Source organism: Eubalaena glacialis, chromosome 3 (assembly GCF_028564815.1).
Source record: "Eubalaena glacialis isolate mEubGla1 chromosome 3, mEubGla1.1.hap2.+ XY, whole genome shotgun sequence".
In the NCBI taxonomy this organism is placed as follows: Eukaryota; Metazoa; Chordata; class Mammalia; order Artiodactyla; family Balaenidae; genus Eubalaena; species Eubalaena glacialis.
Genome location: NC_083718.1, coordinates 156,076,576 through 156,144,467, shown reverse-complemented (window position 1 = coordinate 156,144,467; position 67,892 = coordinate 156,076,576). Strand labels below are relative to the sequence as shown.

Here is a 67,892-nt window from a genome sequence, read left to right as displayed (position 1 = left end):
AGGGGACCATCACCATCACCTGGGAACTTGTTAGAAAAGCAAATTCTCAGGCCTCACCCCAAGCCTGCTAAATCAGAAACTCTGGGAGTGAGGCCCAGAAATCTGTGTTCTAACAGGACAACCAGGTGATTTCTGATGAGCACAAAACTGTGGGAACCACTGCTCTGGTTTACAACCCTCGTGTCGCAAAGACCAATGTAAAAGAATTGAACGTATTTAGAAAGCACTGTGCTTCCCAATGTTTTGAAGCCATTTCCCTTTCCCTAACCCATGCTTCGTACAGGAGCATCCAGAAGACCAGAGCTGCTCCCCAGACTTATAGAGCCGATAGTACCTAAGTGGGTCTGTCCTCACAAGGTGAGAACTCCACACAGCTCTGCCATCAATGATTTTGCTCCCAGAACTGTCAGAAAAGGACAGAAGAACATGTGTGCAGCCACCAGCCCTCTGGCCAGCAAATAGTTGTTACTGGTCACCCAGATGGGGCCCTGGCCCTTGTGTAATGTAAATACTTGTGGGTGGGATCCTTGGATCGATGAGGGGGACTATATGTGCTGAGCACCTGCTGTGTGTGCCTGCATTGCTCCTTGCTTCTGCCTCTGTTGGTTACTTCATCCTCCACAATAACCCTGCTGGGCTGTTAATGTGATCCCAACTTAAGAGGTGAGGAAACATCTTACTCAAGGTGATTCAGCCAGTCGCACCCATGTCAGCTTGGACCCAATGTCCTTTCCATTCCTGCTGGCTATGAGGAAATATTTGCTACATTGGGAGAACTACTTAAAAATCTTGTGGTATGTCCTGGTTTAAATCCCTTGTGACCCTAAAGAAGATAAACAAATAGCCAAAATGTCATGGGAAGATGCGCAAACTTGCATTTGGGAAATGCAAATTAAAACTACAATGAGATACCGTGATACATTCACCAAAATGGTTAAAATTTAAAAGGCTGACAATCCCAAGTACTGGTGAGGATGTGGAGCAACTGGAATTCTCATACATTGTTGAAGGGAGTGCAGAAATGACTCAACCACTTTGGTTGATCTTTAGCAGTTCCTTATAAACATGCAGTTTATAAACATACACTGACTTGGGAGAATTGAAAAATATATATCCACAGGACCTCTTGTACATAAATCTTCATAGCAGCCTTATGCATAATAGCTAAAATCTGGAAACAATCCAAATGCCCAGCAACAGGTGAATGGATAAACTGTGGTACATTCATGCAATAGAATACCACACAGCAATAAAAAAAGAACCGAACTACGATATACATGCAAGAATATGGAATCTCAAAAACATTATGCTCGGTGAAAGAGGCCAGACACAAAAGAGCATATTAGTGTCTGATTCCACTTATAGGGAACTCTGGAAAAGGCAAAGCTAATCTATAATATGACAGAGCTCAGATCGGGGTGGTGGGAGAGGGAAGATGACAGCAAAATGCACAAGGGAACTTTCTGGGTAATGAAAATATTCTATATCTTGATTGTGGTGGTGATTATATGAGTGTATGCATGTCAAAACTCAAGAAACTGTACACTCAAACTGGATGTGTTTTATTGTACATAAATCATGCCTCAATAAAGTCGTTTATAAACCTTTTTTTGTGACCCAGTTTCAATCGTATCTTGTCCAGGGAGCCTTCCCTGGTCAATCCTGCGTGGATATTTCCTCTCACCTCTTGCTCTTCTGATGAGCATCCCCCCGAACCCTCCACTACAGTCCAACTCGTGCTGCTCAGGGCCAGCACAGGAAGAATTCGTACGTATCTGGGGACACGAGAGGAACTAAATGAATGGTGTTTAGAAAAGTGACAGAGACATCTGCCAGGAAGTAGTGTCATTTCCTCTGACCCTCAGTTTCTCCATCTGTAATAGGGAATGTAATGGGGTGAGAGGACCACAGGATCCCTCTCTCCCTTTTATCTCTTATCATTTCTTTCACTCTGCCTCTCATCTCTGCCACCTCTATCTCAAGCTTGCGCTCTCTGTCTCTGTCTCTGTTTCTCTCCCTGGGTCTGCTCTTTTTCCTGCCTCTGGTCCTCACTCTCTGTCTCTGTCTTAATCTACTTCTCATCTTTGCCTCCTTCCTCTTTTTTGGTCTCTGCTCTGGCTCTCACTGAGAACTCCAGTTCCCCCACAGGTACCCGTACCAGCAGACATCTCGGTTCCCTTGTCATATTTCTAACAAGTCAGACCTGATAGAGAGTTATAAGCTGGTCTGTCAGCTGTTCTGGGCCAGGGTGAGGGGGTGGGTGATGGAAAGGAAGGTGGAAAGGGAAGGGGAGAGTTTATAAAGTCACCATTTAAAGACACACACGGGCCTACTGGACTCTGTCACCAGCTCTGAGTCACCAGGAAAACACTGTGGCAGGAGCCCTCTTGTCCACATGGCCTGGGTCCTGTGCGTCCAGCCCGGAACCCTCCCACAGGACAGAGCCTAATGGTGTGGTTAAGCATATGTTACTGATTGTTAGGCCAACCTAGGCTAGAGTTCCTCCTTGGCTACTCAGTAGGTGGTGTCCCTATGCAAGTTACATCACTTTTCTGTGACTCGGTTTCCTCATCTCTAAAGTGGGGGTAAAAATAACATATGATTCACAGGATTGTTGGAAAGATTATGAGACATATAGAAAGAACTTAGCACAGAGCCTAGCACCATCTGATACATAGAAGCTCTTATTTTTTATGAGAAGCCTCTACTTTGCACCAGCTCTGTATTTAGGCCTAGGGATCCTAAGATGGAGGAGACAGACACACAAGCAAAGAATTATAGTGCAGCTTAATCAGTATGCAACTAGGGCGGAGTGTGCAAAGTGTGCTGGGAACCCAGGAGAGACTGTGTGTGTGTGTGCGTGTGTGTGTATGTTTATTCTGCCAAGAAGGATCAGACTAGACTTTCTAGACTTTACAGAACTGGTGTCATCTGTCTTGCACCGTGAGGAACAGGGGCAGATGACAGGGAAGAGTAATAGCAAGTACAAAAAGGCCCAGTGGTGGGAAGTGAAGGGCACGGATGGGGACAGCAAGCAGCTCAGTGTGACCGTGGCTCAAGTGATCCACAGGGACTCCGTGGTAGATGCAGCGAGAATGGGGGGCCAGGGCTCTCCACATCGCATGCCACCCAGCTCCATTCGTTCATTTTATTCCACGTTTGCTAAACATCTGGTTCGTGCCAGACAACATATTAGGTGCCTGGGTGACAGAGACAAATAAGACATGCTCCCCTTTCTTGGACAGCATGCCCTGCACTAGGGTAAGAAACCTGGGCTCCTTCTCATTCTGTTACTAAAAGCCGTGGTGGGGGAGCAATCTCCTGTCCTGTCTGGAATTCAGTTTCCTCATCTGCACAGTGGGCACAGCCCCTGCTTGTTTGTCCATTTTAAGCAAACATTTTTGGAGCGGTAGTTCTGGACCCCGCGCTGGCTGCGGGGGATGGGAGAGGACGCAGAGCCCAGCTGGGCTGCCCTCAAGGAGCCAAGGCTCACCTTTAGGAGAACGGAGAGGAGTGGAATGAAATCATGTCCATGATCTAGGGCCTTTGGCAGCACACAGTTGGGTACCTTGCTTCTCCTGGATTAGTCCCATCACTGTCTTGTTTTCCCAGGACTGTGCGCTGGGGCCCTGCTGCACAGGGGTGGCAGGAGGAGGCGGGGACAAGGGTGAACACCAAGTGAATCTCCTGGAGGAAGGCAGAGGGAGCCAGGGACTCTGGTTGGCCTGGGACTTCCAGCAGAGCAGAAGTTCCTGCCTCCAGCTCCTTCTCCTGTGGCCCTTAAACCTCCCTCCATTGTGGTGCCGACCACACGTGATGGGCTTCTGTGTACCCCAATGGGGGCCTCGGAGACAGGGCCCGTGTCTGGTTTGTCCACGCCCCAGCCTATCACAGAGACAGAGCAGGAGCACCACAAATGTATGTTGAAGAAATAAGAGCGACAGAGACAGAACTGGAGAAAGAAACTGAGGGAGAGCGACACCACCCAGCAGGAACCTGGGCCATGAACTTAGAGAAAACAGAACTGGTCAGCCCTCCGGTTTCTAGAAAACAGCCCCAGAGAACGTGCAAGTGCGTCCTGTATGGCCCTTGTAGGAGAGGGAAATGGTTCCGCGATTACACAGGCTGTGAGTCGCAGCCCCTTCCTGGGTGGCCCAGGGAATGCAGGCCTTGATGGGGGTGGGGCGCGGGACTCTCCCTGGCTCGGTGGTACTCTCCGTGCTGGGGGTCGGGGAGGGGAAGGAGGGGAGAGTCATAGCACACCCCCTGGGGGTGATTCTGGGTGTTTGGAGCAAGTTACTCACCAGGAGTGACTCAGCTGTGGTGCAGCCAGCATCTATGACCTGGTATCACCTTATCAAGGTAGGAACAGGAACTTTAGGGAATGGAAACACATGCTTCCCTCAACCCTCTGCTCTGAGGGAGGAGGAGAAAAAGGAGATGAGAACCAGACAGGCCTATATTCAAATCCTGGCTTCCACCGTGTGCCCCTTGGGCACAGCACTTTAGCACTGAGTGTCCATTTCCTCTTAGGGATAGTCCCGATAGAATGCTCGAGTGAAGAGCGAGGGCTCTGGAGCGAGATTGCCAGGGTTTGAAACCTGGTTCTTCACATTGGCTGTGTGACCTTGGGGAAAATTACTTAACCCCCCTGTTCCTATTTCCTACTCCCTAAAATGGGGGATAATAAGAGTATCTACCTCATACTGTTGTTGTGAGGAATAAGCTAACAATGTAAAGGGTTTAGTACATAGCAGATGTAGTCAGTAAATGTTAACTATTGTTCTTAAGTCACTGAGTTGTTATGGTGATTAGATGAGAAAACAAATGTAATCGTGCTTTCCTCTGTGACCTGAATGATCCGCAAGGCAATAAGCAAACTGTACTGACTCTGTAACAGGCAGTTTCTGATCTTCAGAAAGATCTCTAAGAATAATCTCGTCTTCCTTTCCCCCATCACATGCTCCTACCACAGCCCTGAACCCGGATCTTGTCTCTCGCTGCAGGTCTTTTCCTCTGCTTTTGTCCCAGTTTTCTGTGGTCGTGAGTACCTCTGTGACTGCATGAGAAACTGCACATTTGCTGCTGTTACCTCGCAGGGCTGGGTGAGGTCTAACGAGACTGAGTAGGACTAAGATAAATGTTCGATAAGTGGGATTCTGCACATATGTCCGTGCATGCATAGATGCATCTTTACAGTGGCAGGGTCTACCAGAAACCTCTTTCTTGGTTTTGCTCCCAAGAGTCTAGCAGAAGGTCCCAGACATAGTGGGGACATTCAACAGACCTTGTCCCTGTGACTCTTCATTGGACAAGGTGATCATACATGGTCCCTGCCCTCAAGAAGCTCCCAGCCGTGGGTACTCACAAACCAACATACAAGCTGGCTGTAATCATCTGGAAGAGGACAAAAAGAGGACCAGAGAGAGGGTAATGAGAAGTCAAGAGAGGAGAAAACTCAATTTCGTTTCTTTTTATGGCTGAGTAATATTCCATTGTATATATGTGCCACATCTTCTTTATCCATTCATCTGTTGATGGACACTTAGGTTGCTTCCATGTCCTGGCTATTGTAAATAGAGCTGCAATGAACATTTTGGTACAGGACTCTTTTTGAATTATGGTTTTCTCAGGGTATATGCCCAGTAGTGGGATTGTCACAGGGAGATCAGCTCGGTGCTTTGTGACCACCTAGAGGGGTGGGATAGGGAGGGTGGGAGGGAGGGAGACGCAAGAGGGAAGAGATATGGGAACATATGTATATGTATAACTGATTCACTTGTTATAAAGCAGAAACTAACACACCATTGTAAAGCAATTATACTCCAATAAAGATGTTAAAAAAAAAAAAGAGGAAAAAAATCACTCTCACAAGAAGATTCTGGGAAGGTTTCCTGCAGGGTGGGGAGGAGTCATGGAGCGGGGGAGCATCTAAGCTGCGTTTTGAAGAGTTAATAGGGCTTTGAGCCCATGGAGGGTGTGGATGCAAAGGGAGCAATTGGAGTGTGTGTGTGTGTGTGTGTGTGTGTGTGTGTACGTGCCCGCGTGCACACACAGCCTTTTCATTCCTTTATGGTAGAAAGGGAAATGGGGGGCGGGGGAGGCGAGGCTAGGTTTGATGCTCGGTACCTGATTTACTGACTCAAATACCATGGCATATGACAGCATGCTCTGGGAGGCTGGAGTCCTGAGTTCCAGCCTGAGCTCTGTGCTTACTGAGCTGTGTGAATTTGAGCAAGTCCCTTTTCTTGCGGCCCCGATGTCCTCATTTGTACAATGAGGACCAAGTGATTTCTGAGGGCCCTGCAGCTCTGAATACCTGACATCGCCTTTTCCATTGTGTTTTTAATTAGTTCCTCTTGTCTTCCTGGTCCCAGACCTCCCGTGAAGAGGCAGGACACAGGGCTCTCCCCAAATCCGTCCTTTTCCTGGAGTTCAGCCTCTTACCAGGAGGTGGGAAAGCAGGATTTCCTGTGAGGATGTTTTCTGTGATCCAAACAGTTCCCGTTTGGGGAGCGGAGAGGAGATAGGGAACATCACCCAGGCCTCCAAACCCTTAAGCCCCTTTCTGTGGGTTTGATGTTTTCTTCCACACTGGAGTTTGAGCTTCTTCAAGTCAGGGAATGTATTAATTCAGAGCTGGAGAAAGACATGTTGGTACCTCTTCGAACAGATATTATTACTCAACAATTTTGGTGGTGAAAACGGAATTCTTTTTCTTTTTAAAGTGTTAAATAATTAGGTATTATTAAAAGTAAGGAAATCTCCTTTTCCTCACCGATGACTGTGGAAATCCTTCAAAATGCTTCAAGGCCCAATTCCAATGCTATCTCTTGCAGAAGCCTTTCCCTCCTCTGGACTTATAAACCACTCCTCACAGCCTATTTCTGCATTAACATTTCATACAATCACAGAATGTTAGAGATACATGGCTAACCCCTTCACCTAAAAAATTGGGAAACTAAACCTAGTGATATGAGGTGACTTGCCCAATGTTATGGAATTTTGAGCAGAGGGACAAGAGGAACCCGAATGTTGCTGACTCCTAACTCAGTGTTCTTTCTAGATGTATATTTTTTCCCTTCCCATCTTTGGTTTCCTGCCCCCAACCCCCTCCTCCAATGCTATACCTATTCAGATCTCCATGCTTTCCAACAAGCTGTTCCCTCTATCAGAAATATCACATCTTCCCCTTCTCTTCCATATTGCTCCTGTAAGATTTTGGAAAAACATGGAGCATTCTCAAAATAACCGTCCTCTTAATATATCCTCATGTCATATAGTTTTATTATAAGCCCTGACCTCACTGTATTGCTAATGTTTGCATGTGTCTCTCCCATTAGATCGAGATCCTACAGGACAAGTTGTCTTGTTCATCACGGTATGCTCAGCATCCCAGCCCAGAGCCCAGCAGAATCAACATTAGACACCTGCTGATTGACTAGGGGTATAAAAGGTGCCGGTGGGGAGAGGAAGAATGGAGGGAATGGCTGCTGCTGGGCTGGATGCTATGAAGGACTAAGTTGTTAACTATAAATGTGTGACCTTGGCCCACTTATACCTTATTTGTGTCTGTCTCATCATCTGTAGAAAGAGGTTGATGATGTCTGCCATACATACTTCAGTTGGGTTTTGGTTGTGAGGATTATATGAGCAAATGTGTGGGAAAGCACTTTGAAGAGTGTGAAGCAGTCTGCAAATCTAAGACATTATCATTAAATTTATTTTGCAGGCATAAAGGTCTCTGTTAATCTAGGAGCTAGGAAAGGTTCTGCCCTCAAGAGTAATGTCTAGGGGCTTCTCTGGTGGTGCAGTGGTTAAGAATCCGCCTGCCAATGCAGGGGACACGGGTTCGAGCCCTGGTCCAGGAAGATCCCACATGCCGCGGAGCAACTAAGCCCATGCGCCACAACTACTGAGCCTGCGCTGTAGAGCCCGTGAGCCACAACTACTGAAGCCCGCATGCCATAACTACTGAAGCCTGTGTGCCTAGAGCCTGTACTCCACAAGAGAAGCCACCGCAATGAGAAGCCCGTGCACCACAACGAAGAGTAGCCCCTGCTCACCACAACTAGAGAAAGCCTGCTCACAGCAACGAAGACCCAACGCAGCCAATAAATAAATAAATAAAATAAATCTAAAAAAAAAAAAAAAGAAGAGTAATGTCTAGAAAACAAGGGCACAGAAAACTCTTTTGCTCCTCTAATTTCCTGGAGCCGTTACAGTACTCAATAGAGGTTACCACGATGTAAAATCATTGACGTGAACTCTTTAATATTAACAGAGCTGGGGTTCCCTTCTTCAGGACTGTTGACTAAAAAACCAGTAGTTTCTGGTCTTGGCTAAAGGGCAGGGGGACTTCTTGGCAGAAAATAAGGCCGGCAGCTTGGAGGACAGCACATACCTGAAATAGCACCGACTGTAGTAATCAAAATCATTCATTCAGCTCAAGATCTGTGTCTCGTAGGAAGCTCTTCCTGAATTCCTCAGGCCTCAGATAAGTTGCATTTCTCAGTGGCTTAACAGGAGCTTGAGCTTGAATCTCTGGTAACAACTTATTTGTGTAAGTTACTTCCCTAAGGTCAGTCCCTCAACTATGAGGATGACAATCACCAGCTGGGGTCAGCCAGGAGGCTTAAATGAACTAAGGCATGTGAAGTGCTCTGCACAGCGCCCTGTGAGCATGCAGTTAAGTCTTAAAAGATGGAAGCTATCGTGATTACACTGTTGTGGCTCCTCATGGTCTGAATCACTCGTTTTGGCTTTTCATCATACACTGTCTCATACTGTTGTGCCACTGTTTCCAGTGTGTATCTGTTTTCCCTAGAGCCTTTACAGCTGGCAAAAGCAAGACTTATGTCTAACATGTCTACATCCACTTCTCTGGAGCTTATTTAGCACAGGCAGGGAAAGGCAGAGGACAAGTGAGCATAGAGTAATTAACCATCAAGGGGCTCAGAGGTTGAGTGAAGGGACATTTGATGAAGGGGGTGGAGGTGCCGACCGGCCAGGACCTAGACTAATAGGTTTCTTTCCCAGGTAATAGAAGCTCCATCATTTCCTTATTCCATTTGACGTAGCGCCCACATATCTATAAACAGTATTCTGTGGGACTGGATGAAAGAAAGAAATTCAGACAAATGTCACTTGAGAGGCAATCATCTCCAAAGTCTTTTAATCCAACTTTTCCCGTATTAATGCTTTATCCAAAGATGCCGAAAAGCTATCGTAGATACTAATTTGTCAAATAACTTCCAGAGTGAGTTCTCTTCTTAGAGAACTTCTAGAGAGGCTTCAGTGATGGTCCCTCTTCTCTGGATGTTAGTAGGAGACATGTTTTGTTGAATTAATCTACAGTCTAAACTCAGTCTCCAAAACTGCTTCAGTGCCTTATCAGAGGCCTTGAATTAGATGTGCTAACAGCAGTGATGGAATTAGATTCTGCCTAAAAAGCCTCAGGTTCAGTTTTTATTGCTCAGATAGAGAGCTTCTTGTTTGGTGTGAAAATTACAGGATTCCCAGAGATAATGGTATAGTTAATGAGGCTTTCAGTGAATCAGCATTCTCTCAGTTTTTAAAATAATATGCAATATAAATTGTACTTACACTCACTTCTTGGGTGAAACACTGAGGGCTAAAGTTAAACAGAACACACTTGAAGTGGCGATGACAATTCCATTACTTAAAAATTTACTCCAATGAAACCTATAAGTGGATTTTTAAAATATTTATTAAAATAACCGAAGCCCCAGACATTGCCTATGGGAACAAAGGTAAACACAGAGAATCACCATCAGTGACATTTCTATATCTTGATTTTAACCTGAAAGAGCAATGTAACAGGGAAATGTACACTAACTGGTGCCTGGCTCCAGTGGGGAACAGCAGAGAGCACCATGTTGCCATACTTTGGCTGGCTAAGTATAAATTGGTTCATCAGATTATTACCTTAGAAGGCCCCAGCTGGGTATTTAGAGACCCAAAGTCCATTTCTTTCCAGTTTACATATCAAATTTTGATATAAGGCAATGACGTCTTAATCTAACTTCAGCAGAAGAGCTTTCTCTCTCAAGTGAATGAGGACTTTTTTATTTACATTCAGAAATAATAATTTAAAACTTATTTTTTAGGAAGGTGAGGAAAGGAAGCAACTACTGATGCACTCAACAAGTTGGATGGATCTCAAGGATATTATGCTGAGTGAAAACCAATTTCAAGAAATTACATACTATGATTCCATTTATATTAGCATTCTCAAAATGACAAAACTCCAGTGATAGAGAACAGATCATTGGTTGTCAGGAGTTAGTGTTGGAGGGAGGCTGTATTTTAAAAGAGTAGAACTAGGGAGTTTCTTTGTGATGATGGGACAGTTCTGTATGCTGATTGTGGTGGTGGTTATGCAAATCTATAAGTGATAAAATTTCATAGTTACACACCAAAAAGTAAATAAATGAGTGCAGCAACTTGTGAAACCTGAAAAGTCTGTGGTTTAGTTACTAATATTGCACCCAATGTCAATTGCTTGGTTTTGATCATTTACTATGGTTATATAAGATATTGTCATTGGGGGTTGCTGGATAAAGGGTACACCTGAACTCTCTGTATCATTTTTGTAATTTTGGGGGAGTCTAAAAAGTTTTTTTTTAAGAAGTGGAGAAGGATATGCTACAGCAGAGGACAAAGGAAAGCAGTCAATCTAGACATTTTTATTAAGTTCCATTAAAAAATATTAAAACATCTGAAAAACTCACAAAGTTTATAAAACACACTCATACTCAATAATTTTCTTATTATGTGATAGCTAGTGCTATATGTTGAAAATGTTACATTAACATCAACCCACAAGAGTGCAAAAGTTTTACTTCCACAGTATTTAACAAATATGCATCTTAAGACAACATCTATACTCCTTGTATAAAAGATCTTAAGTTACTTTTAAAAATAAAACTTTCCCCTTAAATTCAATAAGGGTTGATTTAGCTAATTTACTCAGGGTCATGATAACTTTATATTCTTTTGGTGATACTGGGTAGATGCAAAATGCTAGGAAAACAGACTTACTTTTCAAAATGTACAGTATAAAAGAGCAATTCAGATTCATAGTTGGATAGCATCTGCTTATCTAAATTTGTTGAAATAACTGATCTCAGGATTTGTTTAAAAAAAAAAAAATCCAGTGATGCTGAACGCCACTATTTGAACAAAGAGCACTTAGCCCTCCTAATAGCCAGCCATGTCATAGACAATCAGGTCACTTGTTCAGCTCTTTGCCATCAGCTGCTACCAAGAAACAGAGTGATCCCTAGAATGACTAGGAATTCCCAAACTATCAAAAGGCTCTGGCTTCCATAAGTATCTTCAGGAGATATCCCATCCTCATATCAGGAGGGCGGGGAAGTTAAAAGTTTAAAATAATTTTGGCAACTGTCTGAGACGCTTCACATCTAAGAAGGTGCCTACTGAATTCATACTATTCATTTGCTTTAAAGTATCAGAAGGTTTCAAACTTTCAGGAAAAATCGGAGTGTCCCTTACATTTTCTTTCTCAGGATGTTGGGTGAACTCTGCTTTTCCAGTTCGGAGGTTCACTGCAGGACTTGCTTTAAGGTTCTTTAATAAGAAATCTGGGTTTTCATTCAACTGTGGTGTTGCTTTTGGCCGAACAACTTCATTTGTAATATTTCTCAGTACTGGCATATCTGTGTGGGTGCCCATGGAGTCATAGTTATAACGAGTAGTTATCTCACAAGCATTCTTAGAAGGCTCTTTCTGACAATCAAGTTGTTCAGCTATGCACGTAAGGTTTTGATTCACTAAATGTTCACTCTTGGTATCTGTATTGTTTGGAGGCTCCTCTTCATCCTCACTATTGTCACTGCTTTGAATCAGTCCATACCTCTTCATGTATTTTTTGGTTGCAAATGACATGTTGTTTGGTGAAATTAAACTAAGGCCCACTGTGTTTCTGTCTGTATTAATATGTAGAAGGCTAAAAGATGAGTCACAGTTATTTTGGTTTGATCGAGTGAGAGACAGTTGTGACAGCTGATTTTCATTTAAATATTTCAGAGCTATAGCATTTGCCTCCATGCTCAAATCCACACCGTTGGGGCTTAAACCACTCATGCCAACATTAGCAAATGACATGCAGTTTAATCCAGAGATCACTGCTTCAGGGCTGATGCATGCCAACACACTGAAAGACAGAACAGAGCAGGCCATCATTTATCTTATTCCGAGTACTAAACAGTGTTACTGTAAATATATTCCATTCTATGAAGGTAACAGTAAGTCTTCAGCTTTAAGCTTGATGGTGCTTTTTATCTGAGAGCTCAGACATCTAAGTCTTGATGATCCAGATACATTCAAGGGGTAACTATGATAACCTAGAAGGTAATGCATGATGCAAAGACTGAAAGTGGAACACAAATTAATTTTCCTAAATTTATACCAGTTATGGTTTTAAGACCAAATATAAGACCCCAAAATGTAAAGCTTTTTAATATTGGTAAAGTAAAACAAAAATAAAATCAAACAGAAAACACATCTGATAATATAACATTACAAGATTTGGTGAGTAGCTCAGAATATTACATTGTTCACAGTTGAAGAGATTCCATTTGTAATGAATGAAAAATATCAACCAGTCTCTGGATATGGACGTGTGTGCGTGTGTGTGTGTGTATACACTAATTTTCTTTTGTTAGATATAATCCTCACTCACTTTGGTTGGTTTATCTCATTAACAGTAATCAATTGACTTGCCTTTTCCTGTATATCACATATACAATAATAGCTGCTAACTTTTATTGATGCCTTATTATGTGCCAGGCACTCTGCTAAACATTCAGTGCCTCATTTAATCCTTGCAGAAACCTTTCTCTGGGAGGTTGTCCCTATCATGTATTTCAACCTTATTCTCCATTACAACAATTCACATTTCCCTTCCCCTACTTTTCTGTTTTCTCCTCGGCACTTATGGCTACCTATATATTTACCTCACATTTCTTATTTATTGTCTAGCTCCCTCATGAAAATCCATGAGGGCAAGGGATTTTTTGTCTCTTTCCCCCACCACTGCAGTATCCTTGGTGCCTGGAACAGTGCCTGGCCCAGGGTAGGCATTCAATAAATATTTACTGAATGAATAAAATAGGTATTATTATCTTTATTTTACAGTTGAGAAAACTAAGGACTAGAGATTTTAACTAATTTCCCTAAGTTGAACAGCTAGTAACTGGCAAGCTGAGCCCAGGTCTGCCTTACTCTCTGGGGCTCTATAACCACTGTTTCACTATACTGTATTCAGCAATTTGTATTTTGCTATCAGAGTTTTTCTATTCCCTAAAAATCAGAGTCCTCTGTGTACTATTATATTATATATATAATATATATATAATATATAATATATTATATTATTATTATATTCTAGTCAAAGAATATGCTATGACTTTCCATACCATCCAACGAAGAAATTCAGCTGTTTTATACATGCCAGCCACTGCCTGCATCCCTATAGCCTCACAAAACCCAAATAACTATCAGGTATTTTTATTCTCACAAGTACCTGAAATTTTGAAGAAACTATTTTCAACCATCAATATCCCCTAAAACCAGTGATGTCATTACCAAACAATGGAAGAATGTGCTTAATAATGCTGTTCTTTATAACTACCTTGGAATTCTTCCTCAACCTTCTTGGTATTTACTGCTTTGGAGACTGTCTTAATAAGATGGAAGAGATAGTACCAATCTATCTAGATATCATTCTTTTATGATATATTCATAGTGCTAATATCTTCTGAATATAAAGTTATTTTTCTACTTTCTTTGCCTATTTCCTCAAAATCATAAGCAATTTGCATATTAAATCAGAAGACTTGTACATACTAAAAATATATAATATCTATAGATAATGTAAATAATATGAAAAGGCAAATAAAAACTTCTAATTCAAAAGGTTAAGTATTGAGAAAAAGTAGATCTAACTTGAATTAGATCTTTTTTTTTAAACCATTTTTAAAAATTGAAGTATAGCTAATTTACAATGTTGTTAGTTTCAGGTGTACAGCAAAGTGATTCAGTTATTTATATATATATTCTTTTTCAGAGTCTTTTCCATTATAGGTTATCATAAGATATTGAATATAGTTCCCTGAGCTGTACAGTAGGTCCTTGTTGTTTATCTATTTTATATGCAGTAACATGTATACGTTAATACCAAACTCCTAAACTCCTAATTTATCGCCTCCCCCCATCCCCTTTGGTAACCATAAGTTTATTTTCTATGTCTGTGAGTCTATTTCTGTTTTGTAAGTAAGTTCATTTCTATCATTTTTTTTTAGATTCCACATATAGGTGATATCATACGATATTTGTTTTTCTCTGTCTTACTTCACTTAATATGATAACCTCTAGGTCCATCCATGTTGCTATAAATGGCATTATTTCATTCTTTTTTTATGGCTGAGTAATAATAGATCTTTTATAGAATGGTTAAAAGATCTATATAAATCCATGAAAACAATCAATATCAGTTTAGAAGGTTCTTCAAGTTTCATTGTCTAACACAGCTAGCTAGTTTCAATTTGGGGTCTGGAGGAAACACCATTACTTTGAAAACAAAACAAATCAATAATACTCAGAACAAACGCATATAAACACTAGGGTAATTAAGATGAAAAGCAAAAGTAGGCCATTCCACTGATCAAATCCTAAAACCCTTGATCACAGATATACTATATTAGAATCTCATTAGATATGCAGTCACAAAAGGATGATGAGAGTCCATTTATGTTTAAATATGAGAGTCACATGCCAACAATTAAGGGAATTATTCCAACTTACTTAAAGATGAAAACCAACCCTGCCTATTGTCCTGCTTGAATCCCGATTAGTTACCTCCTACTTATCCTACATAGGGTTTTCAACTAGAGAAAACATACCATTTTCAAGTAGAGAGCAAGGAAATAACTAGAGAGACTGCTAAGGATCTGTTTTGAATTCAAAAGGTCACTCCAATTGGGAATATGCCTGTAGAGGCTGCTGCCAGTCCTCCATCTTCCCTACAATTTCTAGGTATGTCTGGGACCTTCTTTCATTGTTTTCCTGTTTTTGGACCTTCTTAATCTGCAGTGTTATGGAACAGGAAAGCAGAAAGAAAATCTTCCTTCCCCTGTCTCAGCTACTCTTCTGGCTGGAAGATATGCTCCTGCAGTCCAGAACTGGAACGTGAAATAAGTTTTCACATAGGTACAATGACAAAGGTAGCTTGTTTATAGAACTAGAACAACAACAGGCATTACAAGGATTATAAAGATTACTTTTCTGGAATACCAAACTACAATTTATACACTATTTCTATAGGAAAAATGTGTCTTAAATTCTAAACAATTGCCTTATGAACTTTTAGCACACCAGCTATATTATACCAATATGTGTAAAAGATAACAACACAAGGCCATAAATACTGACAATAAGTATTACAGAGGTACTCATAAAAATAAGGCATTCATTGTAAACTTCAGTGATGACCCGAGTAGTTTGGATTTCCTTCCTTTATCAATCCATGAAGACCCACCAAGTGTGGTAGAGGCAATGAGGATTCACAGATACATAAAATTCACAATCTTGCTGGAAAGGCTATCACAAGAACATGCTATATAATTTATTAGAAACGAGGTACTCTGAGAGTACATAACATCAATATTCTGGTGAGGGGTCCCAGAAACACTGACAAAGGAGGTGACGTCTGAGTTCAGCTTTGAAGGATAAGGATTCTGGCAAGCAGAAAGATAAAAAAGAGCATCCCAGGTAAAACTAACAGCAAGGAACTTTGCAAATGCCAAAGACGGGTAAACTGGAATTTGGTAGAGAGTGGTAGGAGATTATACTAAAAAAATTAAGTTCAAGACAAACTGTGAAACAACGTGAATTAATTAGGTAGGCTTTAGATAGTCTTATGCTTGGAATCTCCTCTCAGCCTAAGACTATTGACAACAAAATATGACTTATATGTGTTAGAGAAATAGTTTCAGTGCAGTTTCATTTTTAATCACAATAATATATAGAACCCATTAATAATGCATAAAATATAAATTAAAGATAATTTAAGAATTTTTGGTCTAAATTAGCACAGATCTTTAAAATGGTCAATTTTAATATAGGGTAATTATAATACAGTATGAAAATATGCTAGGTACCTCTCCTATGTGCTTCCATGATATACTACATCCTTCCTTTTCATAGCAGGTATCAGAGTATTTTATAATTGACTTTATTTGTGCATCTTCTCCACTGAACTATAAGATCTATGAGGGGAAAGATGTCTTTCCTAGGTTATCTTGTATACCATGATATTTCTCATAGCTGGCTCACAGTAGCAGCTCATTACATATTTATTGAAGTAAAATGAGTAAAAGTATTGGTGAACTACTAATACATATAGCTGGTAGGAAGGTAAAAATCTTACTCTTTCGGAAAGCAATGTAGTGACGGCCTTAAAATTTTCCTACCATTTGACTTAGTCTTTCCACTTCTGAGACTCTATTCTAAGGAAATAACCCTAAACCTAAAAAATGCAATCTTTGCAAAAGGATGTTTATCATAGCAATATTTAAAATAGTAAGACACTGAAAACAATTTGACTCAGTTCTGACAAGAGGGGAAGGGTTAAGTAAACAAATACTATGTCTTACTTACTGGTTTATTAGTTCCCCATTAAAGATGATGCTTAGAAAACGTTACAACAACTTTGAAAACATGATTATTTTCCAGTGTAAAACCAAAAACATTTTTTTGGGAGGGTATATACAGTATGGTCAAAACACAAAGCAGCAAAATATACATCACCGTTAAGACCCCACCAAAAAATTAAACAAGCAATAAGCATAGAGCAAAATAGTAAAAAAACAAAACAAAACAAAAAAACTATGGACTTTGGAGTTAGAAGAGTAGGTTTAAAATTACAGGTGTGGAGCCTTGAGTAAATTGGTACTTAATTGCCTCATCTATAACACATGTATAATAATAGTATCTATCACATAGATTATTGCAAGGATTAACTGAAATAATGTTGCATAAAACTTCAGCACAGTTCCTCATACATTATGAGCACTCAATAAATGGTTGCTGTTAAAATTATTTTAGAAAAATAAAAGGAAATACAAAAGCAAAATTTTTAATAATAAATGAAGTTGGTTGGTATGAATATGCTTTGTTTTGGTTTTTTTGGGCTCGCGGCTTGTGGGATCTTAGTTCCCCGACCAGGGATCGAACCCAGGCCCTCAGCAGTGAAAGCACATAGTATTAACCACTGGACCGCCAGGGAATTCCCCTGAATATGGGTTTTCCTTGTCTACTTTTCTAAATTTTCCAAGGTTTCCAAAATAAACATATTACTTTGACAATGGAAACAAAACAAATATCAAACTCTATTTCCAAAGCTCTACAATATTTTACACAATTTATAACATAAAATAAAGCTTTTTAAAAAAAAGTTTTCATGTGAAGATATAGCTATGTTATTGTAAAATTTTAGCCAGCTTACCCCTCTATGGAAATGATTAATTTAACATATTGTTTGGAACTGAAAACAATTTTTTTCACATCAGCTTTTACTTCCTTGAGAAAATCATCTTACATGAAACTAAAATCCTATCTATGAATGTATATCTATGGATTTTTCAACTCATATAGGTAATTGAATTTTAAAAATGGGAACAGCCCATAATACTAAATGAAAATGTCTATTTTGTAATGGTAAGTAAAGAAAAATAAACAAAATTATATATATAGTAAAACAGCAACTATGTTTCCCAATTTTCTTTGGGTGTTATTAGTTCAGATGACATTTTCTTCATTTTGTAAAATTCCAACCCTGAGCATGTATTATTTTTATAGTATAAATTTATAATATAAACTCATTTAAATAGAGAGCAGAAGAATCTGACTACTCCACACTGATACATCAAAAAGGCTTTACTTTCCATTTCATTATAGGCATTTAAAAACAGAATCAAGTTCATTATATACTGAAAATCTATTCATTTCAATGTTTCACACTTAAGACATTAAAATAGGGTGGCCACTATGAAGAAATACATTAGTTAAAAACTATTCCCTACAGGCAGCCATACCAAAACGTAAGGGTTCCACACAGATAGCAGGGTGATTTATGCATTCTAACAGATGTATATAGCCTCTATCCCAAGAGTATTCAAATAAAACCTTCAAAAATGCTAGACTCATTCCTACACTGGTGGTAGGCATATAAACTAGTAAAACTATTCTGGTGGGCAATGGCAACATCTACCAAAACTTCAGATGCACATATCCTTTGACCCTGCCTACTTCCAGGAATTTATCCTACAAAGACACTCGTACAAGTATGTGTAGAATGATGTTCACTTAGCATTGTTTGAGATAAGAAATAAGAGATTCAGCCTAAAAGTCCATTAATAGAGAACTCGGGTTCACTATATTATAGTACATGGGCACAACAGAATATTATGCAGCTGTTTAAATGCATGAGAAAGAATTGCATATACCTATAAAGAAAAGTACCTAAGATATAACATTAAGCAAAAAACCCAAATTGCAACACTTATCACACAGATACATACTGGAACATGCCTAGAGCATTTCTAGAAGAATACCAAAGAAACAGTTAAGAGAAATAACCTAGGAGGAGTCAGACTGAGGAGTTTGGGAAGTGGGGGCTTTTGCATTCTATCTGATATTCTTGCATGTTATTTGATTTTTTTTAAAATTTTATTTATTTATTTATTTATTTATTTATTTATTTTTGGCTGTGCTGGGTCTTCGTTTCTGTGCAAGGGCTTTCTCTAGTTGCGGCGAGCGGGGGCCACTCTTCATCGCGGTGCGCGGGCCTCTCCTGTTGCAGAGCACAGGCTCCAGACGCGCAGGCTCAGCAGTTGTGGCTCACGGGCCCAGTTGCTCCGCGGCATGTGGGACCCTCCCAGACCAGGGCTCGAACCCGTGTCCCCTGAACTGGCAGGCGGATTCTCAACCACTGCGCCACCAGGGAAGCCCCTGATATTTTTTTAAATCATGAAACTGTATTACTTTTGTAACTAGAAAATGACATCAAAAATAATTAATAGAAAGCACACTAGCCTTAATAACATAATTTCCAGATTTTATCCTCTTTAAAAACAAGTATGTGTTGAGGTGATCTTTGATGAAGAGGAATCTAAACAGAAGAACATGGCCAGTTGGAACTGGTGAGCAATAAGTAAGGTTCATATAACTATATTCTTCAAAACACATTTCTACAAAAAGGAATTTTTTTTTTAAAGGAAATAATCGTTTTTTAAAATTTATTTATTTTTGGCTGCGTTGGGTCTTCGTTGCTGTGCGCAGTCTTTCTCTCTAGTTGCGGCGAGCGGGGGCTACTCTTCATTACGGTGCGTGGGCTTCTCATTGCAGTGGCTTCTCTTGTTGCAGAGCATGGGCTCTAGGCGTGCGGGCTTCGGTAGTTGTAGCACACAGTCTCAGTAGTTGTGGCTCGCGGGCTCTAGAGCGCAGGCTCAGTAGTTGTGGTGCACGGGCTTAGCTGCTCCGCGGCATGTGGGATCTTCCTGGACCAGGGCTCGAACCCGTGTGCCCTGCATTGGCAGGTGGATTCTTAACCACTGCGCCACCAGGGGAGTCCCACAAAAAGGAATGTTTTTGCCTTTTAGATGGCACAACTGCATTAACTGTACATCCAGTAGCTGGCGCAGACCTCATCACCTCCAGGAAAACTTTTCCAGACACCAAAAATGAGCAAAAGCTCATTTCTCTTTCTATAAGACTCCCAGAGCATTTTGTTGGCATCTGTACCCAGGAGATATCTCCCAATATCCCTCAAATTACTTAGGTCTATAACCTTCTCCTCTACTAGAAAAATCTAAAGGGTAGAAACGATCTCTTATATTCATCATATAGTAGACCCTGAAAAAAGGATAAGCCAATTGAATTGAGTGGCAAGCTTATACCTTTTTTCATGAGACAGCTGCAATACATTTAAATTTTTCTTTATCTTTTAAAACAAATTTTAAACTTACCTGGCATGATCCACTTTATGTACATTTTTCTTCACTTTAGTAGGAGAATCAATTTTTACTCCAAGGCTTCTTAGTTGCTTAAGGGTTGCATTAAGAACACAATCTTTGTCCACCGGTCCTGAATCATGTTTTTTTTTTTTAGTATGGTAAACATTCTGCATTCTGGTGCATTCGTGACTGATAATTACTGCTTTGGTAGATGGCTGCTCAGTTTCCTTGTGGGAGTCATTCAATAGGTGGTTCCCTTGACCCTGATGAAAAAAGAAAAAGGACATATTTGAAAAATCACTATTGGGCTTCCCTGGTGGCACAGTGGTTGAGAATCTGCCTGCCAATGCAGGGGACACGGGTTCGAGCCCTGGTCTGGGAAGATCCCACATGCTGCGGAGCAACTAGGCCCGTGAGCCATAATTGCTGAGCCTGCGCATCTGGAGCCTGTGCTCCACAACAAGAGAGGCCGCAATAGTGAGAGGCCCGCACACTGCGATGAAGAGTGGCCCCCACTTGCCGCAACTAGAGAAAACCCTAGCACAGAAACGAAGACCCAACACAGCCATAAATAAATAAATAAATAAATAAATAAAATTAAATTAAAAAAAAAAATACAAGGTGCTATAGAAGCACTTAAAAAAAAAATCACTATTAACAGTCTTAGGAAACAAAAATGCAAATAATAGTGGTAAATAATGCCAGAGAAGAGCAAAATATTATCTTCCTAAATTCTACAAAATATCAAACACATTTGCCAAGTTTTATGGAGTTTTTATAAAAGAAGGCCATCCTAATGAATGAATGATTTCATCAGATCCTAGAGAAAACTTAGAATGTTTGTTCAGAACTTGTTCATTTTAAAACCAAAAGATTTAAAATCATTTGAGTAATATTTCAAGTATTTTTAAGGATTTATAGTAAATTCTTTATAAACAAAAGTTTAAAATCATGCCTTCATTTGAAAAATGATAATGTTTCAGAGTTATAAGTTTGATCTTTATGTTACTTTGAGAATTTGACTCCTCTCTTTTCTCGCTTTGAATGAGAATGACCTGTGATCCTATCTCTGCCTTCCTGACATTAAATCATATTTCATTCCCTTGAGCACACGGCTGCTAGCACCAGTCTAGGACCTAGCAGGCAAATAACAGATATGTGTTAACTCATGAATACTTAGGGCCCTATGAAGTATGTTTAATTAGCCTTCAATTATAAATGGAGAAATCAAATGTTCCAAAGTCTACAATTGGTAAGTGACAGCCACGGTCATTCGACCTTCAAGTCCCAGTTTACATTCTAGCTTTTCCAAGATGACTATTTCCTCCAACCAGAATTACCCCTTTTTATTGTGTGCTGCCTTTGCTTACAGCACTTCTCAGCCTGTCCTATAGTTATTTGTTGCTGGTATCCATGGGCTATTTCCCCTAGGTTTTCAAAGGCAGAGACGGTCATATTCATCTGTATATTATCCACTTAGCTCATTTTCTTAGACTAAGCTAAGTATTCAATAAAAATCTGCTTATGTGAACTAAAGTCAGTAGATATTATCATAAATATTCTACTACTTTCCAATTTTCAAGCTTCCTGCAAACTCTCACTTATTTTTCTGGTACTAACTTTAGTTTGAATTTGGCATAATGTCAACATATTTTTAAAGTAAGACATTTTTTTCCTGACTATCTAAGTATCTGGTGACTGGCATGCTTACAATGAGTTATTGAATTTAGGTTATCATAATTTATGAAAAGCTAAAAGAAATAAGTGATATATCATTAATTTGGGGAAAATCTTTTTATATCAATGTCCCAATCAGTTTAAGGATAGGAAAGGCTTAACTAGCATACCTTAGACTAAATAACCATCTCACAAAAGATGAAATACTTTACATTTTCTTACCAACACATCCTGGAATAGTTTCTGGTTATCTGATGGTTGATGAGGCAAGGGTTGCATTACTTGCTCAGTTTTGGGTTCCCCTGATGTTGCAGAGCTATTAGTGGCACCCTCTGTTGGTCCACTTTGGAAGCACATGCTTACACTCTCTGCCAGCAGAGGATTTGGAAAGAATACAGGCACATCAGGTTCTTTTCTCACAAGTGGAGAAGAGCTGCTTGAAAGGACATATATAAAGTAAGTGTTAGTTATCAAGGTATCTTTAAAGTATATTTGAAGTGCAGTAACTTTGGGAGAACGGGGTAAGACTCGGCAGCATTCTGGTTTGTACCTCAGCTCGTAGTGATACTAGATAAGCATTTCATCTTGATAGGCTGTATATAAATGGTTAAGATGGCAAATTCTATGTTATTTTGTTTTACAACAACAACAAAAAAACAAGCAAAAACCTTAAAAGGTTTATTAAAACAAACACAATTCCTTATACTGTCAATCAAATCTCTCTGAAATTTGGTAGTCAACTTGGCTTTTCAGCCAATCTCTTTCAATGCCTCCTGTTTTATTTTATATTCTGAACAAACTGGATTACTAACAGTACTCTGAATTCTGCCAATAAGTTTTGTCTACAACAGAACAGTTCTCAGTCTTGGCTACACGTCAATATCACTTGTAAAGTTTTAAAAAATACAACTGTTTGGACTTCTCCCTTCAGAGAGTCTGAATTGGTGAAGGGCCCAAATTTACCTGTATTTTCAAGTGCCACGGAGCCAAGACTTACTGTTCTAATGCCTTTAAATTGGCACACTCTCATCAAAATCCTATCTACTGTTCGAGGGACATTTTAAAACTTTGCTTCCTCTATGATGTTCTAAAACCTTAACTGGGTATGTCCTCTTGCTTCTTTCAACCCCCATTAGCACTTCCTTTTATCTCTTACATCACATATATTCTCATTTATAATATAGTTTGTTCATCATGTCTGGGGCAAATTTCTTAATCTCTCTGGGCCTCAGTTTCCTCATTCATCAAATGGGAAAAATGATATCCACCTCCCTGGGTTGAAAAACATGAGACAGGATTAAAAGAGATACAAAGTACCTAGCATAGTACCAGATAAACATAGTGGGTGGTCTGTAATTGTTAGTTCTCTTCATCTCCTGCTGCTATCCCCTTGCTTCCTAAATATCACATTGAACCTTTATCTTCAACCATGTTAACTAATTTCACTGTAGTGAAAATACCAAAACTCAAATGTAGAAGCAGAAATCCAGCCTGTAGAGATTTTATGGCTTTTTGGGAAAGTACTTGTACTGAGCAGGATTTTTATCATGCAAACATTTGCAAAAGCACTTTATTTTGAAGGAGAGTCCATGTCAGTTACTGAGTTTGCCTTATTCTACCTTTAGCTAAATGATGACAATAATTAGGTACTAATTCTGGTACTATTCTATGTGCTTTAAATACATTAACTCATCTAATCTTTACAACAATGCTGAGATAGGTACTACTTTCACTGTCTCCATTTATAGACAGGGAAACAGAGTCATCCAGACATTATGAGACCTGCCCATGGTCACACTGCTGTGATTCAAATCCAGGCAGTTTGGCACCATGCTCTTAATCACTCTACTATATTGCATTTTCAAGAATTTAAAAATATGTGTCTTGGTGTCTAACCTACCAAACAAAAATAAAAGCTAAAAAAGAAGAAAAGAACCAAAACATTAAAGATTTCAAATTTAAAAAATTGTTTAAAGATGATTCTAATACGGCAAGTATTAGTAGGTATGTCCAAAGCACGACTTCTTAAAAAAAAAAGCAAGCTTGTGTCAAAAGAAATATCATCTACCACTCTTCCCTGGGAAAAAGCAACCAATTACCATATATGCTACAAGCCAAAAAATTTATCTTTCACAAACTGTTTTAACATTAGACTGATTCAGCAAGACACCCAAAGGGGGCAGGGAACCCAGGTGGCCAGGTGCCATGTATGAATACTTAGCACTGGGAACCACAGCATGAATCAGACCAGATGTTTGGGAAGAATCTCCTAAAGAAGCACCAAAACCACCATATACAACACTGGAGATACTATTTAATCCAAGTCATATATTATGCTGAACAAAGATCAGATTTACATCTGTTATATGTTGGAATCAGCAGAGTTAGTTAATTGTCCTGAAAAAGCAATTAACTGCATTCTATCAATGAACTCAGATCTGTTTCTGAAGTTAAAAACCACAATGGCTTGGAGATTTTTTTTTTTGATGTGGATCATTTTTAAAGTCTTTGTTGAATTTGTTACAACATTGCTTCTGTTTTATGTTTTGTTTTTTTGTCCACGAGGCATGTGGGATCTTAGCTCCCCAACCAGGGATCAAACCCACACTCCCTATATTGGAAGGCAAAGTCTTATTAACAAGTGGACCGTCAGGGAAGTCCCTAGATTGGAGACTTTTTAAAGTTCTGACTTAAAACTATTTAAGGGGTAAAACCTCCTAATTCCTGATAGTCTACAGTTTACAGAAGTTAGGGAGAATAAATAAGGATAACCACAGTTCATGCCTCTTTGTTCTCAGTTTCTATAATTATTCCAAATAAAATGTGGACCTATTTTGGGGCTCACCCCAAATTGCTCTTCCTATCACTGAATGTTTATGAAGGAGCTAACATGGGGAAACAGACACTGGGTGAAGTCCTAAAGATACAGAAATGAGTAGGATCCCTATCCTGTAGGAATTCAGTCTAGTCGGGGAGACACATATACAGATCATTTTAATACACTTGTGGTACATACTATGAGTACTTAATTGAAGGTTAAGACATATACTCTACTGAGCAAAGCAGATAAATATTTCTAGTTTTCTGGAGGGGTGTATTTATTGTTTTAATCATTATTGTAATCAGAATAATTTAAAATGTCAAATATTATCAAAAGGCTTATAATTTTAAAAAGTAATCAACTGCCTGCCCCATGCCACCCCCACCACTGAATTCACCTCTTTTAAAACTGTTTCATGTGATATTACCCTGTAGTGTTTTAACCTACATTATTCCTCTACCTTTAACATTTATTCTACACCTGATCCCTTCCACCACAGTCAATTCCAAGGCACCTTCACCTCACTTGGTCTTTAGTCTATTAACCAGTCTCCCTACTTCCACTCTTAACCCTCATCAGTTCACTTGCCACAAAACAGCTAGAATGGCCTTTAAAAAATGAAAATCAGATCATACCACTCCATCATTTAAAATCCTCCCTGGTTCTAATAAACACAAAATAAATTCAGAACTCCTTTCTACAACCTACAAAGCCCTACATAATTCGGTTCCTGCCTATATCTCTGACCATATTTCCTGTGCTCTCTCAGTCACTAAGTTCAGCCACAATGGCTTTCCTGCTTGTTTCTGGAACTCTCAAGCTCAGGCACACCTCAGGGTCTATACTTGCCATTTCCTCCACCTGGAACACTCTTCGCCAGATATTGTCATGGCTGGCTTCTTCTCATCATTCAAGCCACTGCTCAAATGTTACCCCCTGAGGGAAGGCTTCTTTCACCACCCTACTTAATAATGCCCCCTCACTCCCATGCCACTATCCCAGTTACACTCCACTTGGTCACCCTGCTTTATTTTCTTCAGGCAGTTGTCATTATATGAAATTATATGATTTCCTGCTGATGTGGTTACTGTTTGTCTCTACAACTCATGGAAATTCCATGATGTCAGGAGCTTTGCCTGACCTACTGCTCAATCTCTAGGGCCTAGTTCTGTGGCAGCACATACCAGAAACTCAAAGAATATTTGTTGAATTTATTTCCAAATTTGCTAAGGATCTAAATTACTTCACAATCCTTATTTTTTTTTAATGAAAATTTCATCATGAAAAATTTCAGACACAAGAGAGAATAGTTTAACAAATCACTATGTACCATCACTTTTTAAAATTACCTACTCTATCTTACTTCAACTATACCCCTAGCCATTTCATCCCCACCAGCTTATTCTGAAGTATATCTCAGGTAACAGGTTGTATCTCTCAGAAATAAAGACTTAGTTATACATATATAATTGCAATATGGTAAATCTTTAAAAATTTACAAAATTCAGGACCCCAGTTCCAACTGGGATCTAGTGTTATCAGAATCTCTACAGTGAGGCCTGAGCATACATATTTTTGAAATTTTCTTCAAATGTTCTGATTCAGCCAGACTGTTTTACACATCCAATGACTGACATCTGGGAATGGTTCTAGAAGGCTCAGAATTATGTTACAGGGAATTCCCTGATGGTCCAGTGGTTAGGACTCCTCGATTCCACTGCAGGGGGCACAGGTTCAATCCCTGGTCAGGGAACTAAGATCCCGCATGCCACGCAATGTGGCAAAAAAAGAAAATTCAAAAAAAAAAGAAAAGGATTGTCTGTTACATAGGAATCACATTAGGAAAGACACCAATGAAAATACTTTTAGAAAACAGTTTCTGAGTTAGAACCAGAAGAATACTAGAATTTAAAAAGAAAAAAAGAGGTAAGATGAATACTGAATCAAAGAGATCTTACTTGGATATAGAAAGTTGCTGATTACATTCTTCTTCCACAGCAATGTTGCTCTCTTCAAAACTGGGAATATCAACAGCTTTTAATGAAGATGCACTACCAGGCGTACTTGTGACTTCATTATTAATATCAACAGAAAAATTCATGTCCTCACTGGAAATCTTGGTATCATCTTGTCTCAGCTGAGATTCAGGCTCTTGATCATCACCTGCCGCATTCCAAAACAAGCTGGCACCTAGACGTTAGATGATTTAACAGATACTGCAACAAACATTCACTTATAAAAATAATTCTCTGACAAACCTTCGTTAAGTAACACTAGCTATATTAGTTTAACACAATTACCCAGAACTGTTTTCAGATTATATTTTCTCAGAAATGCCATGAAGAGGTAAGTGAAAGGTGAAAAGAGAGAAAACTGGGGTACAAAGGGAAAGAGGACATTCTGGGCCCTACCTCTTCAAGAGGTGTGGCTCTCAAATGATGTGTTTTACCTATCAAGGTTCTGAATATGATTTGGGGTGTATATGTGTTTTGAAAACTGTTCTGAAAAACAGGAGAAAATATATAAAATGCAAATCCCTAGGCTCTCTGATTTTGATTCTTAAATACAATATTTATGATACTATATTAGAGATGTATCAGACATACATAATATCAGGCAAGTATTTAAAAATCAAATGTCGGGACTTCCCTGGTGGCGCAGTGGTTAAGAATCCACCTGCCAATGTAGGGGACACGGGTTTAAGCCCTGGTCTGGGAAGATCCCACATGCCGCGGAGCAACTAAGACTGTGCGCCACAACTACTGAGCCCGCGTGCCACAACTACTGAAGCCCGCACGCCTAGAGCCCGTGCTCCACAACAAGAGAAGCCACCGCAATGAGAAGCCTGCACACCGCAATGAAGAGTAGCCCCCGCTCGCCGAAGCTAGAGAAAGCCCGCGTACTGCAACAAAGACCCAACACAGCCAAAAATAAATAAATAAATAAATAAAAAAAAAGGTCTTCTATTTTGCTTACCAAATGAAGTAGACATGGCTTTGTGAAATATGCAGTAAGGCTCTCCATGACACAGTAATGTGTAGAGTACTAGACAACTCAGAACCCTGTGTTTTCCCACTGAGCCCTATTTTCTCTACCATCTGTTCTGCCATCTCTCAATTCCACCAACTAAGATTCTACATTCCCTTCAAAGCCCAGAATCAATAACACTGCATAGATGAAACCTTCCCTGATCCCTCAAACCACAGATGACTTCTCTCATTAGAACTGGGGGTTCATCTTGAGAAAGCAGCAAAAACAAACAATATATTATGTTATATGGTTTCCAATCTGTTTTCAGGTATAGTTTTCAGAAAGAGTAAAATTACACAAAGACTTAAGTTATACTCTCATCACCTTGGTTTTGATATTATGTGTACCATGTACAAATTAAAAAAATGAAATTACCTGTGCTCACAGCAATGCTTACACTTTTTCTCATGTGCAAAGCAGGGGGAGACTGTGCTTCCATGGAAACCAACTCCATTTGTCTGGCAGCTTGCACTGTGTCTTCAACAGTGGTTGTCTTAGGGGAACAGGGTTGCAGAGACTGTGCTTCCAACAAACGCTGAATCTGTATCAATTAAAAACATACTTTACACTGACAGTGAAGTAATCAACCAAATTGGCATAAGAGTTTAAAAATGAATTACAAAGTGCCCCCGTTATAAATAACTGACTTTTAACTATATTTTCTCACATTTCAACTAGATTATAAAAAAACTTACTCAATGTCGAAAATCATTGTCATTAGTTATTAAGCACTTAAGTGGGCTACCTATAAATTTAAAAGTAAAAACATACAGGTGTTTAGATTAGCATTCATAAATTGACACTCACGTAGAAAAGCCTTAATGTTAACACTTCAAACAAACATTTTATTCCTATTTCACTTACAAACCAAAAGTAAGATAGGAGGCATACTCTAACTCCATATACCAAATTTGAACAATTTTTTACACAAGATTCATCTTATAAAAGTTAACCAGAATTGCCCGCATTTGGTCATGCTGAAACTGGAAATATTAATAACAGTCTCTAACACTGAGTGCTTCCTGTTTACAAGACACTATAATAAGAGCTCTTATGTATGATTTTTACAATGACCCCATGAAGAATGTACTACTATTAAGCACACTTTACAGAGAAAAAAACTTGAGGCACTAAAAATAAAGTTACTTGCCCAGGTCACATAACTAACAAGTAGCAAAGCTGAAGTTCGAACATCAAAAGCTTCCCCTCCTCCTTTTAAAATTGAGATGTAATTCACATACCATAAAACTTATCCCTTTAAAGTATACAATTCCATGGTTTTTAGGATATTCACAAAGTCTGCATCCATCACCACCATCTAACTCTACAATATTTTCATCAACCCCTGAAAAATCTCTGTACCCACTAGCTGTCACTCTCCATGGCCCCAGAACCTAGCCTTTGGCAGCAACTAATCTACTTTCTGTCTGTGTAGATTTGCCTATTCTGGACATTTGATATAAATGAAACCAAACAATATGCGGCCTTATATCTTGCTTCTTTCACTTAGCATAACGTTTTCAAAGTTCATCTGTGCTATAGTACCTATCAGTACTTCATTCCTTTTGATGACTAAAATATTCCATTGTATAGATAATGTCACATTGTGTTCATCTATTCATCAGTTGATGGACTTTGGATTATTTCATCTTTGGCTATTAAAAATAATATTGTTATGAATATGTGTATACAAGTTTTTGTGTGAACATATTTTTTCATTTCTCCTGGATATACACCTAGGAGTGGAAAAGCCTCCCTTTTTAAACACTGTAATTTTCTATTTCCCTATAAGTTATACTGTTGTGTTCAACTCATTAACTTTAGCAGATTAACTTTATTAATATAGGAAAATAAGTATTATCAATAATTTTTGAGATCAGTAGAAATACGACCTGCATTAATAATACAAAGTGGCATATGTACTTATAGTGGTTTGGAGCATGGGCTTTAGTGTCATGAGGACATAAGTTTAAATCCTACTCTGCTACCTTTTGGAAAAGCTATTTAGCTACTATGAGCTTCAACATTACCTAAAACTAAGGTAGTTGTGAGGACTAAGAGATAAACAAAATAATTGTAATTTGTTGAGTGTTTACTATAGCCTCATCCTACAGTAAGCACTTTATCTAGACAGACAGGTGTGTGTGTGAATATATATACATATACATACAAATTCATTTAACCATCAAATCTACATATAATACCAATCACTGCTCCCAATTTACAGTTGAGAAAAGTGAGGTTTAGAGAGACTGCCTAGGAAGTACTCGATAAGAGATTTATTATAAAGCTATAGAGATTAAACTGAATGGTAGTAGTGCTGGAATAGACAGGCAGATCAATGGGGAACACAGTACAGAAACAGATACAAACACATGATACTTTCATTATACAATAAAAAATGCATTTCTAAATCATTAACAAAAAGACACATTATTCAGTAAATATATGGAGTCAGTCATCTAAGTATTAAAAATTAAAAAATCTTTTATCTCATATACCAAAATAAAGCAACAAATATAATCCTGGGGGCGTGGTGGTAATGAAGACTAAATTTTTTACGATCTTAAAGGGAAGAGGCTCTTCTAAACATAATACAAAACCCAAAATGAAAATGACTGATAAATCTAATTATGTCTAAGCTGGAATATTCTGTACAAATGATTAAAACACAAAACACTTAAGATAAACTGTAAGAAATACCACATACAGATGATAAAGAACCAATTTCCTTAATATACAATAAGCTCTTATAAATTGATTAGAAAAGGACTTAATAGAAAAATGGGTAAATAACACAGAGACTTTATAGAAAGAAAATACAAATGGCCAATAAACAATAAAATGATCACTCACTTATAATAATACAATGCAAATCAAAACAGTTTCTATTAATAAAGACTGATAATAATTTAAGAATAGATATGTCCAGTATTGGAGACGTGGGAAAACTTTTGAAGTATTAAATTGGTATAGCCTTTCTGGTGGCCTTTTTCACTCATTCAAGTTACAAAATATGTATTAAACAACTGTTTTAAGTGAAGTACTATTCAAGGTGCTAAAGAATACAGTGATGAATCTTGTAAGCTCCCTGCCTAGAGCTCCCTAGAGACAAAAAACTAAAACATGTAATTAAGGCCTGACTGAATGAAGAGAAAGAGCTAGCCATTAGTAGAATTAGAAGAATGTTTCAGGCAAAGGGGACCAGAAGCTTAAGCACATAAAGTGGAAAGATGTTTGTGTTTTTGAAGAACAAAAAGCATACCACTGCAGCTGAAGTGTAGTCAACATGAAAGACAGTGGCAAGAGATGAGCGAGGAGAGGGAGACAGAAACTGAACCCAAAGGGTTTTGAGGGTCAAGGTAAGAAATTTTGATTTTATTTTAATTGCAATGGAAAACCATTGTGTTTTAAGCAGGATCCCTATGATCTGACTTGGGCTTTAAAAAGATGGCTCTCATGTTTCCAACTGCAGGAAAACATGAGGGAACAGTACTGGAAGCAGCATGTACGGAGAAGAGAAAATGATGGTTTGAATTAGGGTGGTAGCAGGAAAGATGGTAAAGAATAGTTAAGCTCAGGATACAGCTAGAAAAGTAAAAGCCTGGGTTTTTATGCATAGGATTTTGGCCTGAGCAGCAGGATGAGAAGTGATGTCATTAACTGAGATAATAACAATAATGAAAATAATAGTAATAGTTAACATTTACTGAGCACTATATGCCAGGCACTATTCTTGGCCCCTACCTAGTAACTCATTCAGTCCTTAGAACTCCATACACTTATGTATATTCCTCTTTTGTGGATGAGAAAACTTAAGTCAGACACATAAAGTAACTTGCCCAAGATTGTATAACTTATGTCACACCAAAATTGGATAAGAACCCAAGGAGCCCACTCTCTTAACCACTACACCAAAATAAGACTTTGAATATTAGAAGAGGAGAAAGTTTGGGTATCTTCGAACATTTAAATGTGTGTTCTCTTTGACTTCAAAATTTTACTTCTAGAGATCTATGCCACAGTGGTACATGCATATATACAGGAAGATACACGTATAAGGGTGTTCACTGCTGCACTGTTTGCAGAAGCCGAAACTTCAAACTGCTGAAATAATTGATAAGAGACCAATTAGACGATTTCTTGTACATAACAAGGGAATCCTATGCAGAATAAGATAGTTCTATAGAAACGTATATAGAAAATGTTATGATACTCTTAAAAAATTTAAATAGGGACTTCCCTGGCAGTCCAGTGTTTAAGACTTTGCCTTCCAATGCAGGGGGTGCAGGTTCGATCCCTGGTCGGGGAGCTAAGATCCCACAAGCCTGGTTCAATCCCTGGTCGGGGAGCTAAGATCCCACATGCCTCGTGGCCAAAAAACCAAAACATAAAACAGAAGCAATACTGTAACAAATTCAATAAAGACTTTAAAAATTGTCCACATCAAAATCAGCTTAAAAAAAAAAGTTAAAAAAAAAATTTAAATAATATGTTACCTTAAAAAAGTTTTTAAAAATACGTTAGCAAAATACTATGTGAATTTATCAAAGAAGCATTTTCTACATCATCTTTTGTGTTCTCCAAGTATAATGACTCATAATCTACACCAGAGAGAGTAGTCTATAATTTACATTTTAAGTATATAAATCCCAAGTACTAAGATTTCTAAAAGCTTAGAAGACCTTTTTAGCCGCTATATCTTTTTTTAAAAAACAAGACCAAAGGGCTTCCCTGGTGGTGCAGTGGTTAAGAATCCGCCTGCCAATGCAGGGGACACGGGTTCGAGCCCTGGTCCGGGAAGATCCCACATGCCACGGAGCAACTAAGCCCGTGTGCCACAACTACTGAGCCTGTGCTCTAGAGCCTGTGAGCCACAACTACTGAGCCCACGTGCCACAACTGTCGAAGCCCACGCGCCTAGAGCACGTGCTCCGCAACGAGAGAAGCCACCACAATGAGAAGCCCGCGTACCACAACGAGGAGTGGCCCCTGCTCGCCTCAACTAGAGAGAGCCAGCGCGCAGCAACGAAGACCCAACACAGCCAAAAATAAATAAATTAAAAAAAAAAAAAAGACCAAAAAGAAAGAAAAATTTCTTTTCAATGTGAAATATTTAGCCACATTAAAAATTCTGCCAAATGTTTATAATCATTTGATAAAATCCAAGTTACATTTTACAATTTCAGAGGATATACCTGGGTTTAAAAAAACAGCAAAGCTGAATTTTTCTTGGGTGTCTTATCTAAAGCATTTTAAAGCAGAATTTGAAAAATGTCACTGTCTTGTTTTTGCAAAATGTGAACACTATGACCCCAATTTTATAAAAGATTTTTTAAAAAAAAATCACACATGTATATATGTCCATTTTACATATATTTGTATAGTTACAGGGTCATGGAAAAAACTATGAGAGAATCTATTTCAGGTTGTTTCCATTGGTACTAGGGGGAAAGGAAGGAGTGGGGGGTTTGTGGTAGGTATGTGGAAGAAGGGTGTCAGTTAGCAAAGAAAGAAAAAGACACAATACAATAAAGACTAAACTGTGCAAGGATATAATTAAAAGACTAAGAACTCTGTCATAAAGGCCTGAAGAAAGGAAGCATTTCAGAATAAAATGAGAACAAGTCTAGTATAGATACACAGAGGAGGCACTACATGTATTCTGTAAAGGTACACTGGCTAAAGGTTAGTTTACACACTATAGGGTTGACAAACTAGAGAGTATCAGAACCTATTGTGCAGGCTTTATATTTAGTTGTATATAAAGTTTAGTAAATTATACAGACTTCTCATTAGAGGCAAAAAGTGAAAGAAAAATACAATTATGTTGTAGGTTAGGATATGCACAAGACAGAGAAGAGAGGACTTGCTTTCTAGGCCTAGTTCTACTCCTAACTAGCAATGTGTCATTGGGTAAATTATTTTTTCTCTCTAATCCTCATTTTACTTACCTGTAAAACAACAGGGACTAGAATTCAGTTTCAAGGTCTCTTCTAGTTCTGACATTCTACAATTCTACTCCATAAACTATAATTACTGAAGAGTTGCCAGTTATTTTTTAAAAACCCTATTAATACCAAGAATTTAATAGAAGAAAGCTAGCAAACCTGTGCCTGAAGTAGTCGCAGCTGTCTGTCTTGCTCTGTGACGAACTTATACGCATCCGGAGATAGTCCCATCATTCCATTATCTGACCCAGTCTTGGGTGTGTGCACGCATACTGCACAAGGCCATGGGTTACATGAGTCCACGTGTGGAGGTAGTCTTGCCACAGGCGATGGTTCTACATTGCTGTGGGAAGAACAACCCCCCATGTTTCCCTGAGGTCTCAAGGCTACAGGACTACTTGAGGAAAAGAATGCATTATGATACTGAGCTGGACATCCACTTGGATGAAATAATGAATGTTTCTGAAGGGCTTCAGACTGGAGGTCTTGAATGGATCCTACTGTATTCATTCCTTGCAAAGAATTTATTGGACTATATTGAATACGGCCATGATGCTGAAAACAACTGCAAACATTTGTGGAATAGTAAGATGGTGGCGGGGGGGTAGGTATCTGAAATTCCATCGGTCTTCCTGAATTATGGGGTGAAAAAACAAAATTGTGTGGGTGGGACTGTGGGGCAAGGGAAGACTGCCTGGAATTAAATGTGGAGGATCTTACAGGATACTCTTCTTTGTGTACATTTCCAGCAGAAACTGTTTGAAGCTTTTCAGATGCCTCAGGAGATGGTCCATTAAAAGAAGACGGTTTAACACTGTTCCTGATATGGGGGCTCCCTTTCTTACAGGTAGATGGCTGTCTTACTTTGCAGTGTCTCAAAAGAGCAGTGTCCTGGTTTACTTGATTTGGTAGCCCTCTCAAGGAAGGCTCTCCAGCTTCAGCTTCTGGGCTGTGTTTCTCATCATAAAGCTGGGGTTGCAATGGCTCAAAGTGTTCAGAATGGTTAATCAACAAAGGAGGATTTTCATTATTCACCATTTCCAATGGGTTAGGCACAGGGTTTGATTCTATGAAGTTGCCATCCAATACAAGTGAAAGTTCAGGAACTGATGGCTGGATCTTAGAAACCTGTAAGTGGGAAAGAAATGAAAGAGGAAAAAGTACTTTTTAAGATAATGATATATGCTTCATTTTCCTTCGATTAGTATTTTCCAAATTACATCCAGTTATTTATGAAAAAGTGTTTATTCTTTATTTAGACAGTTAACAAATATTTTCTGGGCATCTATGTGCTAGTACTAGAAATGCAATTGTGAACAAAATAAATAAGGTCCTTGCCCTCACAAACTTATTTAACAATGAAACTCCTTTCATTGGAACACTGATTAATGTTGCTTAGATCACAGAACACAATATGGGAAACTATGTTATAACAGACTTTTTTTACCCTCTCTGCAAAAAAAATTATCAGACCTGATGCTTCAACACATCTAGTAAAGAATAATGTTTCTGGGCTTCCCTGGTGGCGCAGTGGTTGGGAATCTGCCTGCCGATGCAGGGGACATGGGTTCGAGCCCTGGTCTGGGAAGATCCCACATGCCGCGGAGCAACTAGGCCCGTGAGCCACAACTGCTGAGCCTGCGCATCTGGAGCCTGTGCTCTGCAACAGGAGAGGCCGCGATAGTGAGAGGCCCGCGCACCGCAATGAAGAGTGGTCCCCACTTGCCGCAACTGGGGAAAGCCCTCGCACAGAAATGAAGACCCAACACAGCCAAAAATAAATAAATAAAGTTAAAAAAAAAAATTTAAAAAAAAAAAAAAAAGAATAATGTTTCTGCATTTTAAATAAGGGTCTTCCAATAAGTATTCAGAATATTCTACTAAGTGAAATTATTCACTGCTATTCTTTTTAGTGATACCAACTAAAAGAGTTGGAAGAGAGCCAAAAAGAATAAACAAAATACTCACTGTGGTGAATTTGGTCATAATTTAATATTAATTTTAAAAAGCCTTTCTCATTCCTTTTTCTTCCAATAAGTAATTAAGACACAACAATTCTAAAATAACCCACTAGTTGGCCTCAATAAAAAATTATGACAGGTTATTAGCAATCTCCAAAAGGAAGTAGAATGTTTTCTCGGAATATGGTAATAAGAAACAATGTTGAGCTCTGGTTAATGTACAGAATGTTGAGTCTAAACGGGTTAAAAGCACCAGATTCTGAAACTAAACCGCCTAAATCACTAGGTTTACCAAATCCCAAACTTCCTGAATTCCAGCTTTACTACTTAATAGTTATGTAATCCTAGGCAGGTAACTTAACCAATCTGTTCCTCAGTTTTCTCTGGGAATAATAATTATATATACTTATTACAATATGTGTATATATTCATATATATTATTACATATAATAATTATATGTACCTGTGAGGAATATATATATATCTTTATATATAGTCAAAGCCATATACATATAGATAGCTATATATATCTTAGAATGAACTTAAGGAAGTTTTAGGTAGTATTATTGAGTGCTTTAACATGAAGAGATTTTTAGGTTTCTAATCACAAAGGTGAGTTCTAAGATCAGTGATACCTTCTGACTCACTGGATGAGGACTAGGAATTGGTCTTGGAGAAACATCTTCATCTTCAACACCAGAGTCATGATCACTTATTGGCATTTTCCCTGGAGGTAACTTTTGAGAAGACCTAAAGAACAGAGGGGAGAAAATGTAAGTCTTCAGTAATTCAGTTTTCATTTGTTCTTTCTTTCTGAAGCTGAATAAAGTCCTTTAATAAGCCACAATAGTATCTGATCATTTAATTTCGTATCTGACAACCACAAATTATTTTATTTTTTCAGGCCAGTGCCAGATGATCAGGAAAGCTGAGCCAGTCAGACTCATGCTTAATAATCTACCCTCTTCTCCTGATCATGGCAAGTTTAACCCAGTTATTCTTTTTTTTTTAAATTTATTTTTAATTGAAGCATAGTTGAATTACAATGTTGTGTTAATTACTGCTGTATATCAAAGTGACTCAGTTATCCATATATACACACACACACACACACACGCACGCGCGCACACACATACATTCTTTTCCATTATAGTTTATCACAGGATACTGAACATATTTCCCTGTGCTATACACAGTAGGATCTTGTTGTTTATCCATTCTATATATACCAGTTTGCACTGATAATCCCAAACTCCCAACCCAACCTTCTCCCACCCCCCTCCCCCTTGGCAACAAGAAGTCTGTTCTCTATGTCCCTGATTCTGTTTCTGTTTCACAGATAGGTTCATTTGTGTCATATTTTAGATTCCACATATAAGTGGCATCATATGGTATTTGTCTTTCTCTTTCTGATTTACTTTACTTAGTATGATAATCTCTAGTTGCATCCATAACCCAGTTATTCTTAATGTCATAATAAAGCAATAGTTACTGAGCATTTTCTGATTCACCACTTAGGGGAGTATAGAAATTAATAAGATACAGAGCTTGCCATCAAAAATTTACCATCTGATAAGAGAGATGTATACTCATCGTATTAAACATACTGCATTAAACACTCATTGTGTTGGAAAGAAAAATCAAGTAAGGAATTACATTTTCCTATGTACTTATATCTGTGATGGTAAAATACTCTGAGACATTAATTGAAATACCTCCTTCCATTTAGTCAGTTGAAGTTATTGTGTCACAGGTGCCATGTCCCAATAGAACACAGAAAAATTCTGAGTGCTGGTACTGAGTTTCAAAAGCTGAAATTAGAGTTTAAGACTAAAATTTGAAAGACTATATGCATCCAGTTTTTTTCCATCCTAAACTAAATAAAATCTCAATAAGATGAGGTAGGAAGACAAAAGAAAAGCCAGAAGGAAGCTAAGAGAGCTTAGACATTAATGGAATTCCTAAGAAAGGGTCCTGTCTCCTTAGCAGGAGAACAACAGAAACCCCCAGGTAGATATGGAAGATTTGACAGCAGAATAGACCTTAGTCCCAAACCCTAATAGTCTGTAGAGGCAAACACAGAGTTCTTTCTGTGTCAAGGTGCTGCAATGAAACAATCTCACAAAGCTCTCCGCCCACACTCAAGAAGGACATGGAGAATACAGAATGATATTCCATATGCCTCAGTGCAGCATGGACATGACCCAGAGAGCCAGTGACCTGAATAGGGTAAGGAGGTAGCAGCAGGATCCTGCACAAACCAACTGCCAAAAACCAGATGCAAATGAAAACACCTCAGGGACTTCCCTGGTGGCGCAGTGGTAAGACTCCACGCTCCCAATGCAGGGGGCCTGGGTTCGATCCCTGGTCAGGGAACTAGATCCCACATGTATGCCTCAACTAAGGAGACAGCGAGCGGCAATTAAAGAGCCCGCAAGCCAGAACTAAGGAGTCTGCCTGCTGCAACTAAGACCTGGTGCAACCAAAGAAAGAAAGAAAGAAAACACCTCAGCAGATGGCTGAGTGGTGTGGATGGATGATAATCATGTCACCCCACATCACCAGTAGTGGCAGAGCATTAGTCCCCTCTAAATTACATATAACCTCAGAAGAAACAGGATAAACAGACCTTGAATTAACTGAAATTTGGCTTCTATAACTGAGCAAAATGAATAGGGGCTCAAAATAGAAATTAACTTCAATTACTTTTTTTTTGGCTGTGGCACCGCGCAGCTCGTGGGCTCTTAGTTCCCCAACCAGGGATCAAACCCAGGCCCCGGCAGTGAAAGCACGTTGTCCTAACCACTGGACTGCCAGGGAATTCCCTCAATTACTTTTAAAAAGAAAAAAAGTAAGGGACTTCTCTGGCAGTCGAGTGGTTAAGACTCTGCACTTCCAATGCAGGGGAATCGGGCTCTATCCCTGGTTGGGGAACTAAGATCCCACATGCTGCACCAAAAAAAAGAGAAAAGAATAAAAACAAAAAAAGTTACATTTTTGGTACACCTGAGTTCGTGGCAAGGAATTAATATTTGCTACATACTTACTTATGATAAACATATACAAATATACACATAGATACACACATATAAAATTTCCCAACGCTGAGCAATAAAATCCATTTCTGAGGGACTTCCCTGGCCGTCCAGTGGTTGGGACTCTGCGCTTCCACTACAGGCGGTGCAGGTTCAATCCCTGGTCAGGGAACTAAGATCCCACATGCTGTGTGCCACAGCCAAAAAAACACAAAAAACAAAAAATATCCATTTCTGAGCTTTTTTAGCACCCAAGACAAAAAGAAAAAACTTAATGTTGTATAATTTTAATACCAGTTATCTAGGTGAGATAAACATTTTACTAAAATTAAAATCTAAAAATGACTGATCCTTATCAAAGCTTTGGTCAGAGCTGAAAATAGACACGGCCGGACTTCCCTGGTGGTGCAGTGGTTAAGAATCCGCCTGCCAATGTAGGAGACACGGGTTCGAGCCCTGGTCCCAGAAGATCCCACATGCCGCGGAGCAACTAAGCCCGTGTGCCACAACTACTAAGCCTGCACTCTAGAGCCCAAGAGCCACAGCTAATGAGCCCACGTGCTACAACTACTGAAGCCCGTGGGCCTAGAGCCTGTGCTCGGCCACAACAGAAGCCACCGCAATGAAGAGTACCCCCCGCTCGCTGCAACTGGAGAAAGACCATGCGCAGCAACAAAGACCCAATGCAGCCAAACATAAATAAGTAAATAATAAATTTATTAAAAAAAAGAAAATAGACACGGTTTTTCAACAATGTTAAAGAAATTGCAAGTGTCTCCTTAATTTGGCTTTTTCTTCCATAAACATTCAATAAAATCTTAAATAAAACCTTAAACCTTAAGACAATGAAGGTGGTCCTGCAAGTCTATAAGAATATAGTTTTCTGCTGATCTAACCTGTTTCAAGGATAACTTAAAATGCCCAAAGATAGAGTATACCTCAGACATCTTTCTAATCCCCAGAACCTGTGAATATGTTAGTGTAAAAGAAAAAAGGGAGTTTGCAGATGTGATTAAGTATCTTGAGATGTGGAGGCTCAATGTAATCACAATGGTCCTTATAAGATGGAGGCAAGATGGTCAGGCAGAGAGGGAGATATGAGGAGGATAGAAGTCAGAGAGAGATTTGAAGATGCTATGCTGCTAGCTTTGAAGATGGAGTAAGACAAGGAATGCAGGTGGCCTCTAGAAGCTGGAAAAGGGAATATGGATTCACCACTAAAACTTCCAAAAGGAACGCAGCCCTACCATCACTTCGATTTTAGCCCCAAAGATCCATTTTGGACTCCTGACCCCCAGAACTAGAAGATAGTAACCTTGTATTGTTTGAAGTCACTTAAGTTTGTGGTACTTTGTTAGAATAGCAATAGGAAACCAATACGGATATAGTCATAATTCCCATTTTACAGATGGGATAGTGATGTTTACAACCAAGACTTGAACACATATATGTCTTATACCATAACCTGAACTCACAACTATTATGTTATGTAGCCTCTATAAATAGTTGGCACAGCTGGCATTTATTTTAAAACTGTATCATAGTTAACTTCCACCTACAGAATCAAGTGTTAAGGACAGATGAATGAATGCTATTAAAAAAAGGTCAAGCTAGGGACTTCGCTGGTGGTCCAGTGGTTAAGACTCAGTGTTCCCAATGCAGGGGACACGAGTCTGATCGCTGTTCGGGGAATTAAGATCTCGCGTGCCAGGCGGCGCAGCCAAAAAAAAAAAAAAAAAAAAAAAGGTCAAGCTATTTTCTCAATAATTGCAATAATCTATAATGAACCTTATACCTGCTTGTTTCTCATGCAAGATACTAAACAGATAGTATTAAAGAGGCCCAAAGATAGGTTAAGGTTATAATCAAAAAGTTGAGAAAAGGACAAATCAGTTGTAAGTGCAAGTTAAAAATAACAATAGTTTCTGAGCTACAGAATCAAAGAATAAACCAGCATTCCAAAGTAACTTTTAAATGAGGTTATTAAATACTTGGCAAATATTAACTTAAATTAATGGACCTCTCAAATAATACAGAGAATTCAACACTCCATTACTGAACTATAAATTCCATGAGGAAAGGGATCGTGTCTGCATCTGTTTTTAATACCACTATATCCCCAGCTCTTAGCACATTATCTGGCACATAGTAAAATAAATGAGAAAGCTGGAATAGGGATATGAAGGGTTAATTTTATGTGTCAACTTGGCTAGGCCACAGTAGCCAGATTTTTGGTCATACATTATTCTAGATGTTTCTGTGAAGGTGTTTTTAAGATGAGATTAACATTTAAATCAGTAGACTCTGAGTAAAGCATGTAATCCTCCATAATGTGGGTGGGTCTCACCCAATCAGCTGAATGCCTTAATAGAACAAAGACTGACCTCCCCAAGAGGAGGGAATTCTGCCAGCAGACCACCTTTGGACTCTAACTGCAACTTTTCTCAGGCTGCCAGCCTACCCTGCAGATTTTGGCCCTGACAAGCCTCCCCAGCTGCACAAATCAATTCCTTAAAACAAATCTCTATGTATATATATCCTGTCGCTTCTGTTTCTCTGGAAAACCCTAATACAAAGGGAATATCTACTTTACCATAAAAGGTATATATGAACCCAAAAATTCACAACCATTATTTAATATTCTCCAAGTGCATTTGCTTTAAAAGTTTTCTTTTTTAGGTAGAGGAGTTATTTTTTAGAGTAGTTTATCTGATAGGCCTAGGTTTAATACTACAAAGAAGGGAAGAACAGAAGGCAAACTAAACAAAAACAGGATGCTTCTTCTTAAACAAGATAATGTCTCGAAAAATACTTTTGTTCCCCTATGTAATAAATCAACTCAAATGAGAACCATATTAGAGTTGTCACTTCATTAAAATTATCATCCAACCTCTGAGTATGAAGGAATGCATTTAAAGCAAGGATACCTATGGTATAAGATTTATAGAGTTTCCTCAGAAATAATTAGGGAGTTACTTTAATTACTCACCAAAAAACTAATAAAAGTAATAAAAAAAGTACACATGACAATAAAATATCTTTTACCTCTTAATTGAAAGATTCTTGGAAACATTGTTAAAAAACTCTCTTTCTGCATTCTGGCCTTCAGCACTCAGTTCAAAATAGGCTGGGTTTTTGTCAGAAGGTTCAACATTCTGAAATAAAGTAGGTCATACTTTGAGATGTGACTTACATAAATACCAGAGAATTCTATTTAGATGACAAGTAGCTCTGAAACACTGGGGGTAAGGCGACTTCTGACTTCTGTAACTATAATCTTTTTTAAAAAAATCATTCTTTCAGCTGAGATATAATTGACACATGACATAATACTTTCAGGTGAACAACATAATGATTCAATATTTGAATATACTGTGAAACACACACTACAATAAATCTAGTTAACCATCCATCACCATGCAGAATGATAAATTTTTTCTTATAAGAACTTTCAAGGACTTCCCTGGTGGTGCAGTAGTTGGGAATCCATCTGCCAATGCAGGGGACACGGGTTCGACCCCTGGTCCCGGGGGTATCCCACATGCCGCGGAGCAACTGGGCCCATGCGCCACAGCTACTGAGCCTGTGCTCTGGAGCCCGTGAGCCACAGCTTCTGGGCCCGCGTGCCACAACTGCTGGAGCCCGTGCGCCTGGAGCCTGAGCTCTGCAACGGGAGAGGCCACCACAATGAGAGGGCTGCGCACCGCAACGAGGAGTGGCCCCCGCTCGCTGCAACTAGAGCCTGCGCACAGCAACGAAGACCCAACGCATCCAAAAAGTAAATTAAAAAAAAAAAAAAAAAACTTTCAAAATACAATATAGTACTATTAACTATACTCACCATGCTGTATATTACATCCCCATTACTTATTACTGGAAGTTTGTACCTTCTGACCACCTTTGGCCATTTCGGCCACCCTCAAACCCCCCCTCCCCTCCACCTCTTGCAAACCACCAATCTGTTCTCTGTGTCTGTGAGTTCCATGAAATGTTTTTTTTTTGTTGTTTAAATATTCCACATATAAGTGACTACGGTATTTGTCTTTCTCTGTTTTATTTATTTCACTTAGCACAATGCCCTCAAGGTCCATCTATGTTGTCACAAATGGCAGGATTTCCTTCCTTTTTTTACAGCTGAATATTTTACCATTATATTAATATAATATGATACAATGTAATATAATATAATATAAATTACATTTTCTTTATCCATTCACCCATCCATGGACACTTAGGTTGCTTTAATACCTTGGCTATTGTAAATATTGCTGCAATTAACATGGTGGTACAGATATCTTTTTGAATTAGTGTTTTTGTTTCCTTTGGATAAATACCCAGAAGTGGAATTGCTGAATCATATGGTTCTATTTTTATGCAACCTTTTTAAAAAACTATCCATCTCCCTACTACATAAATGAAAGTAAAAACTTAATTACCTTTACTATGTAACTTACTCAATAACCAGGGATTCAGTTAAAATAGTAACTTTAAACTGAGCACACAATCTGAAGAATAAAATGAGTGAATGATATATGTCTCTAAAATGGAAATAAATAGACCTCATTTAAGATGATTATGTTTATAATTAAAATACAAAAACTTGATTCATGAATCAATACAACCTATAAATGAAATTAAAGGCACAAAATAAGATCTAAGTGGAAACACACGGTTATTTAGGGATAGTAAAAAAAATTTTTTTTTAATTAATTAATTTATTTTTGGCTGCGTTGGGTCTTCGTTGCTGCGCGTGGGCTTTCTCTAGTTGCAGAGAGCGGGGGCTACTCTTTGTTGCAGTGCACAGGCTTCTCATTGCGATGGCTTCTCTTGTTGCGGAGCATGGGCTCTAGGCACGTGGGCTTCAGTAGTTCTGGCACGTGGGCTCAGTAGTTGTGGCTCACGGTGTCTAGAGCGCAGGCTCAGTAGTTGTGGCACACGGGCTTAGTTGCTCCGCAGCATGTGCGATCTTCTGGGACCAGGGCTTGAACCCATGTTCCCTGCATTGGCAAGTGGATTCTTAACCAATGAGCCACCAGGGAAGCCCGGGATAGTCAATATTTTTGTAAAAAAAAAAAGCAGAATTATTGTTCATTTTTGGCCTTAGAATGTTTTTACGTAACAACACTTATGGTTTCAAAGATCTACTTTTTCTGTGACCATCACCTAAATGTATTGGGTTGGCCAAAAAGTTCTTTCAGGTTTTCCCATAAGATCTTACAGAAAAACCCGAACGAATTTTTTTGCCAGTCATATTAATCTATCCTGATTCCTTGGGTTATATATTATAGACACTGACTTTTAAGTATGAGAAACCATTTGTTATACCCATACATTTAGAAATTAACAGTCAGGACAAAGAGAACACTAAGATCACAAATTAACTCTCAATATCATAAAATGATACAACATATACATTAAATTCTTGATAATAATCTTCACAGGTTTTAGGAAAACATGGGAAAGTTACTCTGTAGATAACGTTTGATCCTGCATTAGAATTTGGTTCTGGAGGTATGGCCTAAAATTTACAAAACAAAATTAACCATAAATGAATAAAGTTAATATTCAGTAAGATTGATTATAAATAAAGCCTAATAATTTGAGTACAACCCTGAATAGTCATTAGTGTGCTAGGTAATCAAATCACTTACTTTGAAAAGATGTAATGTTTCCTTACTAGTTAGTAGCTGGAATCGAAGGTCAGGTGACCTGCCATCACAAGGGAGGCATTCATAAAACTCAGGATCCTTATGTGTCACAGAATAGAGAACTATAATGAAATTTCCAGATTCTGAAAAAACCCTGGATAAAAAAATGCCATTTAATTAAAATTTACTGAGAATAACAAGAGTACACTCAAAGAATTCTATGTGAGTCTCTCAATCTAGTTAATAGACTAACTAAACAGTCCAATTTTTGGAAGAAAACTGAGGGGCAAATTTATGCTTACTTTTACCTGACCAGAGATCGAACCCATGCTCCCTGCAATGGAAGCGTGGAGCCTAACCACTGGACCACCAGGGAATTCGCTATGCTTACTTTTTAATGTTACTAATTTTTAATTTTTAAAATATATTTATTATGGAATACATATTCCTTGTAAATACTTCAAACAAAAACAGGAATGTATAAAATAGAAAATGAAAACCATCCCACTCCACTCTCCAGTTTACCGTATTTACTTCCAGAATTTTCCCCTAGGCATATGCAAACATTTTGTACAATTTAACAAAATCAAGGTACTATACACAATATTTGCATTTGTTCCTTTTTTTTTTTTTTGAGGGAAAAGAGAAATAACATTTAATTAAAAGCACACAACGTGATTACTGGTGTGTTTCTAAACCACATATTCAATAGGTCTGTGATATAGTTTTTGTTTTTAATTATTTTTTATTGGAGTATAGTTGCTTGACAATGTTGTGTTAGTTTCTGCTGTACAGCAGAGTGAATCAGTTATACGTATACATATATCCCCTCTTTTTTAGATTTCCCACCCATTTAGGTCACCACAGAGCACTGAGTAGAATTCCCTGTGCTCTACAGTAGGTTCTCATTAGTTATCTATTTTATACATGTCAATCCCAAACTCCCAATTCATCCCACCCTCTCCTTCCCCTGTTGGTATCTGCAAGTTTGTTCTCTACAACTGTGTCTCTATTTCTGCTTTGCGAATAAGTTCATCTGTACCATTTTTCTAGATTCCACATATAAGCGATATTATACAATATTTGTTTTTTTCTTTCTGACTTACTTCACTCTGTATGACAGTTTCCAGGTCCATCCACATCTCTGCAAATGACACTATTTCGTTCCTTTTTATGGCTGAGTAATAGTCCATTGTATATATGTACCATATCTTCTTTATTCATTCCTCTGTTGATGGACATTTAGGTTGCTTCCATGTCCTGGCTATTGTAAATACTGCTGCAATGAACACTGGGGTGCATGTATCTTTTTGAATTATGGCTTTCTTCAGGTATATGCCCAGGAGTGGGATTGCTGGATCATACGGTAGTTCTATTTTTAGTTTTTTAAGGAACCTCCATACTGTTCTCCACAGTGGCTGTACCAATTTACATTTCCACCAATAGTGTAGGAGGGTTCCCTTTTCTCCACACCATCTCCAGCATTTATTGTTTGTAGATTTTTTGATGATGGCCATTCTGACTGGTGTGAGGTGATACCTCATGGTAGTTGTGATTTGCATTTCTCTAATAATTAGTGATGTTGAGCATCTATTCATGTGCCTCTTGGCCATCTGTATGTCTTCTTTGGAGAGATGGTCTACTTAGGTCTTCTGCCCATTTTCTGATTGTTTGGGTTTTTTTTGTTACTGAGCTGCATGAGCTGTTTGTATATTTTGGAGATTAATCCCTTGTCAGTTGCTTCATTTGCAAATATTTTCTGAGGGTTGTCTTTTCAACTTGTTTATGGTTTCCTCTGCTGTGCAAAAGCTTTAAAGTTTCATTAGGTCCCATTTGTTTATTTTTGTTTTTATTTTCATCACTCTAGGAGGTGGGTCAAAAAAGATCTTGCTGCAATTTATGTCAAGGAGTGTTCTGCTTATGTTTTTTCCTCTAACAGTTTAATAGTGTCTGTCCTTACATGTAGGTCTTTAATCCATTTTGAGTTTATTTTTGTGTATGGTGTTAGGGAGTGTTCTAATTTCATTCCTTTACATGTAGCTGTCCAGTTTTCCCAGCACAACTTATTGAAAAGACTGTCTTTTCTCCATTATATATTCTTGCCTTCTTTGTCATTGATTAAGTGACCATAGGTGTGTGGGTTTATCTCTGGGCTTTCTATCCTGTTCCATTGATCTATATTTCTGTTTTTGTGCCAGTACCATACTATCTTGATTACTGTAGCTTTGTAGTATAGTCTGAAGTCAGGGAGCCTGATTTCTCCAGCTCTGTTTTTCTTTCTCAAGATTACCTTGGCTATTTGGGGTCTTTTGTGTTTCCATACCAATTGTACAATTTTTTGTTCTAATTCTGTGAAAAATGCCATTGGTAATTTGATAGGGACTGTACTGAATCTGTAGATTGCTGTGGGTAGTATAGCCATCTTCACAATATTGATTCTTCCAGTCCAAGAACATGGTATATATCTCTCCATCTGTTTCATCTTTGATTTCTTTCATCAGTATCTTACAGTTTTCTGAGTACAGGTTTTTTACCTCCTTAGGTAGGTTTATTCCTAGGTATCTTATTCTTTTTGTGCAATGGTAAATGGGATTGCTTCCTTAATTGCATTTGCTATTTATTATTTGACAATCTTGGATTTCTTTCCATGTTGCTATTCTATATTATACCTTAGACCTCCTTATTCTTTTTTAGTGACTATCCAGTATTACAATTTATAGATGTGCTATTATTGATTCACCTAGACTTCTAAAAGTGGATATTTAAATTATTCACAATATTTCACTACTATAAACACTGATAAAATGAACATTCATTTTATTATTCACTACATGACTCAACAAATATCTGTAAAGTAATCAGGAGTCCTTAAAATACACACCAAAACCCACTATTTAAAAATACTTAAAAAAAATAAAAATAAATAAAAATAAATTAAAAAATAAAAATACTTTTAGTAGTTGTCTCTACTTTGTAAAATGTTGAATGAAAGATAATTTGGGGGGCTTCCCTGGTGGCGCAGTGGTTGGGAGTCTGCCTGCCAATGCAAGGGACATGGGTTCAAGCCCTGGCCCGGGAAGATCCCACATGCCCTGGAGCAACTAAGCCCGTGCGCCACGACTGCTGAGCCTGCGTTCTGGAGCCCGCAAGCCACAACTACTGAAGCCTGCGTGCCTAGAGCCCGTGCTCCACAACAAGAGAAGCCACCGCAGTGAGAAGCCCACGCACCACAACGAGGAGTAACCCCTGCTCACCGCAACTAGAGAAAGCTGGAGCACAGCAATGACGACCCAACACAGCCAAAAATAAAAACAAACAAATAAATAAATAAATTTATAAAAAAAAAAAAAGAAAGATAATTTGGGGATATATTACACTATTAACAAAACAAAGCAGTGAGGGTTTAGGAGGGCAGAATGCCTATTCTGCTCAATTCCTCTCTCTAGGGTCAGACAAGACCACTGATCAGAATGCTGTAAAGTACTAACCTAAGCTATGCCAAGCAGTGCTGATGCCTCCCTGGTTAAAGGCTGGCAGTAATTAAAGAGTCCAGGTATCAAAGAAATTCCCTAATGCTTCAGATTAACAGAGAGAGCTTCAAAACTAACTTCACCAAGCATTTACTAACAATAAATAATTAAAGCAAGACCAGTCACTGATAATAAAACTTAATTTTACTAATATGCTAAAATGAATATTTAATTTCTCTTTTATTGCAAATAAAACTAACTATATTATATAATTAAAATAAAATGTAAAAAGTAGAACTGTAGCTTCTGGAGAAAAAACAAGAGATTTTCATTTCAATAAAAATCCTTTCTAAGCAAAATAGAAAAAAAAAGATGGATAAATCTGACTTTAAAAAATGGGAAAAAATATTAACCAAAGTAAAATGAAATGACAATCTGGGGGAAATAAAATTTTGCCACATATGTATACCAATACAAATACATATACATAGGTACACACGCATTTTTATAACATATTTATATACACATATATAAAATCTTTGCAGCATATAACACATATATTTTAATAAATATATACTTCTCTGTATACTTTACATATTATATAAATGTATATATACAGAGAGTGAGAAAGAAAAAGAGAGCTCTTACAAAGCAATGTGAAAAAGATACACAACCCAATAGAATAATGGCAAGAGACATGATTAGGAGATTCCCAGAAGATGAGATTATAAAACATCAGATTTGCAAAGATCAAAAGTCTAATAATGGGGGCATCCCTGGTGGCGCAGTGGTTAAGGATCCGCCTGCCAATGCAGGGGACACGGGTTCGATCCCTGGTCCGGGGAGATCCCACATGCCGCGGAGCAACTAAGCCCGTGCGCTACAACTACTGAGCCTGCACTCTAGAGCCTGCGAGCCACAACTACTGAAGCCTGCGCACCTAGAGCCTGTGCTCTGCAACAAGAGAAGCCACTGCAATGAGAAGCCTGCGCACCACAATGAAGAGTAGCCCCAGCTCCCCGCAACTAGAAAAAGCCCACACGCCCCAACAAAGACCCAATGCAGCCAAAAATTAAAAAAAAAAAAAAAAAAAAAGCCTAATAATGGCCTTCCAGTTACCTCTCTGAGGTCTTGTTGTTTTTCCCATCCCTCATTCCTCTCCAGCCACGCTACTTCCTTGCTGTTCCTTGAAGATGCAAGGTGATCTTTCACCCACAGCTTTGTACCCATCATCCTGTGATACTGCCCCAGACAGCCACATGGCTTACTCCCCCATCTCAAGTCTTTGCCTGCCTGACTGCCCTATTTAAAACTGCAACCCCACCTGCCACTACCATAGACACAACATCCACCTCCCCTGCTTATTTTTCTCCACAGCACTCATCACCTTGTAAAATACTATTTATTTTACTTATTTTTTCTGTTTACTGCCTATCTCTGCAGGGTCTTTATTTTGTTTACTGCTTATTGCCAATATCATGAATAGTGCTTGGTACATAGTAGGTGCTCAACAAATACTTGTTCCACAGTGTTAGTGAGGGGACGGAGAAAACAGGCACTCTCAAACACTGTTGGAAAGATTATAAACTGATAGTCTTTGAAGCACAAATTGGCAATATCTACCAAAATTTAAAATTATATACTATTTGACCCAGAAAAACCACTTTTAGGAATTTATTCCACAAATATACTAGTATATACACACAAAGTTGTATACAAAAAGTTGTCCGCAAGCAAAAGGAGTAGTTTTTAAAATATAGTATATATTATTTACTATTCAGTTGCAAAATATGTGTATTAAATCTGTATGTGCCAAGATTTAGTAATGATTTCCAAGGTATAATGATATAAAGAAAAAAGCAACAGAGAAAAGGGAGAACGGTTTGATCCCATTAGTGATTTAACTTTTACAGACCAGGGAAGGGTGTTATTTGTCTATGCATTGGTATTTCAAGAAGGAAGCACAAGATACTCCTTTAACAGTGATTGTCTCTGGGGATAGAATCTGGGGAAATGGGGTGGAAGAGACATCTTTATTATCTATCTTTATATATGTCTGATTTATTGCCATGTACTTATACTGCCTTTTCATTAAAGTTTTTTTAAAAAAGTGTATTATAGCCACCAAAGCAGACAGAAACAGACTCTGGAATTTTCATTTAATACATGAAGAAAGTAAGAGGCAAATAATGGTATCATGTACAGAATAACAAAATTAAATGAGGAGTTGAGGTTAGAAATAAAGTTTCCCTATTAGTTCCAATGCTTGTGCTTTAGTTCCAAGAACATTAAACTTCATCTCAAGTGTTTCTTAAGGTACTATCAATAGCACAGGGTAACAATAAAACACTTGAAACAAATTCAAACTCATTTTCAGCCACTTCAATGAAAATTAATCTTTTTTATAAAATAGGACTCTAGAGTAGATGATCCCTAGGGTCTTTTTTCCACTCATAAAAAGTATGTCTTTTGTGTTACAGTACTGTCGTTAGGCAAGTGAATTCCTTCATATTTCCACGTATAGCACAATGTCACCTTTTTTGTCTGGTTTTATTCCCGTTTAATATAATGTTTGACTTCCTTAGTGTGTCCTTCTGGTTTGTAAGTATTATAAAAGGTTAAGGCATTGCATGAACTTTAAATAACACCAATAAAACATGAATGGAGGTAAAGATCAAAATAAAACCCTGCAGAAAAAAATATCACTTACCTTTCTTGAATAGAAGAACTGAACATGTAGCGCAAGCAGCAAGCCCACACCTGAGGACTATAGATATGTATAATTCCAGACAGCCAGCTAAAACAAAAAATAGAAATTAAAAACTATAGTCATTTTCGGGCTTCCCTGGTGGCGCAGTAGTTGAGAATCTGCCTGCCAATGCAGGGGACACGGGTTCGAGCCCTGGTCTGGGAAGATCCCACATGCCGCGGAGCAACTAGGCCCGTGAGCCACAATTACTGAGCCTGCGCGTCTGGAGCCTGTGCCCCGCAACAAGAGAGGCCGCGATAATGAGAGGCCCGTGCACCGTGATGAAGAGTGGCCCCCACTTGCCGCAACTAGAGAAAGCCCTCGCACAGAAACGAAGACCCAACACAGCCATAAATAAATAAATAAATAAAACCCAAAAGTTAAAAAAACAAACAAACAAAAAAACCTACTTTGAAACCTCCGAAAATTTGCAAGAATCAACATATGTTAAAAAAACAAAAAAACAAAAAAAAAAACTATAGTCATTTTACAAATTAGTACTTAACATCCTTTAGATTATGTTCTTCTCAAGGTAATGTGGCAGAAATTCTTGGCATTTACCAGGAACATATTAAAGGGCTCATAAATAAGAAATCTATGAACATCAAACCATGCTGATAATTAAGAGGGAGACTATAGATATACCTATAACCACAGACAGATACAGAAAGAGAGCACTACTTTCTGTCCTCTTCCACCTGAAATGACGGTAAAACTGTGGGAAAGAAAATGGTTAACAATAGAGGTGAAAGCAGAAATCAATTAGAATCAATTAGCCTGCACTAGAAAGAATAGGCTGAATTAGGGGAGAAAGAAGTTAGCAGCCTAAAACCATAGAGTTATTGAGAGGATTTAAGTCTATAAATATACAGGTAGGCTGAAAAACAGAAAACTCTTCTTTCAAAATATTTTTTTATTATTTTTTAAAGTATTTATTTATTTATTTATTTTGGCTGCACTGGCTCTTAGTTGCAGCATGCAAACTCTTAGTTGTGGCATGCATGCAGAATCTAGCTTCCCGACCAGGGATCAAACCCCGGCCCCCTGCATTGGGAGCACGGGGTCTTACCCACTGGACCGCCAGAGAAGTCTCAGAAAACTCTTAATAGATATTCACTTAGCAGCAATAACACACAGCCACTACCAGGACCAGAGCAAAAGGACTGTAAGGAGATTTCATGGTCCACAGAACATTTCTGTACTCTCATTTTTTTTTTTTTTTAAACATCTTTATTGGAGTATAATTGCTTTACAATGGTGTGTTAGTTTCTGCTTTATAACAAAGTGAATCAGTTATACATATACATATGTTCCCATATCTCTTCCCTCTTGCGTCTCCCTCCCTCCCATTACTCTCATTTCTTAAGTCTGCGCATACCATTCCCACATATGGGTTCCCTTCCCAATCAATCCTCCCTTCTATTATCTACACACTTAAAGGTCCAGCTCAAGTTTGCCTTCTCTAAGAAAACGTCCCCTATCATCTCTCTTGCAAACAGTAATAGTGCTCACTGTCTAAATTGTTTATTTCATAGTAAATCATATACTTTCTTATTATTTATCTTTCTATGTGGGAATATTTGAATATTTTATCGCCTCACCTTTAATTATTAATTCCTTGAGGAGCTTTAAATCCCAACACAGTATAAAACATAATACTATGTATAGGGTAAGCACTCAATAAATACTGAATTAATATAAATTTCTGACTGAATAATCTATCTAAATGTCATTAACCACCAACTCGAAAAGAGATTGCCATAAACACTAAAGAGAATTTCTGCAAAATTGCCTGGCAGTGAATTTTAAACAGTGTTATCCTGACTCCTGAGTTCTTCAAGGTGCCTTAAGGACAGGGGTAGTGAATAAGGTTAAAGAAACAGGGCTCTAAGGCTTCAACTTCAACCAGAAGAATTCAGCTTTGTTTTATATACTGGAATTCTTCCTAAGATTGGACAAAAATCTTGTTTTAACTGATTCAGCTGTTAAAATAAGAAAGCTTAAGCATCATTGGCATTTATGGTTTTATAAGGTGATCCAAGTATTAATGACATATTCATAGTACAAATGATTCACATGCTTATAATATACATTTGAATACATATATGGCTGAAAAGGTTTTCATAAGTAATGCAATACTTACATTCCCACTAATGGTAGAGAATAAACCTTGGGATCAGATTCCAGCAAAAGTAACAATTTGCGTGTCTCATCCATGGTAAGATATCTAAACAGAAGACATTCATGTAAAAACAAATGGAAATATGCACTTTTACCTAAAAGAGATAATCTGAGTGCTGAAGAAGTATATTTCAAGCAGAGAAGAGGATTCAAATGAATAATTTCTCTTACATACACACGCACACAAAGAAAACAGTTCAAAGTGTAGAATAAGATTCTAGTAATTATGAGGATGACATGGAAGAGATTTAATATCTTAAAATTTCTATGTATTAAAATGGTCATTGAAGATTACATACCTTTTGAAAAATTTGCTCTAAAAGTATCAACTTTTTTAAATCAAAAGTATTAAAATCAAGGCTAACAATTTCAGAACCAAATAGGTTTCCCTGGGAGAAATGAATTTCCTGTTGCTGGAAGTATTCAAGCATGCAGGTGACTTGACAAGATTGCAACAGATGTGACTTCTCACTGAAGGAGGCTGAATTAGGTGAGGGATATTCAATCTTCCATGTACTATATTCCTCCAACCACTATCAAAGAATTTTGCAACCATCATGATAGAACCCCAAAGCTCACTTTTCCCTAAAAGGACATTATACTACATTTATACTTTGTTAATATAATATACTTATTACTGACAATAAGTTTTAAGAATATGATAAGTATACTACAACTGTCAAGAGTTTACTGTTATGGCTTTAAAACACAAAAGTAAAAACAATGCCATTTGTGATATAAAGTCTTAATAGTATCACTGAGGATACATTTTATTGCTATAATAACCCTAAAACACAAAGATGATGAATTTATCAAGCCATGTGACAAGATGATTAAGCCTGAGTTGGCACAAGATTTATGTATCAACAATGACCCTTACACCTGCTTTGAGAGCTCTTCTGCCTTGACAACCTGATAAACCAGCTTAGGCTTTCCATGATTTTCCCAGGCAATTTGGACACACCTTCCTGCTTTCCCTGTACTATATATAAACCCCTATTACGTTTATCCACATCATGTTTACATGATAATATACTTAGTGGACAGTAAGTATGGTTTTTTTATCTATTTAATGCCAGTGTATAACACAATACTATTCCACAATGGATCCTAATAAATATTAGGGTAAACAAGTGAATGTGGTCAAAGAAAAAGGCAAACGTCATAAATTAAATAATTCTAGGTAGAAAGGGGCAAGAGGAATAAGTGATTAGATAGAATAGTGAACATCCTGGGTTACTACTGGCATGCCAAGGGGTCACAAAGGAATAATTCAAAGAAAGGTAAATTCAGGCTTCACTAGATGGACACAGGTACTAAGGAAAATAAATTAATTTTTTGGTTAATTTTAACACAAATTTCTATGTACCAATTGAGAAGTATTTTATTACTCCAAGAGAATTAAATGTTCAATTTAATTCAAACATTTTTAATCACTATCACCTTTGACCATTCCATGATTTTGGAATATAGCAACGCTTTTTCTTTTGTGCCACCCCAACCAGAAAGGTGCTCTGATCAGCATGTGGGAACTTTCTTGCTGTTCCAGGGACCCTCTGAAAAGAAAATCCTTTTTCTTATCCTCTTTTGAAGAGGCATTTTTGGTAGACAAGACTTGAAGTTGAGTTTACCTTGCCAAACATTTTCAGCTCTAGAGACCTAACAGGAACTAGGGTGGAGTCAGTGGGAAAGGAAGCCAGAAGTGAATTGCTTAGACTTTAAAGCAGTTGGTGCTTACATTGTCTGACTTAGCTCAGTAGACAATGGATAAAGAAAGTGGACGAGGATTCAGGGAAGCAGCCCTGCTGAGGATCAGAAAGCAAGCAACTTGGCTTACATTTCCTAAGAAACTAAGAGCGTTAATAGGAAGCTAGAGAGGATGCTGCTTCAGCTATGTGAGGAAACTCCACCCTCAAGTGGTTGACAATTTGGTAAGCAAGAGTATTATACATTATAATTTAATAATCTCCTTTATCTGCAGTGCTCATTATTCACAATTAAAACTGCATATTATAGGGCTTCCCTGGTGGTGCAGTGGTTAAGAATCTGCCCGCCAATGCAAGGGACACAGGTTCGAACTCTGGCCCGGGAAGATCCCACATGCCGCGGAGTAACTAAGCCTGTGCACCACAACTACTGAGCCTGAGCTCTAGAGCCCGCAAGCCACAACTACTGAGCCCACACGCCACAACTACTGAAGCCTGCGTGCCTAGAGCCCGTGCTCCGCAACAAGAGAAGCCACGACAATGAGAAGCCCGCGCACCGCAATGAAGAGTAGCCCCCGCTCACCGCAACTAGAGAAAGCCCGCGCACAGCAACAAAGACCCAACACAGCCAAAAAATAAATTAATTAATAAATAAGTTAATTAATTTTTTAAAAACCCCTGAATATTATAAATAATTCTCCAGCCTCCATTAGGCTCATTATCAGAAAACTATATTCAGCAAAAATTAACAATTTTTTCACCTTCCTTGGTTATTTATCTAGCTGCCACAGATCTCAGGCATGTAAACTGACCAAACAATTATTTCATATTATGTGAATAACATGAAAATATACTAATGTGACGAATATTTAAAATTTTGGATGAATAGCTCTTTTACTTACCCATATTTATAGGTACCTTGAACTTGAGAAATATTCAGATTACTGCTCAAGTTTCTTGCCAGAGCTGTTGGAATAATAGGGATGGGCTTCACAGGTGTGCATTTAAAGGTATTTGCTAGAGTTACTGCTGCCCAATCCAAGTCAAAATCCACAGTGTCCAAACTCTCCCTGGAAGTGATATGAGCTCTTAGGGAAAGCAGTTTACCACAATCCAAGGAATCTTTGCTACACACATGATGCTGCAGAGCCTGAGGAATCAATATTATACAATTATTTTAAAGCTTTGAAATTTGTCCTTATCTCTGAAGGTTTTGTTTCATATATCTTACATTAACAAAATTAAACAATTTCTGATTTGCAACATTTCAATTCTCTTATTTCTTCCATGTGACCAAAAGGTTACATGAATAATTATGTTAAAGCAAAAAAGATTTACTATACCAAGCTCCATCACATATTTCCAACCTATATGTCTCAGCAGCATTTTAAACTCTTACTGGAGAATGTCGCTTTCAATAAATATTTATTACGTGGCTAAAAATGGGCATAAATTAACTTTGACTCAGTCTCAGAGAATCTAAGGTCCATTCCTCTCCGATTCTTTTCTTATTACTCCAAATTGTCAAGTTAGTTCTTCCTCTGTAGTTGCTCATGCAGACTGTGCCCTTTCTGGTCTCACTGCCACCACTCTGCTATAGGCTAATACACCCCCCTCTAATACACATCTGACTACTGCAATGGCCTAACTATGCTGACTTCAGTCAGCCCTCCCTATCACATTAACCATTCCTGATTTAACAGTATTTCCTCTTTTCAGAAATTTTCAATGAAAAACATGGCCCATTAGATAAAGTTCAAATTCCGTAGCCTGGCAGACAAGGCTCTCTATGATCTAAACAAACTAATACTCAAGTCTGACTGCCCACAAATCCAGCAAAAATCTCCACCCTCAATGTTACCCTGAGCACATCTTGCACTTTGCTATCTTGGTCATGTTGCTTCCTCTTCTGGAATGCTACTCATATTACCTACCTAGGATTTCTGTCCTCAGAAACCATATCTAATTGCATTTTAGGTCAGCATCATTTAGTCAGAAATTAAATGAATACCTATTAAATATGGGTTTATTAAAATATAACACAGTACACATAGTTTGATTCTTGTGTTGAATAAGGAATAATCACATTATCAACAAATCTCACCTTAAAAGCTGAATTGAAGTCATCTGCATTGTGCACTATTATTTCTCTTGAACAAAGTCCTTGAGTATGAATTTTGCATGGGATCACAAAGTCCCCAGGAAGAGAAGCAGTAGGGGTTCTTTCTAAGCATTCAGGTACCTCTCGACCAGGATCAAAACGATCTATTGTCAATGTCACACTTTCTTCATCTGAAGAACAAAAATAGCAGTTATTATATAGCACGCCAATTATGAAATGTGAAATTAACCAAGCAAGCCTAGATTACAGGAAAGCATTTTGTTCATACTAAGAGTACACTAAACTTTCATTTAAAAAGAATGACTTACATATATATTTACCCACCTGACCAAACTGTAAAGCCTATGATGAGTAGTGTCAACTTTTACTCATCTTCATAACGTTGGCATACAGTAAAGAAAATTAGCCAAAGTACGTTACAGTAATTGACTGAAACAGTAAACATAAAATCTATTATACTCATAAAAATAATTTTTCAAAGTATATTACCTTCATCTACTGTGAGAGAACCAAGTAAAAAGCATGGCAAGTTTTCTTTATTCTGCTTAGCATGACGACAAGCAAGTCGGATGGTCTTTTCAGTTACCACAAGCTTTGGATTTCTGAAAAATAACAAAAGTCTTTTACGAATGTGGTGGATCTGATAGCCTAAAAAACCTTCCTGCCATGAAATGTTGCCTAAAATATAATACACATCTTTTAAAGTGTATAGAAAGATCACCGTTGGGAAATCCTAGGGTCAAAGGCAGCGGGTAAGGAGGGCTGCCTGGAAAGCAGAATTGCAATAAGCAGACACTGAAGTTACAGTTGTTCTCCAGGCATTCATAAAATTCTTAATTTTATGAATTTTAGGATCAAGAACCTATGAGGCCTCCTGTTTTTGTAAACAAAGTTTGATTGAAATAGTCACATCCATTTGTTTACATATGACCTATGGAGTTCAGATACTAGCATTATTGAACACAGAATATAAATACAATTCACATGTTTAAAGAAATATAAAAGGGACTCTAAAATATGAGTAAGGAACAAGATACTATCAAAAAAGACCAGACAAATTTATTATTCTATTAACTGTGTGTATATATTATAATCTTTCACATATATAGTATACTCCCACATTTACAAACCTAAATGAACAGATTAGATGGCAACTAAGTACAGCTCAAGAGAAAATTAGAAGAGCTGAAGAACAAATTACTCAAAATGCAGCAGAGAAAGATGGCAATAGAAAATATAGGTTAACAGACACGTAGAAAAGAATGAACAAGTCTGACAAATATTTAAACTTCCACAAGACACTCTCTGTTTTTGTCAATGATACCACCCTTCTCTGAGAACTTAAATACTTTTTTTTTTTTTAATTTATTTTTGGCTGTATTGGGTCTTCGTTGCTGCATGCGGGCTTTCTCTAGTTGTGGTGAGTGGGGGCTACTCTTCGTTGAGGAGCGCGGGCTTCTCGTTGCAGTGGCTTCTCTTGTTGCGGAGCACGGGCTTAGGCACGCAGGCTCAGTAGATGTGGCACGAAGGCTCAGTAGTTGTGGCTCGCAGGCTCTACAGCGCAAGCTCAGTAGTTGTGGCACACGGGCGTAGCTGCTCCGTGGCATGTGGGATCTTCCCGGACCAGGGCTTGAACCTGTGTCCCCTGCATTGGCAGGCAGATTCTTAACCACTGCACCATGAGGGAGGTCCTTAAATACTTTTTGACTTGTAATTTTCCTTTAGTTCCTCTATTCAGTTGATCATCAAATGCTATACATTTCTTCAAAACACCTTGTTTCATTCTTTCCTCTTGGTCTCCACACTGCTACACTGCTCTAAACCCTTATAAGAGCTAGCATTTATTGACTACCTCCTATGTCCAGGCACTGTGCCAACTGCTGCTTTACAGCCTGTCTCATTTAATCCTTACAAGAGTACTATGAAACAAGTGTCATATCCCCATTTTATAAATAAGGAAACTGATCCTTGGCTACTTTACTGAGGTCACTTAAATAAGAAAGGGTAAAATCAGGATTTGACCCTCCAGGAAGTCTGACTCCAGTTACACCACCTTAAACCACTACAGAATAAATCTACGTTCCTTGGATTACAGAAAACCATCTCGCATTAGGCTGACTCTAGGGTCTCCCCACTATGATCCATCCTTCTTAGAACTCTGCTTTTAGCAAGTAACTCTCTTATATATAAAATCTCAGTGGATCTCTATTTTCTATTACTTGAAGACTAAGCTTCTATGTCTTTCACGATCCTGGCCATACCGAAATATTTTATGTTCCTTCTAAAATGGGCTATTCAACTCAAAATCAATCTTCTCAGTGTTCTTCAAAGACACCATGCGGAAGCATGACGAAAAACTCAGTTTTTATTATATTTTGTCTCTTTTGAATTCCTATAATACTTAGAACTTTAGATTTGCAGAATATTTTAACTGTGAAATTAAGATTACTTCTCAAAAGCACAAGGAACAGATTTAAGAAGCAGCAGAAAGAATACTTTGTATGAGGGGAGCTCCTGAATGGAAAAGTTTAAAAAAAAAAAAAAATGGATCACTGTAATCATTGCCTTACATATTCTTTTGACTCCTGTTTAAACTGGTTTGATTTGGAAAGAGAAACGTTTTATACCTGTGGTAATTGAGATGTAAGTAGATATAATCTCCAATTGGCACTGGGTTCCAAAGCGCACATTTTGATGGAGGAAAATAGAAAGGCACCATCCTGCTTGAAGAAAACCTTAAAAAAAATTTTTTTTTAAAAATCAAAAACAGTAGAAATTTTACAAGAAACAGTTTAACTGTAAATGATAGGGTTTTCAGATTACTTTTGTAATTTTAGGAGACTTGAAAAATATTTTTAAAAAGTAAAAAGGAAAGAAAAATCGCCTGTAACTCTACTATCAAGAGAATAAGCACTCAAAATTTAGGTATGACTTTCTGTCCTTTTATCCTATCCATATATATATTTATATACATGTGAGTCGTTTTAAAAAGAACTGGGAATATCAATTCTATAAAATCTTCTTTAAGTAACTGAAAAATGAATATAAACCACGAATTTACATTTAAATTTAAAATTAATATCCATCCTTCTGAACTGATTTCTAAAGACTGTTTTTTTTTTTGTTTTTTTTTTTTTTTCAGGCGAGGGGGCGGCCGCCTTTCCGGCCGCACCCTAAAGACTGTTTTTTTTAAAAATTTTATTTATTTATTTATTTATTTTTGGCTGTGTTGGGTCTTCGTTGCTGTGTGCAGGCTTTCTCTAGTTGCAGCGAGCAGGGGCTGCTCTTCGTTGCGGTGCACGGGCTTCTCATTGCGGTGGCTTCTCTTGTTGCGGAACACAGGGTCTAGGCACGCGGGCTTCAGTAGTTGTGGCATGTGGGCTCAGTCGCTGTGGCTCGTAGGCTCTAGAGCGCAGGCTCAGTAGTTGTGGTGCACGGGCTTTGTTGCTCCGTGGCATGTGGGATCTTCCCGGCCCAGGGTTCGAACCCGTGTCCCCTGCATTGGCAGGTGGATCCTCACCCACTGCACCACCAGGGAAGCCCTGAACTGATTTCTAGATGATTTCTAAATAATACTTAAAAAATTATGAAAAGCACAAAAACTGTTCAGGGTTTTCAAATTTGGTATCTTGGGCCCTATCACATAAGTTTTTTATGTTATTGTTCTGTGTATTTTTTGGGTTTTTTGGCAGCGCCACATGGCATCAGGCACCAGGGATCGAACCTGTGCCCCCTGCAGTGGAAGCGTGGAGTCTCAACCACTGGATGGACAGGGAAGTCCCACACATAAATTTAATTAGTGAAGCATCAAAAGGACATCATTAATAATTCCTCCACAAAGATCACACAAGCAATGTAAAGCAAGGTTTCAATGTTAAATCATATAGGATATCATCACAGAGTTTTTAATCACATGTAATTAAAGCAAGAAAGCTCTGACAGTGAGCTACTTACAAAAGTGCATTTGCATGGTAGTAGATTATGAAATAGTTGAACTGAAAAAATATTTATCATAGCATGCACTAAGAATATCTTGTTCTAGATCTTACTTTCATGTTTCATCTGATAAAACTTCTCAACTAAAATATTAGCACCAGGGACTTTCCTAGTGGTCCAGTGGTTAAGAATCCGCCTTCCGATGCAGGGGATGCAGGTTCGATCTCTGGGTCGGGGAACTAAGATCCCACATGCCTCGGGGCAACTAAGCTCCTGTGCCCTCAACTAATGAGCGCTCGGGCCACAACTAGACAGAAGCCCATGCACTGCAGCGGAGGATCCCGCGTGCCGCAATTCAGACCCGGCACAGCCAAATAAATAAATAAATAAATATTAAAAAAAAAAAAAAAAGTCAATTGCAGTAAAAAAAATATATATATATTAGCTTATTTACTGATCACTTACTTTGTACCAGGCATCCTACTGGGCACTTTACATATACAATATTTCTCATTAAAACTGTTCCAGAAACACTTTATTGTCCACTTTATAGATAACAAACTGTAACTTTTATAACTTGATACAGCAACTAAGTAGCAGAGCTGGAATTTGAATCTAACTGTGGCTGATTTCAAAGCTTATACTACTAGAAACTGAATGATGTAGTGCTTTATCCACCACATTCTTAGCTATTTGCTTTCAAATCTTTGTCTGATTTGAGCTCATAATATCTGTAAGGATTTTTAATCTCCCTTTTTTGAAATGAGGACACAGTCTGAAATTAAGAAATTTGTTCAAGGTCACAAAGGTAGTAAGTGACCAACTGTCAAGTTATCTATGTCTCTATATCTAATATATTTATTATTTACCAATTGGTGAGAGGCACTATGATATAAGGGTTAAAAGCAAAGCCTGGAAATCAACTGCTTAGGTCTGAAACCTGGCTTCAAAATTTGCTGGCTGTGTGACCTTGATCAAGTTATTTAATGTCTCCATGCCTCAGTTTCCTCAGCTGTTAAACAGAATAACATCAGTATCTCCTGGTAGAGTTATACTGAATATGAGTCAATATACGTAAAATGCTTAGAAAAATTCCTGGCTTATTGTAAGTGCTCAATGTTAGCTATTTCTTTTTGCTCTAAGTAGTCCATTGTACCTTTAAAGCCCAACCTACACTACTTCAGGTTTACTTCCTTGCAGTACAGAGTAGAAATCATTTCAGGTTTAAATACTGGCTATACCATTTACCAACTATATAACTTTGGATTGGTTAATCTCTCTATGCTAGCTTCCTCATTTAAAAAAAAAAGAGAGGGATAATAATAGTACCTACTCCTCATGGGTTTGTTGTGAGGATTAAATAAAAATAATGTATGCAAAGTGCTCAGCACAAAACCTGGCAGAGCAAGATTTCAATAAATGCCGTTATTAGTCTTTTTCTTAATCTAAGGCATACAGGTAGACTTTAGAGGCAAGAGACACACAAATGCCCTGAAATTGGGTGCAAAATGTTGCATGTATGTATAAAAGTATTTTTCCTTATAGGGAATGAGATTCATGGCTATCAGATATTCAAAGGGGTCTGTAACCAAAAATAATTCAAAACTGCTGCCCTAAAGCCCACAGATTACTGAAAACCAGAGTTCAATAAATGAGTTAAAAAACTAGAGTTGAACATACCAGGAATAATCAGTTTAAATCACACGAGTATATTATCTTCCCTAGAATGTAAGGAATGGATTTGACCCAATAATAAAATTAAAGAGAAGAACAGAGGTTGACAAATTTTCAAAGAATAAGAGGTAGCAACAGGACAGAACAGAAGGGCCAAAATTAAGCAAAAGGAATATGACAGCCTCTTTGGGTCATGTTTCCCATTGTCTTCATCAAGAACATCTGGCACAAAGAAAAATAATACAGAAAATAAAGGTAACTCATGGATGCAACTCTAGTTTAGAAGAAAAAAATTCACACGTCAGCATTAATTGTTCTTCTCTGGGGGAAAAAAGAACAATAAATGATCCAAAGAGCCAAATAACACAAGCCAATTTGCCTGGTCCTCACAGTAGTGACAGATTGAGAAAATCAGGAGACAGGTGGCAAGCCCCTCCTTCCTACACCACTTGAGTGGGCAAAGGCTTAGGGACATGTAGGAAACTTGATACATCCAATGGAAATTTTTCCCATCAAGGAATTAGGGTTTAGAAGAAGGAAGGAACTCAACCACTTTCCCATTTGTCTAGGATGTAAATAAATATGTATGTGATCTTTAGCCTCAAAAGTTCAGGTACTATTTTTCATCAATAAAAAGACCCTCTGTGAAACTAAAATAAAGGAAGGAGGAAATGAGACTAATATTTACTGACTGCCTACTATGTCCCAGACCCTTTAGTTTAGTAACCTTATTTAACCCTTCACAATTATCTTCTGTTAGAGACTACTGTCCCCAATATACAGATGAGGAAACTGAGGCTTAGAGAAGTTAAATAACTTGATCACGGTCACCCACCTAATAAGTGGTAAAGCTGGGATATGGACCCAGATTTTCCTGGTTCTAAAGATTATTTTTTCCCCTCTATTCCAACCCAAGTTATATGAGCAGCTGTGAAAAAAAAACATTTTGTAAAAATATTTCTATACCTGGTATTCATCTGGGTCCCTGTGAGAGGATACATAGGCTCCATGATAGTTGGAGAATGATTTACTCAATTTCACATGCTCAGGATCCTAAAGAAGTAAAAAGAATGTTACTAATGAATGACAAAAACAAAAAATAAAAGGAAACATGATTTAACCACATATTAACAAAATAATAGACAAAGTTAGGTTACTTATATGAAGTGTCTACATCCATAATTAATAAGATAAAGTGCTTGTGGATTCTGATCATTTTTATACTTTACAGTATTCAGTATAATTAATGTTAATATTTATTCTAGGCAGCAAAACCCACCAATATATCTATTCATTAAGGAAAGTACAGATTCTGCCCCAAGATCCGTGTATGAATTTAGTGAGCTGGGTAGGGCAGTAGTATTTTGGGCATGAGATTTTGACCAAAAGCCTCATAATATTCAGAAAACCACAAAGAAGCAAATAGGAACAATTTGGGCCAGATGTTTATCAGGTCTATAATAAAGTCAACGAATCTTCAATCTTGTGGAGATGGGAGGCAAATGCTGCATACCCACAAACTAACTTGTATCAGTGCCAAGTCAGTGGTGTTTCTTTGGCTCCACATACCCTCTCTGGGTAATCTCATCCACTCTCAATTGTTTCCACACCTATCTGTATATAACAAACTTTCAGCTTCCACCTCTCTTTTGAGTTTCAAGCCCATATTTCTAATTGCCCACTGGATATCTAAATCTAAATATTACCTAAGCAAAATACAAACCTCAAAGTCCTTTCTTTACAGTTCATTATTTGCTATGTCTTTTTACTAAATCTTAGAGTTAATCTTTAGGCCCTGTACCTTCTACTTCAATTCTAGCAAAAATGAATTGTTTAAAGCAAGATAAGGAAGGAGAGAGTTATTCATGCTGGTGCAGAAGTCATTTAGAAGAATTTTTTAGTTAAAGTCAGAAGCTGGAAATATTTACAAGAACAAAATCCTATTGAAAGTGCCCTTGTAAGGTTGATAAAAAGTCCCTGTTAGAGGTATCTGGACTTCACGCAGCTTCCAGGCAATGCATGTTTTAAACTCTAAAGTCCTTCTATGCTACTTGGTTGTCATGGATAACAATATTCAGATTGATAGTTGTAACTCTAGGAAGTAATAAAGTGCCGTTTTTCTTCATTAAACAAAAGAGTCTTAAAACTCCATATCTGTCTGCTCTTCCTTTATGCATTAGGGTAAAAAGATAATGTTGACCTACTTCTCATTTTAGAAAAACACACGAGACAGTTTATTCTGACAGTAACACACAAGCAATTAAAGCTAGTGAAACATAACACCTATACCTAGCAAAACATATTCTCCCTGGATAATAGAAACCATCAAGTCATCCTTACCTCTTCCATCCTCCCTCTTCCCCGATGTGAATTCTGTCTTTCCATCTCTGCTACCTCAGTTCCTGGCTTCATCAGCTCTCACCAGATTTACTGAAATGTCCCCACAGTGCTGCTAGAAGGATTATTTCTATATAAATCTGATCAAGTTATTCTGCTTGAAGAGTTGATGGCTCTTCTTTATGTACAGAAAAAAGGACCTTCAAAATCTGGCCCCACCCTATTATTCCAAACTTAACCCCTATTTACTCCTCCAACAACACAATCAAAGTGAACTACTTGCAGTTCCCTAGTATCTTTGCACACCGGCTGTCCCCTTTACTTGGAAAGCCCTGGTAAACCCCCATCATCCTTCACAATCCAATCCGAATGTCAACTCCTCTGTGAAACCATTTCCTAGGCACCATGGTGGTGTTACTAACGCCTGTGTTCACATACACAGCATTTTCACGCTTTGCTGTTTATACATTACTTCCAGTAGACCACGAACTTCAAACGTTAACTGATTCCTTAGTATGTAGCTGTCCGAGCACACAGGGCTTTAGTCAAGAAATTTTCACAGTAAAAACTTTAAACGGCACGTTATCGATTGCAAACCTCGTTCACACACCTACGTACAAACGATTCCCAAGGAATTCATGGTCCGCTTAATTTATTTCTCCTACTAGCTTCCCTTCACTTCATTAGTCCAGGCTCCTGGAGGCCTGAACCCACCACTGGGCCCTGAGTGTTGCCCACCCTTCTTCCCCCCGTCCTGCTGCCGCTCCTCAGGGGAACCGAAGCACATAGCCCCACTCACCGCAACCTCCGCCGAGTCGAGGTTTGTTTGTTGGGCCGGAACAGAGGTCGGCCCCAAAGAGCGCCTCCGCCGACTCCGCCCCGCCTCTGGGACGTTGAGGTCGCGGGAACCAGGGCGGCAAACAGAAGCTCGGGAAACCGAAGTCCGCGCCGCGCCTGCTGACTGGTCAGAAGCCCAACCCGTCAGGGAGCAAGGGCGGTGCCGAAGGCGTCACGCACGGTTGCCGCGACACCTTGGCGCTCCAGCCAATCAGCGCCCCGCACCGGTCCCATACCGACCAATCCCAAGCCTCCGTGCAGAAAGGAGGGCGCCACCCGCGCTCCAGGATTAGGTTCCGGAGGATTTAAACACTTCAATTTCGTCAACGGTTAAGTTCCGGGGTGGGGCGGGCTTTGCGCACGCGCAGTGAAAAGCCTAGCCTGGCGGATGAGAGGACGGCAGAGGAAACCGGAAGTGCTCGTTGCCCTGGTCCTCACTCGGCGACTAGAAGCGTACCAAATCCCTTGATTGGACAAAAAGAGAGGGGAAGTTAGATTTCTTCCAGTTTCTTTCCTAAGAATCGTCCTCTCCTCTCAATAACATAAAAAAATTTTAATTCCTTCTTGTTTGAGCAGAAAAGAACGTGACAAATTTATAAGCCATTTATACTTATCTCCACAACGAAAACTGGTATTATGTATGGTATTGGTATTATATATAGTATCGGTATTATATATATATAGCATATGTTATTAGTATTAGTGTGATGATTTATAGTTATCTCCACAAGTATTGTTGGTAATTGAGCCTTCTCCTCCATTATCGTATTCGATTGTCCTAACAGTCAACGTAGATATTACTATCCCTATTCAACAAGGGATCACACAGCTAGTTAGTGCAGAGTCCACATTCGAAATGTCAAATGTCACTTACGTTTCTCTAGACTTTTGTTAGTTTCTTGAGCAATATGGGAGTGTCCTGAAGTCTGCGCTGCATTTGTAGGCTGTCTTGTTCTGAATATGCATCCACCCTTTTGACAGAGTGAAAACACTATCCTGAAAAATGTATCAAACTAGCCAAGAAATATATGCTCCATAGAGTGTCATTCTCTGCTTTCCTGGAATAATTCCTAGAATCTAGGGCACACATTTTAAGAGAAATGCTGGTGAGTTCCTCAGCTCTGGTGTGAGAACAGGAAGAGCCTCAGCCAGTGATGCACGTCTGACAAAGTTGGCTGACCCAGTGGGGAACTCTGGAGCAAAGATTGCCTATTGGAGGAGTCCCACAATAGGCAGAAATGACTAGAACCCTTGCTGTGCTCAGTCATTGCCTGGAGCTTCCCATAAAGAGCAAGCACAAAATTAAGGCAGATCCAGAAGACCACAACAAGAGGCTGTCAGCCAAGTGTACTCTGCGCAGCTAATTGTCATGTCCTTTCTAGAGATACAGGTGGCAGACTTTGATGGCTGCCATGCTTTACATTAAGTGCAAAGGCCCTGGGGTGAGAGTTTCCTGGCATATTCAAGGAAGAGCAGGAGGCCAGCATGTGCTGAGCAAAGTGGGTTAGAAGAATATCAACAGCTGAAGAGGGAGGAGGTGTTGGTAGATCAAATAAGGCATTATAAGGACTTACCTGCACTCTTCAGTTAGACTGGAAGCCAATGGAAGATTTTAAATAGGAGAATGACAAGATCTGATTTTAGGTTTTAAAAGTATTACTATGGTTGCCACATAGAGAATAAACTGTAGGGAGCAAAGGCAGAAGCAAGGAGACCAGTTAGAAGGTTGCTGCAATAACGTAAGGGAGAGATTGATGGCTTGAACCGCAATGGAGGTGGTGAGAGGTTGTTGGATTCTGTGTATATTTTGAAGGTAAACTCAATAGATTTGATTACAGAGTGAATTTAGGATGTAAAAGAAAAAAACTTTGTGTGGGCCCCTCATGATTTATGTTTTCTTTTAAGAACTACTTTAAAATATCTGAAAGAGAAATGTAAGATGATATGAATTAGACAAAAAGGAAGGGGCAAGCATAACACACAACTCTCTACTCCTTAGGTGTAGGCTGGGCGTGTTGACATCTTTCCAAGGTGTACAGTATGTAAAGGAGTGGAGAAAAGAGTAACTTTACAGTGGAGAAACCTGACCATCAGTATTTCAGCCAGGTGATCAAGGCCAATAGTATGTATACTTGATATGCTGTGATGAAAATGGCACTTTACCTGTGGTCTTCCTTCCAAATAATCTATAAATCCAGACTTATCCTGAGAAAAACATCAGACAGATTCCAACAGTGGGCAATCCTATTAAGTATCTGAACTGTACTTCTCAAAACTGTAAAGGTTATCAAAACAAGGAGAGTCTGAGAAACTAGCTAAGAGGAGCCTAAAGAGATAACTAAATGTAATGGGGTATCATGGAACAGAAAAATAAGACTGGGTTAAAAACTAAGAAAATGTAAATAAACTATGGATCTTAATAATAGTGACCAATATTGGATAGTTAATTGTAACAATGTACCATACTGAATATAAGATGTTAATAATAGGGGAAACTGGGTGGCGGGGGGGTGGGTATGAGGAGACTCTACTATATTCTCAATTTTCCTGTTAGTCTAAAACTGTTCTTAAAAATAAACTCTGTTTAAAAAAAAAGAAAGGAGGGGGCAAGAGGAGAGTTGAAGTATATGCTAATTTTTTGAACAGCAATAAAATAAGATAAATGCCTTCTTTTTTGCTTAATAATAACTCAAAAAG

At 38.4% G+C, this 67,892-nt stretch overlaps 1 protein-coding gene across 1 annotated transcript; it reads right to left on the bottom strand.

The window, feature by feature from the left end:
* Positions 1-11,253: 11,253 nt before the first annotated feature.
* Positions 11,254-65,184, bottom strand: STIL (STIL centriolar assembly protein). Its single transcript, XM_061186621.1, has 18 exons — positions 65,158-65,184; positions 62,988-63,074; positions 59,039-59,146; positions 56,901-57,013; positions 56,394-56,581; positions 55,397-55,439; positions 55,192-55,255; positions 52,546-52,629; positions 50,364-50,450; positions 44,187-44,337; positions 41,581-41,690; positions 36,136-36,250; positions 33,699-34,667; positions 27,964-28,129; positions 26,517-26,748; positions 21,960-22,173; positions 20,073-20,323; positions 11,254-12,199 (listed from the first exon to the last, which is right to left on the bottom strand). The coding sequence occupies exons 2-18, from the start codon at positions 63,029-63,031 to the stop codon at positions 11,410-11,412; spliced, it is 3,729 nt and encodes a 1,242-aa protein (XP_061042604.1). The 5' UTR covers positions 63,032-63,074; positions 65,158-65,184; the 3' UTR covers positions 11,254-11,409.
* Between the last annotated feature and the right edge of the window lie 2,708 nt (positions 65,185-67,892).

What these genes read in the sequence shown, in the direction of transcription:
- STIL (XM_061186621.1), bottom strand. Translation starts at nt 63,031, where the DNA reads ATGGAGCCTATGTATCCTCTCACAGGGACCCAGATGAATACCAG. An exon ending in CAGCAACTTTCTATATCCAA is followed by an intron (nt 22,174 to 26,516) that starts GTAAGATCTCTT and finishes TGTCCTTTCAAG; the next exon opens with CAGCTCTTCTCCACTTGTGA. An exon ending in AACTATTCCAGGATGTGTTG is followed by an intron (nt 20,324 to 21,959) that starts GTAAGAAAATGT and finishes TTTTTTCATCAG; the next exon opens with GGTCAAGGGAACCACCTATT.